Here is a 72089-nt window from a genome sequence, read left to right as displayed (position 1 = left end):
TGAGGTGCATTCCCAATGACTGACTGGTGAGAGGGAGTGCAAGAGGAAAGCTGCGGGACTTATTTCCTCTCTAGCTATCTCCTCCTGCTTGCTCTTCAGCTGGATGGGAATAGTCTTATTCTGAGCACGTTTCTCTGAAAAAACAACAACCCAGCAATGTACAACTCTATGTGTTTCTATAGATTTTCTTCTTTTTATGTTCATGTTTTCATTTGTCTTCCATTTTTTGAACTTCATTCATGCAGAATTTTACACTGTAAGTCTATTCATTTATAAAATAATGAAATGTGAAATTCTTGATTCATTACTTAATTACAGGATCTGGGCTTTGAAGTAAAACCAAGAAAAAAACACAAAACAAACAGCCAAACAAATATCAGATTTTTCCATTAAATACTGAAATCTCACTTAACTTTAAATTGTTATATTTGTAACAAGGTGACTGAATGATTGCATTTCTATTTCCCCATATTAAGTCTGTATTAATGTTTCTAAACTATATCTTCTTGCTTCACTGGCCCCTATATATAAGTTTTAAATTCTCATTATTGCTGCAAAATGTGGTTACGGCAGAAGAAAAATCTCCCTCCTCTGGATTTTTCATCATAAAATATTCAAATTGCAGAATATTGTTGTTAATCACATAAAAACTCATCACTTTGCTTTCTTATGCTGAATTTGCAAAGTTGTCTGTAGCAAATAAATTGTTTATATTTTTCTATGACTTACAAAAAACCACATATATCAGAATCCTCCAAACTGCCTTTGTACAAAGACTTTTCTGAGTTACAAGCACACTCTACTTCAGCTGACTTCAGTGGGAGTTAAATGTTCAGTAAGTAGTAGTCAAATTAACTTTTCTTTATCTGTAAGAGCAAGAATGAAATTATAGCCCCACAAATGACATAACAGCAAAAAAATGTTTACATGAATTAATAAACAGAAGAAACTTCTCAGTTAAAGCTTTTTGGATGTTTTAGAGGACTAGAAACAATAAAAATGTCTGTGGAAATATGGTCCATAATATCCTTGAAAAATCCATACAGCTGAGTCCAATTTCTGTTATTGAATCCAGTCCTGAAAAAAGTGGTAAAGTTGAAATATTCTTCCTTAAGTTATTTTAATGTAGTGTGCATATAAGCTTATTTTTATTAATGGAGTAGGTTTCTGATTCTGAAGACAATAAGTCACAGTGTAAATCCACGGTAAATTTGTTTTCAAGCTAATGAAAGGATTTGGCAGCAAATAAACCTGTACATTTTCTCTCCACATTTTATTTTATTTTATTTTATTTTATTTTATTTTATTTTATTTTATTTTATTTTATTTTATTAGTCCCTTCTGTAATGCCTGAGAGCGAGCCTTAAGCATAAACATTTAAGGTGCCTATGTGAATCAGTGGGAGATACGGCTTCAGTCATGTTCTTCTGTTTACTTCCATTATCACACTGTTAGAATATTAAAATGAAAATTATATAATAGAGATGTAGTAAAAATACCAGTTGAAAGATACTCTTTTAAAATATGTCAAATCATTCATCAATAGTTAAAAAACTGTTTCTAACATTTTCCTATAGTGAATTAGCTATTTGTGCATTTAAAGAGAAAAATAAAATATAAAATAAATAAAATAAAATAAATAAAATAAAAAGTGTGTGTCAATTCTAAAACCTAAAGTCTAAAATGCACATATTGAATACAAACCTATTTAATTAAGCAATTGGCAGAATAATTGCTATTTGGTAAGTGCCATCTTTTTAGATGAAAATTGCTATCATGGATATCCACAATGGATATCAAAAAAGAAGAGAAGTCCAGTGGACAAATATTGTGTGGTCATTTAGTTAATTACTTTATTGTAAAACATATGTATAACAGCACAAAATTAAAAGCACACAGACATTATTTATGTGATAATCACATTTGAATTTGAAGGCTAAATTAAATACTTTTGTTTATTTGTTTGTTTTGTTCTGTTTTGTTTTCCTTTTTTTTTTTTTTTTAAAATCAAAAATATGACATGACTCAGGTCATGTAGTGGAGGATTGAACTCCACTGCAGTGGAAAACTGAACTAGATGCCTCTGGAGCCCTTGATGATTCCATTATCATGTTTCTAAGGCACACTGGGCATATAAGAAGGAAGGCTATTGCTCCGAGTGGGAGTATTTGGAGATTTTCTTGCAGAAATCTGCAACGAGGCACTCCTCTATCTCCATCTCTTTGCCACAGCTCCTCTCCCAGTCTGTGATTCCAGATGCAGCTGTTTAGTAGATTGCAGATCAGGTCAAGCAATTGCATTTGATGTGTGGGGGTCATATATAAGACCCATATGTAAGGGAGGGGGGGGGAAGGGGGGGCAAGGGGAGAGAGAGAAAAAATAGTACTGCCTTACAAATGTGTGAAGCACAACCACAGTAAAAGGAAGATGTGTTGGGAATCAAACGGTACAAAATGTGTAAGATCTGATATTTCCTTATGTATGTAATTTCCACATTTTAGAAAAAAAAAAAAAAAAGTTGTGCTGTAACTACCTCTTACCTTTTACCATCATCAGTAAAAATCCATCATTTTCATATACACCTCATTGACTGAACTGAGTGACACCTATATCAGGTAGAGCCAGGCAGAGGAGCTGGCATTGTGCTGACTGCTGGCAGCGCAGCTTCACTGTCTTCTTCTCACCTCAGTTGATGAAGCCATTGGACATTTCTGGAACAGTGTCTACTGGTGTAAAGACTCTTTGACTATTATCGGAGAGAGTTTGCCATTACAGCAATTAATAGATGTAGAAAGTAAAGAAGAGCAGCTCTTGCTGGCCTAGGTTGAAGCTGGGAAAATATATACCTAATATTTAAACCACTCTCAAGAGAAATGTGGTATGTGTACATGGAGCAGAGAGGAGAAGGAAATCACGTGTCTACAGAAATCTAAGCTTTATGATATTCAGCCAGGATTCATCTACATGCTGAGATGCAGCTATCATCTTGTAATGCAAAGTTTGTAATGCTATATTCAACGAAATCTATGCATCTGTAAAATACATTTTGCTTTAGAAATGTGATATCACTTTACTCCACAAAATTACACGTTTAGCATACTAATCTCTTCAAATATGTTAATAATACATGAATCAACACAAAAGGCTCTATAAGTTGACTTCAAGGGAATATGGTTGCCTTTATCCAAAAATGTAAACACATTCAGAAGTGTTGTAGATAAACTATGAGGTTAGCTTTTCCATTAATTCATTTAAGATTTAAGTATGCAACTACTATTACAGTCTCCTATATGAATCCCTTGAAAGGTAAGCAAAATCTTAACATAAAACAGTGAAGTATATTGTTTATACCATTATTTGAGTTTATTGTCATATAATGAGAGTATAGGAATTTGAGAAAGAAAAAGATTTTTCTTTTATTTTCTTTCTTTCTTTCTTTCTTTCTTTCTTTCTTTCTTTCTTTCTTTCTTTCTTTCTTTCTTTCTTTTTAATAGTTTATCATTAAATCAGCCTTTGCACTGGAAGTATGTATACTGATATTTTAACTAGCACATTCAAGATAAAGGCCTAAAAAAGAACAAGGAGAACTGTAAGACGTTGAAGACATTTTGGTTCAGATTTAAGTGCATTTACCTTTTTACATAAGCATTAGGTATATCTTGGGTGAAACTGGTCTCTGGTATTACTCAAAAGAAGGCTGATGAATTTATCAAGGGGCACCTGGCTCAATGAGCTTGAAATGCATCAGAAATTACAATGAAAGCATATGGTTAAAAATAGATAACACTCAAAAATGAACACTTATATTTATATATAAACTACAGATGGAACTGGAAATTAGATCCCTAGTTAAAGATGGATAGCATTTCCTTATGTAAGATTCTAGTGTGTTTCTTATTGTTAGATGTAATAATTCAGAAGAGAATTTTTATGACTGATGTCTGCCTCACACTGCGTGTCTTGTTTTTATATAAAAAGAAAGCTTCAGCAAAACAGTTTAACTGTTTCCAGGAAAGATGATAGGGAAAAATAGTTTGGTTTGCTAATGTTAAAAATCTGCGTGACTTCACTGAATAAGCCACTCTAAATGATGCAAATTTAGGAAAGAGGGGATCTTGAGATCTTGAGGCCAGAAAGAGATGTGTTTTTTTTTTTTTTTTTCCTTCTTTTCTTTTCCTATAAAACTACACTCCCATTTGGCAGAGTTATTGTTGGATTTATGTGATATAAATTCTTTAATTCTTTGTAGATTTCATCTCTATTGTGTATATGCAAGGCTAATTATATCAGAGCTAAGCAGGTAATTCCCTATATTAGTTCCTCTTATTTTAACTCCTTAACTTTTTAACTCTTATTTATTTAGAATAACTCCTTAGTTATTCTAAAAGTGAGGGCAAGAAGAATGTATTTTTTTCTGATCTCATTCCTCTTTCATGACCATCTATATCACTTCAGGGCAGCCTGAAGAACAACAGGTTAATCAGCCTGGAATAAAAGTGTGAGTGGGGAGCAGAGAAAATAGAAAGAGAGGTGAAAAGAACTTGTGGAGGGGAAAAGATAAGGGTAGGACCAGAGAGATCAAAATAGACTGCAAAATGTCTGTAACCACTAAAATACATATTCTTCCATGACGTGGGGTAGAACAAACGATTTTGGTTTCTCAGGATTCTTCTGCTATTTCCTAAATGATTAGGGTATCACTGGAAATGTAAATCTCTTATTCCCCATAGTAGTGGCTCCATAATCCCTGTTGACCATACTCTTGCCTCAGGTGATAAACTTCTGCTTGTAAATCAAATTCCAACATCATTGTCCACAATGTGAGAATTGAAAAAATTTTATGTGATTAACATTTTTGTCAGACTAAGAAACAAAGAATTAATTATATTTATTCCTTCTTAGGCCCTACATCATCCCACTTAATCGTCTGTTGGATAGACAGTTCTCTGTGAATGAGAAACTGTTTCAAAAATTGACCTTAGCTTGTAGGTTTGCTAATTTTCCATGTTTGGCCTTGCAGCCCCAATGTTTTTTTTTTTTTTTTTTTTTTTTTTTTTTTTTTTTTTAAATTTGAATACAGTAAAAGATAGAGAAAAATGACACAATCAAGCTTTTAGTCATTGATTGGCAGGATTATGCGTGTTTATATGCATGTGTGAATTGCACGTAGATGTGCATTATACATATGCATATATTATGTGTTCTCTCTTTTCATATGTTCTTTGTGAGATGAAGATAGCATAAAGAGCATTAGAAAGTTACATAATCTAATAAACACTTTGATAAAGTAACTTACCTTATTTGAATGAGGACTGCGAAATCCGGCATAAGAATTTATGACATTAATGTTATTCAGATGTGAGAATTTCTAGGATTGCAACTATTGGCTGTAGCTATTTAGATTTTCTGTTTCTTCCAACAATGTTAGTGCTGCAATACGCTGTAACTAACTGATTGCAGCAAGGCTCCATGCTAAATTTATATATACAGAGCTCCTATATCAGTCCAAATATGTACGCAGATAGCTAGTGTCAATGCAGGCAATGAGCCATTTGTAAGTTTAAAATTACTGGCTTACATTAACATTTGCAGGATTTGAGCCTTGGTTATTTTGTTGTCTTCCTAAATGGAAAAGGGATATGGACAAGCTGGGGCTGAACTGCCAGATGTGTTAGTCCTGCCAAAGCATTTGTAGTGTATCTAATGCTTTCCTCAAGCCAGTTGGTCAATCATTCAGTGATTCTCCCCCACAAGAATTACTCCTAGGAAGAAAAACAAACGTAAGAATTTAGCAGCAGAAGGAGAATATAAGAGAGAAGAATGCACTTCTCTCTCTCTCTCTCTCTCTTTTTTTTTTTTTTTCTACTCCAGAGAAATAAGACATGACATAATGCATATAAAGTAACAAGCATCTAACCCTTGGTGCCATCCAAGAAGTAATGACATAGAATAATATCTATTTGTGGGAAATCAGATGAAGGAAAATTTAAAAGATTTCTCAGTTCGTAGATATTCAGATTAATAACTGCACTGGCAAGAATGCAGATCCCTAGTTTTCATGTATATATATATACATATACATATATATATATATCCCCAATCCTCTAGATACTTTACAGACACACACAGACACTCACACACTTCTTTATTGCATGATGGAGATTATTATTTAGACACATCTGCAGGAAAGGTTGACCCCAGACGTTTAATTTCAGAATGTTTGGTAATATATAGTTAGTATTTATGATACTGAAAGAAATATTTTTGCAATAATTTTATAATAACCAATCAACAGTGATAAAGCAAGTGTAAAAAAACAAGCAAGCAAACAAACAAACAAACAAAAACATATAGACACCATAAAAGCCATATAAAAGCCATCAATCAAGGATATTTTTTTGTATGAGATTAGAAGGGAATTATTATCTAAGAATAATGTCTTTTTCATTAAGGCAGTTCAAAATAGCTTGAACAGACCTAAACTTGATACTTTCTGTGGTTTTACAGTTACAAAATTCTTACTTTGATGTGCTCATGTCTCACCAGTAACTCTGCGTTGTGCTTCTTTTGCACTGCAGAATAAAGTTTCACTTGTTTCTAAAAGTGATAAAATATTGTCTGGATACAGCAAAGGTTGAGGAAATAAGCAATACAAATTTAGGGATAACTACTCTGCCTTATGGACCGACTCACCATGCTCATAACCTCAGCTGCTCATACTCTTTAGAACTTTGTCTCCAATGGGAACTGAATCACTGTGGTATGGTAAAGGAGATCTGTTCTGTTACATTTTGTTGTTTGTCACCATTTTACATCAGATGTAGCATCTGAGGATTAAGTTTTTCACTGAAGTCACAGGGCAAGAGCAATGTTAGGCTGAGCTGAGCAAATTCCATGCTACTGAAAGAGTTGTGTTCAGGTCTGGCTCTACAGAGGTAGTTTTTTTTTTTTTTTTTTTTTTTTGTACCATTAAAAACAAATTAAAAAAAAAAAAAAGACAGAGACAAACTGGGTAAGATCTCACAGTAGGATTGCTGATATTTTATTTTGAATGCATAAGGATATTTATTTGGGTCAGATGTAGTTGCAAGTAGGACACAGTTTTATATTCCCAACACCGAGGAACTTGTGACTGACCCCTCTTGCTACAGGGAAGGCAGCTGGGGAAGAAAAGTGGAGCAGATGTGGAGAATGGGGCCAGTTCTGGGAGCCAGGATTGCAACTTCTGCTCCAAGCGGAGGGATGAAGCTGTGGTGGCTGCATCATCCATGTGAAGTAGTGTTATGCTCAGTTTCATTTTCACTCTCCTGAATGTATTCCTCTGTCAAGCCGTTGCCTCAGGCAGCAGTTTGTTTGTTTATTTTGTTTTTCTCTATAAGCCAGCTACAAATAAATAAATAAACAAATAATAGATAATATATCATGAGGGTCCACTATAACATTTTGTTTTAAAATCTATAGATTTTATAGGTTTGTCTTTATACAAATTAATAATGTTTTACACAGTGTTTTCAAAGGTAGAAGTGAGTATTGTGGATGTTTAGATTATATTGCTGTGATATCTCCTTATAGGCAAAAAGAGTGAAAATCAGCAGGAACCGAGCAGTATGTAAAACCCCCAAACACAATAATGTTATAAAATATCTTTTCAATATCAGAAAAATCCTGAAAGCCTTTAGAAAAAAAAAAAAAAAAAAGATTAAATTAGATACAACATTTTGTGCTTTGTCCCTGGAATTTATTAGCACTAGTATAAATTATTATTATAAGTCATTTTTACAATTTGTTTACCTCATGATAGAACAGGGTTCTTCACTACTTCAGGTTGAGCAATAAACCTTTACCATACCCAAGGGCATCATGTGCAGTACATAAAAGTGACGTTTCTTTAGACTTCTGTGAATTGATTAAAGTCAAGTGGGTTGTTTAGGTTTGCACACCTTACCAAAAGTTCTCTAAAATTGCCAGAAAATCTTCCTTTTATTCACTTGGGATAAAGTTGTAAATGGAGGTAAGTTTTCATGTTTAAAAAAAGTTTGATTAAAAAAAAAAATAAAAATGTTGTAACTACTCAAACCCTTTCTTGGCTGAAGAAACTGAAAAACGTTATTCCTTGATGATTTCCACCAACTCAAGAAGATTAACCAATTTTACTTGTCAATGATAGGTAAAGATATTTATAATTTATTTTATTTTTTTTTATTTTTTTTGAGAATAATAAAGAATTTTATAAGTGTCTTTTAGCAATAAACTGAACATAAACATCATGATTATTGAGTAAATTGTTCGATATAATTAAATTGTTATCAGAATCATGTGACTGGACATCCAAATAACTCAACAATGTTTTTGGTGTTTTGATTGAACTCAGTTTACCTTTTTTCATTTTATTTTTGTTGTTGTTGTTCATGTTTTTGTTCTTGTTTTCTTTTCTGCAAAGGAATAGTAAGTCTAGTTTGATCATTTGGCCAAAAATATTTACTTCATGGAGCACATTATGATTTGATTATAACTGCAGCTAAAAAGGAGGGTGAATTTCCAGAAAGTTAATATTTCTTGTTAAGCAAATCTGGAATATAGATCAATTGCAAGTACCAAATATGATGAAAGCGAATCTGGAATTTCTTATGTCTCCTCTAGTAAAACATAAACAGATGCAAAATGTCCAACATCATATTTTTGGTCACTTTTTGATGCCTGTTGTTATACCTAAACTTCCAACATCAGAATAAGTTTCCTGTATACTGAGAATTTTACATTGTACAGCTTCAGGATTGTCTTTTGAAGAGCTTTATTTAACCCACAGCTGCTCTGGAGTAACCTTCTGAGCTTTATATTCATTACAGTATAACATTAAGAAGGTCCTGACAGCAGAATAAATTCACTTAGCTTATTTGTTTAGCTTTGCCATTTGTGTGTATTTGGTTGAGGTGAGACATCCAAAATAAATCAATTAATTTGTGCCTTGATTTAGTGCCTTTAAGGAGTCTTGTAACAACAACAATAAAAAAATAGTAGACACCTCCTTCCCCCCCTCCCCCTCCCCAAGAATTTACTGCATAAATTTCACTTTTGAATAAGTCTACTCCCTAGCTAAATCTCACTCAGAGAGTTGCATTACTTTCAGGACAATCATCTTTCTGGAAATCCACACAGGAATATTAGTCTTATTTCATTTAATCACCAAATCCGAACAACTAAGTATTCACTTCATTAAAGGCACTCAGAAATTCTGACCAGCTGTTTCCTGCTACTTGGCTGAGGACAAGGTGGAGAAAGACAAGCAATTCAATCCTCAGCAACCCTCAGTTGTGTTCAATGTAATTCTGCCACATAATTACACTTTCATGATTTTATTCCTAAACTAGAATCTGACTCCAAGATGGGTTCTGTGATTTAGGAGCTTAAATTCTGACGTTTAAATTCAAGTAATACACACAAAAATTTCCAGAGATTTTGGTAATCATCTCAAATTAATTCTTTGTTTTGTCAACTGTTGTTGTTGTTGTTGTTTTTTGTAGAAACATTTTAAATTACAGATTTCATTGGAAAAATAGATTGAAGAGGGAGTTGTAATTAGCATACTAGTTTATATACAAATGACAGATTGGTCACTTGCTCTGTTCCTGGAAAACTCTTCTGTTCTGGTTCAAATACAAAATTCTGGAGAATTAAGGACTCTTTCTCAGAGATCAAGGTGAATGCAGTATGGTGTTTTTAAAGCTGGTAGTAATCTTTATGCACTGGAGGTAAAAAGAAATGCTGATTGCAAGTGAAGAGTGACTAAACAAATATCTATTTGATTGTATGAATTGGCAGGCCTGTTGTGTTTGAAACTAAGTGCTAAGATATCAAAACATAAATCCATATCCAAAGTCCAGAATCTAAGCAGATGTAAATCAGTGGAGTTATACAGACTTCAGCTAAGCACTGCTTATTTATACAGCTGTATCTGGCTATTGGGTGCAGCAAAAGTATCTGAGTTGTCTGATTTGATCATAATTCAGAAGAACTCCTAGAGAAAGTTGGGCTTGTCCTTGGAAACAGAATTTAGCATTCTGTAGGGAAAATCAGGCAATTCTGAATGGGATCACTGTTTCCTATCCACCATCACAGGAAGAGCTGAGCAGGGCAGTGTGAAATCCTGCCCCTCCTAGGGGTGCAAGTGACCCAGACCAGGTGTCTACACCCACTTGCACACCACAGGTTTGTACCTTCTCTCCAGTATAAGGCTGCTGCTGATTTTTGAAAGAATGAACAGGACAGAGTTTTGTGAATATAAATAAAAGCAAGAAATACCAAACACTTATTAGACAGCATCTTCTGGAGATCCAGGAGGGGGTCCAGTTTGGGACCCCCTCCAATCTGGTAAGCAAGATGCCCAGCTCTTCATCCCAGCTAGACCTAGAGCAAATCTGACATTACAAAGACAGAGGACAGTAAGGTTGCAATTGCCTTTGAGGGTAGGCAAAAAAAAAAAAAAAAAAAAAAAAAAAAAAAAAAAAAAACAAGAAAAGCTATCTGGATACTGATTTTGGAATTAAATTTGTCCTAAAGTCTCCTTCAGGTGCTGTATTACTGATTGATTTGCTACTCTAAAAGCTTACTCTCAAGACCTCTTCCACCTGTGATTATAGGTCAAAATGCTGTCTTTGAACAAGGATGCCCTACTCTACTTGGTAAATGTGACCAGTTACAGATCCAGGTAAGGATCTTAGAAAATAATGTACTAATTTGCTCTTGTTGAAACTTATATATTATGTGCTCCGATCTCCTTTTTAACCTTCTATAGAATTTCTATAGCATTCTACAGAATATTTATGGAATTCTTACAGAAATGCTCTGTGTTTAGTTATAGAGTTTTTGATAAAGGTTTTTTATTATTCATATAATATTTTTTTTTCTCTGTTATATTGTAGAGACAGAAATTATAGCACACTGTCTTTATAAGTATAAGTAAGTGTCTTTATATGTATAAGTAAGAAAAGAAAGAGGAAAACATGTAGGTGGTAGTTTGACACTACTTCATATACATTTATTTCTCTGTCATGGTTACTGAGGTTATACTCAGCTGTTTGCAATAAAAATGAGCATCACTAGGAAGGAAAATAATATTTGCTCAGTGTTTCTTTTCTTCTTCAAATCCCATTGTAACACTAGTTTTTCCTATTGCTGCTGTTCATTTAATCAGTAACTTCATCTCAATGGGTTTTCATGCCCTGAAGAGATATATAGGCTTACAAGGATCAGATGGTGTAGGGATATAAAACTGGAGACTTGCTGACTATATAGTTGAGCCAGAAAACTGCAAAACTGTCACCTGCAGTTTGCTAAAGACTAGCTTGTCTCAGAAACAAATCCTTTTGCCTTACTTTCCTAGCAGGTAAGATAAAAATGTTTTGGGTATGTCTTTCCTTCCTGGTCCTTTTGAGCTATTCCGAAGTTAACTTCTCATCCAACAAAAGTTTTAGTGATTACAAAACAAAACAAAACAAAACAAAAACAAACAAACAAACAAAAAAAAACACAGCCCAAACCAACCAACCAAAAAACTCAAACACAGCAACCTAGGTTTGCTGCTAAATCCCTAAAAGGACTGAAGGAAGCTTAATAGCTTTCACCTAGGTGTGTAAGTTTTCTGTGCCATATGGGATGATGGTTAGACATTCAGACTGGTCCTCACAACAGACGGTATGTGGATCCAAAACCTGACCTGGACCATGGAAGAAGGAAAAGATTGTTTTATATTGTACTAGTGAGTGTCCTGTAGTCTTGTCAAGCCTACAATGTCCAACAACAAATGAGGATTTTTCAACACAGTGTATAGGTTGACATTATTAAACAAGTTATTCCTCCAAACAAAAACAAATAACAATCCAAACAAAACCAACCAACCAAACAAACAAAAACTCAGATGAAGGGAGATGCCACACCTTTTCTAAAATGTGTATGGAAAAAATAAAATGTACCTATGCAACTTCCAGTAATCTAGCTAAATTCATGAGCTCTGATTAAGCAGTGTCCTGCCAAGAAAGAGACAACTTCTGATGCACACAGCAAGACAGTCTAGGAAGTTCCACTTAAAAAATGCAAATTCCCATGGATTTGTGTCCAGTATTTTGATATCTTACTGGCAAACATCAAAGTCTGAGATAATCACCCTGAACTCATTTTACAGCCAGCAGTGGGACAAACTGGGTCCCCATAACCTTAGTTAAAGGCTTGAGGACTTAGAGGCATGCAGTTACCTGGCTGTGTGAAGAAGCATCTAAGGCACAGATGTGTTTTCAGACTGGGTCCTAGCCATGTCCTGAGAACTTGCAAGCACAGACAAAGTTACATAAACCTCATCAGGCTACTTTCATTCTGTGAACTGTAGGGGTCTCTGACGTAGGCCAGCTAGCCTTCTTGATCACTCCATGACTCCATGATAAGACTCCCAACTGGAACAGAGGTAGAATATACGGATGTCATCAGAAACAGTAGTGATTTTGTATACCCAACCTGCTTAAAGGCTGGCAGATCTCAGATTTTATGACAAGAATTTTACTAGAATAACAGGATAGTAGTCAGAATTCTCAACAATATTATCAAAATAAAAGAAAAAGAGAAAAATTCTTAAGATAAAAAGTTTGCTTTTTTACAATTAATTTAGTAGAAGTGATATCATTTTAATATTCCTTTGAATTTGGCTTCAATAACAAAGTGAAACCAAAAAATAAAAAAATAAAAAAACCCTCTCCAGATATCTGCCAAACTTTTGAATCACTCACTGTTTGTCCCTCTGAGTAAAGGAAGGCAGTCCTGTTCAGCTGATGGGTGAGTCAAACTCAGTGGGTACAAAGAAAGCTTGTAGAGGCCTGTGCAGGATAAGTATCTTTTACCACTCTTGTCACCATGCCACTCACTCACTTCATGTAATGATCTATTGCTGTTGCTGACACAATCTCTTTTTTTTTTTTTTTTTTTTTTCCTTCCCACATACTTTTTCTGCCCAGCGGCATCTGTTTTTGTTCAAAGAGGCCTATGCCTTCCCTCACCTTGATGCTCCATTGCTGTCTCTTTCTGGCAAAGAACTCAAAAGATTTGGCCGGAAGGTTGCACTCAATCAATCCTGCCTTTAGGGTGTCCTAGAAGTGCTTTCTTGGATCACCATTGCTTCCTCTTTCCACACTCCAGTTCTCTGCATAGGAGGTACTTGAACATATGTACATCGTTGATCCAAGCCATATGTCCAGCCCATTACACCTGGGCCTTCCATGTGGATACACTGCAGGAATTCATCACTGGTCAGCTTAGTGTAGCATCTGACTCAGAGCAAGACACATAGGTGCCTCTGGTGGAACTTCTCCAGCTGGCAGATGTGCTTTCTATACTATGTCAAAATCTTGCGTCTGTTCAGCACAGCAGTGTTGTACAATTTTAGTCTGCATTGTAGTCTGATCTAACATCGATTCCACATTTACTTAGTAAAACTGTAGAAAAATTTTGTGAATACAGGAAACTACCTCTCCATCAATATTGGCACAATCATTTGAAATAATTTAAAATTAAGTGAATTTATGTGCAGCAAACAGCTCAGTTTTGCTGTGTATAGTAGAAGGGACAGCATGATTTTCTCCATGTTGATTGACACACCATCTTTTTTTTTTCTTTTTCTTTTTTTTTCTCAAATTTATGATTAGTTTGAATTTTTGTGTTATAGTTGTGGAAGTACCATATTTTTCTCTTAAGATCTGAGTATCTTGAATGATGTGAGCTACCACTGTGTAATGTTACATACTCTCTGTACTCTGTTTGGTCATCTTAGGTCTGGTGTTCCACCCTCCTGCAGCTGAAAAGTCCTGAGAATTAGGTTACATTTGTATTCATTTTACCCAACACCTTGGAATTAAATAACATTTTCTCAGTTAAATGCTTAAAAGACAACTGAGAACAACATTCCATTTCATAAACAGTAATTTACAAAAACAAATTAAGAGACTTGCTGATCAAGGTCTGAACAGCATTCAGTCTAAATAGAAAGCAAAGGCAGAAGGAAGAGGAAGGAAAGAAGGGGAGAATGGTAGCATAAATGGGCAATGAGAGAGAATGTTGAGGTTAAAAATGAAAGAAAAAAGACTGTAATCATGGCCCTTATCAAAGGAGCAAATTAAACTAGAACATAAAAGTCAAAGCTCTGTGTAAGCAAAAGGATGCACTTAAAACACTCCTAACTGAAGTTAAAATGAACTTCAGCTCTGGATGCACAGCCTCTCAGCAATATTCACCTGAATGAAATGTTTGAGTACTGTACATAAAACATTTCTGTGAAAAGGTAAATTAGACAGTGACATGGTATAATGGTGGAGCAATAAGTGACAGATACAGGTTTGTATATATTTTTTTTCCTAAAATTTGGAACTCAGTTCCACATATTCACTTTAACACCAAAGGCTCTGCAGTGCTAAGCCTTTATAATTTCTTTGACACCAAGTTTCATGATACATTAACTGGCTTCATGACTATGTAAATTCAACTTCACATCTGTGTACCTAATAGGATCAGATCAATGAATTTGGATAAAAATACGGATCAGTAGGTTGTGGTTTATGTGCTTACTTTTTATTGTTGTTATCATCATCATCATCATCATCATCATTATCATTATTATCATTATTATTTTATTTCCACATTAGCACAAGTTTGTAAAGGAGTTCAAGAAGTGTTTGGAGTTCAGAATAATGTTGTCAAAGTACAGCTGGTATAGTAGCTCTTCACATGCATTGACTTATCAGTGAAATATTTGGAGTGCCTTAATGATAAACAAACACAAAACATTTGGCTTGGTCTCATTTATTTTAAATAGCTGACAAGATAACACCATGTTATGAAGAATCAAACTGAAGATTTGGAATATGTAATTATAATCTCCCAACAGGATCCCAACAGGGGTTCCAGAGTCTTTTTTGAAGCAACAGTGTTCTCGGATTACAAGACATTGACAGAAGTCTTAGTATTGTAAGCCACATGAAAACAAAGCAAAAAGAAACAAAACAAAACAAAACAAAACAAAACAAAACACTTCAAATTAAGAATGATAATTACAAATAAGAGACCTTCCTTCTAAGTCTTTTTTATCAAGAAATACCAAGTTGCTATTTAAAAGACATGAAACAATTTTATCGGATTTTTTTTTTTTTCCCATGCAAAATATTTGCACAGGAGATAAAAATAACAACAGCACGCAAGTACAGTTGCATAGAATGCAAGACCATATAGTAATAACCCCATCTGAGGAAAGCAGAGAACTGCTTTCTACAGCACTCTTATTTTAGAATTGTCTAATATTACAGTTTGGTCTTGATTTTCATGAATGAAGAAGAAAAAATTAAGACATATTTTCCATTTTCTTTTACAAATCTTAGGCATTCCTTACAGATATGCAAATGCTCAAAACAGAATTTGAAACTGTAACGTGGATCCACAAAAGGAAATCTAAAGTATTGATTGACCTGTTCCATATTCAAGAAATCATGTTCTTGTGATTAATAAAGATAGAAATATATATACATATATAAATCCAAAATATGTGTGCTAAAGTAAGAATTCTAAATCCATATATAAACATAAAGATAAGAAAAAAAATCATAAATAAGAATGTGATATTTCATTGATTACATTGTGATTTGCAAGCATAGCCACAAGGCTGTAGGGTCCTCACTGTGCTCACTGCGAATTTTGGAGCCAAACTTTAGGCATCTAAGTTTATAAAGGGTTGCTACCTTGTGGTAGACTGTAGTTGTATGTGCTTATGGAGATATTTGTAAGGATATGTCTGAAGAGATGGCATTCTTATTTTAATCAGTAAAAAAACTAGTAACCATACCAGAATATTCTCAGACTGAATGCCATAAACCATTAGGCATGGAGATACAAGGCCAGCTACTACAATCATTTTAATTTTGGAAAAAACTTATGGATGTTGGTAGGTTGATTTGAGTGAATGTTCAACAGATCAGAGTTTGATTGTTTTTGAATTAGAATCTTGGGGTCTCAGCTATAGCTTTTATGTATATAAAAGAGCTAGTAATTTATGCCAAAATATTTGTTTTTCACCTTTGATTTTTTATCTATTAAGTAACAACAACAACAACAATCAATTATAATGATGTAATTTAATAGTATATTAATGAGATACAAAGAGCAGAGAAACAACTTGAGTTACATGCAAATCAAGGTCTGAGATACTACCTGCAAAAATATAACATAAAAGGCATACAAAGTAAAGCTTCTCCATTGAAGTTGTACAAGCTGTAATAATTCCATGCAACATTCAATAACATCCACATCACCTTGGCTCACAGTAGGACAATAAAACTGTTATTATTTAAATTAAACTATTAATCATATAATACTTTCTTCATCTTGGTTTGATGATGTTTGAATTATATTTAATACAGATTTAAGGACACCTATACTTAATGCAATGAATAATTCTAGGTTATCATCAACTCTAGTTATATCAATTTTATTTCCTTTAGTGTAATGTAAGTACTGACTCTTGACTCCGAGAGGACCTGACAGATACACAGTTAGGAGTTTTTTGAGATCTACTTTATTTAAAAAATACTTTTAAATGCTAACACTGCATTGAAATTACAGATTAATATTTCATCTTAACAACCTATATAGGAATTCTAATATTGTTATTCTGTCCATACTGATTAATTTGAACCATAAATTTTAAAACTGAGATGCAGAAAACTATGGATATTTATTCCTTTAACAACTGAAAAGGTAGCAAGAACTCTTTCCAGAAAATGCATGGGGATAAACCAGAGCAAATGGGACAGCTTAGTCCCTCTGAGCACAGTAAGTAGTTGAAAAGAGTAGGGAACAAAAGGGAGCACTGTTGAAAAGAGCAGAGAGCAAACAGGGAGAGCAGGGTGTTGCAGAAGGCATGAAGAAACTCAGGATGAGGACTCAGCAGCATTTTTGCAGATTTACAATGGCAACATACTGGAGCCAAGTCAGACGACAGCACTGATGGGCATGCAGAGAGAAGTTTAACAGGGTCTTTCACTTCTGTCTTGTCTTACCTTGACATTTTGAATTGTATCTACTCTATTCAGGTGGTAGCCATTTGTGTCTAAATACAGACATCATTTATGGCTAAGTACCACCTGACTTCTGAATTTAAAAGTCCTCTTGACCTTAGCAAGGTACTTGCAGTTTTACTTCAAAGCTTCTAATGCTTCTGTTTGTGAAGATACTTGTGAAGTCCTAGTAAGAGTTTACAACCTTATGGAAGGTTTGAGAAATAATATCAGAATATAAATGAAGATCCAAACATATATTTTCAAGGAGGAAGTGCGCTTATCATCAATTGTCATTATTTTTAGTATTCAGTTTCATTAATAAGAACCTCTGATGCTTGCTTAGGTTTTATGTACAACGTGAGGTTTGTAAACCAGTGGAAGAAACATCCAGTTTCTGGCCTCTATTTTTGTTCTTGTTCTCATAAAATATTTGGTTTATTATTAGTATTATTAATTTTCACTATTGGGCTTAAAATCTTTTGCAGTTAAGATGTAGCAGATATATGAGTTTGAATTAATCTTCTTATTTTCTTTTAGTCTTATGTCTTGGCATTTTTCTTTAAAATGGGTTCATGTGTAAGTCAACTGACATAATTCATAGGTACAAAATAAAATAATCACATGAAGTTGAGTTTTACTGTTTTTCTTCTGTGAGGATTTTCTGGTATTTTGCTTGTACAAGAAACTGAACAGTATGTGCCTATCAAATGTAAAAGAAAAATACAACATTTTAAAGAGGAGTTTAGTTGGCATAAACATTAAAACGTGATTCTACTACACTACACTGTGGTTGTGAAAGAAATGACTGATGATAAATGATAGCTCATTCTGTTCCAGTTATTCCTTCCTGCAGATGATTTGTTGCACATCATACTTGTGGGTAATCATGTTGCTGGTATAGCAGTTACTGAACTGTACCGCTTGTACAATTTTTTATCTACAGGAGGACTGCTTTAACTACATTCCTCTACTCACTGCTTTGTAATCTACACAGAAGTAGTAAAATGTTTTAATAGCAGAGTGTTATGATAGGTATCTTGTAATAACATAACCTCATTACTTTTATAGTATATCCAGCAGAAAAATAGCAAATAGCATAATTAAAATAAATAAATTTCCCACTAAATTAGAGTGTGTTTTGTGATGTAGAAAAGTTCCATGCCTTCACAGGTCAAATAAACAAGCTAATATGATTTCCATAAATTTATTTTTGTCCTTTGTACTTACATGGAAGATTGTGACTGCCTCCCTCAGATATGGGCCCTGTTACAATATTCCATCCCATTGTCATGCTGAGATGCAATCTTCACAGGATTTTGTGTGATAATTTGTGTGGATATGTTTGAATTACATATTAAATAAATGTGTTTTCGGAGTTTGGTGTTTCATGATGAACTCAGTTGCACTCCTGCTGCAAGATATACATGTAGTTTAAGGCTCTGGGTTTGACCTAATCTAAAGGGGGCAAGGTGAAAGAGTCAGCTTTTTACAATGGATTTGCTTTGAAGCATTCTGAAGAGCTTAGCTTTTCCCACAGTTTTCTGCTGGATGGTGTGAGATTTCATTATAGTTCAGTGTTGGTCATTACTACATTTCTGTACAAAGTGAGGATTTCTAATATACACGTTCCATGGAGCAGCTAGAAGCGTGCCATTTAAATTGATGTAATTAACTTGTGAAAGTGCAAATAGATCTCATTTATATGGCTGACAACTATCATGTGAGTTTTTTTTTTTTTTTTTTTTTTTTTTTACCAAGCTTTCCTCTCAAATATATCATAACATTATCAAATGAGGAAAGCATTTTTGCAAACTCTGAGACAGAGAAGGGACTTGTTCAAAGATTATTTGATTTCAAAGAAGCCCAGACAGCTGTCTCTGAACCTCTTAAGAGCCCCCAAAGGATTCTCATTAGAGAAAAGGCAACTGACTACAAGCTGAACACTGTTTTTGTAACAGATCTTTGTGCTGAGATACTTACACTTACCTGGAGAATATGTTTCTAAGGTATTGGCCAAGACCCAGCAATCACCCTGATATATATTTTTATTACATAATTTTCAAACACACACTGCAGATTGCTGTGAGATGAAACTTTGAGCATAGTTGGTTTGAATTATAAATTATTTCACCTTATTTCAAACATTTCCTGTAAGAACTGAGTCAAAGCTAGACTGGATTATTTGCTTCCCAGTAGTCTTAGAATTTAAGCAGGTTAATTGTAGCCAAATCAGTTCTGTAAAAACAGTTAAATGTCATCTGCATACTGACTCCCATGTACCTTCTTCATCCTTATTGTTTAAACTATTCTGTTATTTATTGAGGGCAATCATCCATGTTGATAATTACTGTCCATTTAAGAAAAATATTCATAAATATTTTTTCAGAAACCCCAAATGACAGTTTGAATTTGATCTTTGTTATTCATGCTGCATAAACACCACTTTGCCACTTTGAGCTAAGTGTTTTTTTTTTTTTTTTTTTCTCCTGTAAGTGTTCACTATAATTACAGAAAAGCAGCCAGGATGAATTTATTAAAGAAATAAACTTAATTTGATTTTGGTGGAAGTAGAAAGAATCTAGCAAGGTTAAATGATCCAATTATAAAGAAACAAGACAATGTGGTGAATTATCACTAAACCTTAATAACAAACAAAAATAGTTGCTATGAACATTCCATCAATTCTTCAACCTCAGAGCAACTCATAGATCAAATATATCAATACAAGTGTTTGTTGAAAACTGCTAGATAGAAAACTGGTCAGTAATGATGATATCGTTGTAGATGATTCATTCTTGGAGAATTCTTAGTAAGTTCCAAGGTGCAGATATTCTCCACTATGAAGAACTCTTCTGAGTGGTTTTCCACGTGTTTTTTATTCACTACTTGGTCTTATTTGGCATTATCTGATGGTAATGTTTGATGGTCTTATCTTAAATGTTAAAACTGTATCATAATAATCTTCCTCACCTTGAAAAAAAATATACTTTCTTTTGAAGGAACACTTTAGAACTATTTATTTTTGTCTTTTTTTTTTTATTATTATTATACTGAAAATATGTATTTTTATTTCTTCACCACAATGCAATTTTTAAATAATAAATATATAAAAAAAAATAAAACTGGGGAAATACATTTTTTTCTTTTTCTTTTTTTTTTTCCTAAGATCAGAACAGTTGTTAATATGATGATGATAATAATAATAATAAGAAGAAGAAAGAAATTATACAATCTTGTCTGTATCATAAAGAAATGTGAAGGAAAAAGAAAAAATACAGAATTCTAGAAAATAAAGAGGGAAACTACTCTAGAACTAGATTATCATATGGTTTTCACATTTAAAAAGTAATCTTTTGTAAAAGAAAAGAGGAGAATGCTTTGTCACCATTCAGTAACCTTAGGGTTCCTCATCTAGTTGTGATTTTTGTGTATGCAGTAGCTTCAATGTATTTCTCTAGCACAGGCTTGCCTGGGCTTCTGCTGAAACTTTCAGCATTTACCATTTACGTCATTCTGTGGTAGGGCATGCCACCCTAAATATATTTTTACTTTTTTTTTTTTTTTTTTTTTTAATCTTCCTCTTGCTAGCTTTTAATGCTGCAAGAATTAAAATATTTAAATGGGGCTTTAAAAAGATTTAAATGTGTCTTCTTTATGCTGCAAGTGATGGTGAACTGGCTACCACTGTCCACCCCTTCTCTTCTTCCTTCCTACAGATGGTTTTACCATACCTCTCTGTAGTTCTTTTATTTTCCAAACGGAAGAAATTGAAATGTTTCTTTAATAATGCATGCTCTTGGTTGTTCTTGCCTTCCTCTGAATCTTTCCATTCAATGGAAATGGAAAGATTATCCTCCTGGAGAAGTGGGGACCGTAGCTTGTGTCATTCAAGATGTATGTCAGCCATTTTTTTACTGAGTGACATAAAATATTCTTTCTTCTCTTGCCCTTCCCTTTTAATTCCTAATGGCTGATTTGCCTTTTTGACTGCCACATCAACATCAGGCTGGTGTTTTCATGTAATTTTCTGTCATAAACCCAAGACCTTGTACTTCAGCAGCTGTGTTCAGCTTAGGGACCATCCTTTTATAAGGAAAGATAAGTATCAGTCTAGGTTTATAAAAGCTTAATTTCATCCATGGTTTTATTGTGCAGTCCCTGAATTTCATAAGATCCTACTGTTGCTCTTAAAAGATGGCCGTTGTTTTACTATCCTGAATAGCGTCATAAGAAGTTCTGTCAGCTAGTTATCCTTTTTCCTGTGACATGAACGACATGGACTCTGGAGTAGATCACTCCATTGGAAACCTCCTTCCATCATAAGAATTGACCATCTCTTCCTATGGTCGGTTTCCAACACAGTAGCACAGTACTTATCCATGTTATGGCTAAGGATTTTATCCTATGACTACAAAGTTTTATTGAAAATATTTTGGATGTTTATGGAAAATAGCCTTCTCTTTTTTCTACATTCTGTTTTTGAACTCAACAAAGTATCACATGACTAATTTTAAAATGTTAATAAGCACTGAAAAGGTAAATGAATTGTCTCCATGTTCCTCCAGAAGAAAATTTAACACTTCTGCCATATAATTCAATATAATTAATGAAAAAATATTATGCTGTTTCAAGTACTTCTCATCATGCTTATGTAGAGTACTGGCTTAAACTTAGACAGTTGTAATAATAGGCTATGTTCTCTCCTGTATGAAAATTCTATTCTTAAATATTATCTTATTTCTGATCAATTCTTATCCCATGAAAAAAATCCCAAATAAAACAATTTGAGATAATTTTTCTGTCTAACTATTAAGGAAAGGAAATATGAAACTATTCTGAACATATTTCTTTAGGAGGAACAAAAAAAAAAAAATCATCATAAAAATGAAAATCTTAAACAGAGCAGAAACATGAAAACTAGAATCTTTAAGTGTTAGAGACAGCTGCTCACTAGTAGTAGGCAGAAAAATAGAAATGCAACAAATAGAGCTAAGTATATTTAAAATTGTAGCTGAAGATAGTTTTCTGTAGGTCATCACTTATTGATTATTTCTAGAGAAAATCATATGTTATTACAGTAATGGTAACATGAGAATGCAGTCTTTTCCAGACTAGCCAGAAATAATTATGTTGTGCTTAACATTCAGCTGCTTTCTTTTTTTTTTTTTTTTTTTCCTACACTTAAAATAAAACATCTGGAGGGCCTCATTAAATGAAGGTTAGATAATTTACTAACAAACTAATTTATTAGGAATTTGACAGTAGGAACTAAAGCTTTTTTTTTTTTTTTTCTTCATTACTTGCATTTATTATTAATAAAAATAAACCACAGAAGTTGCTGTAGTTTTATTTTATTTTCTAGATCTTTGAAAGACACTTTTTATACAAACTTACTGTTGTTAGAAAAGATCAAATAGAGAATCTGCAGTTATAAATTAAAGTAGCACATTAAAGTAGAAGAATGGTTTACCTAGCTTCTTTCTGCTTTTCAGATGATTTTGTCATTTTCTCATCCATTCTAGAAAGTTAGAAAATAATCAGTGATTTTTTATTTTTTTGCACTATATCATTCTGTCCTCTTTATATCAGCATCAGTAGGGAATTTTTTTTCCTAAGTTCTTACATATGACTATCTGACATATTATTCAACAGTGAACCTGTACTGCACTTGTCTGCTTTAGCATGTATTTCAATCATTTCTTCATCAGTCTAGCATGAAATACCCCTTGCTGTAATGAAGCTATCTATTCTGGTAAGAATACGGAAAGGGCATCAGTGCTGGGTATCTTTTGAGATGACTGCTCCTGTTCAGTATCAACTGGTTTGAGACCTTCTTAACATGTTTCACTTGTGATCTTTTAAAGCTGTCAGGATGGAATGATTTTCAATCACTTTTTTCCAGAGTAGATTTAAAATCATGTCCCAAAGGTGGTAGATTAATAGATTAAAATGGTAAAGTATTAATCTAATGCACTGTCCTGTCTCCTTACCCATAACTTATAGTATAACTGTCATATGATTATGGCAGTTCTCCAATGAAACAAAGTACAAATGTTTTGTTCTTTATAAAGTATTTCACTGACTGGTTAATTTTTTATTTCAATATATTATTCTGTATGGAAGAGGAAAGTTAAACAAAGAGATCTTTGTAGAATTAAAGATAACAAGATAATTTGATTTGATTATTTGAATACATTTGATATTGATTTAATTATGTTTAGTAAATCTGAGTATTGATTGGAAAAAATAATTTTTCTAGAAACATTTTTTTTTTTTTTGTATAATTACAATTCTCATGAAGTCAAAGAATGTTTTAATGCTAAACACCTTCATGAATCTACTTCAGGTTCTTCTAAATAGCTCAACCATGTTTATAGGTAGAAAAAAAACACTCTTTTATGGAACAGAAAAAGTGTTTTCTTTCCTTATTTATTTGCTAATTGTGATGGATTAGATTTTATGTTCACTTTTGTTGCTGTGTAAATGTGGAAAATATATATATTTTAATTTCAATTTCATTTTATTGTTATTTTTTTAATGACCTTCATTGGCTAAGGAGTTCCTGAGAAAAAAAACTGTCTCTAAAATGACCATCTTTTGTACCTATTTTTAGAATTTTATTAGAATAGTATTTTAAAAGAAAGGCATTCATACTCATTCATTCTCAGGAAACTTCCTACCCTGCACTATGAACTGTCCCAGAAACCAGGTATTTTATAAGCAACTGGATTTACCTTTTGACTCTGTGGAACAGTGCTTTGAAGTATTATGGGCAAAATGTAAAGCCTTTCCTTGTTTTGAGCATGAATATTGGCTGGAAAGCAAGAAACCTATGACCACAAGGTGCAGTCTGTTTTCAGTCAGTGGCTGAAATCTGCTGGTATATGATTGTATAACTGTCAGCACAGTTTAACATACATGTTTGGTGAGATAAAGGCAATGTAAGTAGATCTACCAAATGTCAGTTGGCTAAAATTTGTGGGTTTGAGTAATTCTCTCCTCTGCTCATACTAGTATTTCTTGTATATGCTTCCACTTTTCAGACATGTGAAGGTGTACAGCAAGATTTCATACCACACATGTTCACTGATGTTTTTCACATTTAAACCACTGTTCTCCAAAGACATGTCTAGAAATCCACACTCTTCTCATCTCTTGGTTCTCATCTCCTACAAGTATCCAAGAATTTACATTTCTCTATGTTTGCTCAGGCTATGGGGAAAGGACTCCTTAATGCAGCAGAACCAAAGCTCAATGCCTTATTCATAAAGAAAAAAGAAAAAAAAAAAAAGTTAGGAGAACTATTGGGTTGAACATATAATAAACTGACAAGAAAAAGTCTGAGAAATGATTTACAAATCACTTTTCAAATGTATCAGAATTAGGAAACCTGCTAGGGGATCTAAAGGAACAAAGGACTATGAGCAGCACAAATAAGATCATTTAATAGTGGATTTGTTTTTTTTTTTTCTCCCTCTCTCTCTTTTTTTTTTTTTTTTTTTCCCCCTTCAGTTTTGTTCATAATTTTAGTTTTGGGAGGTTCAAAATGTACAATTCTTTTGGAGTGCAACTCACAGTATCTGCCTCAAAATAAAAAAATATCACTAAAAGGACCAGAGGAATAAATCAATATTTATTCCTCTGAACACTGAAAATTATCAAATATCTAATTTTCACCAGCCTTGCAGATTTTATAGGTTCCCTAGGATATAATAGCTGAAATATAACTGTAGAATATAGTTTCCTTTGTAGAAAAGTCCCAAAAGCCCCAAGATGCAGATTGTTATAAGATTATTCCGGGTCTATTAAAAGTCTGTAAGGTATGTATGTATGTTCCCAGAAAATTGGTAGAAACTACAGTAAAGGATAGAATTAGATAAAATGTGAATAACTATGTTAGGGATTAATGTAACCATGAATATAACATACTAGGAAACAGTCATTAGTTTGTTTATCTGTTTGTTTGTGAAAACTGTTCTAGTAAGTTAATGAACTATAAATTCTTTGAAGTCAACAAGAATGTGAATAGTGTAGATCAGTTGAGGTAGCTATTTGGTTTTCCAAAAACATTTTTATATGTAAGTTTTCCCAAAAGTTCTTGATTGATCTGTTATGAGATCAATCATATGTTCTCACATGCATAAATAATTTGCATAAGATGAGAAAAAGCATGCAGAAATAAATATTCACAGTGGAACAGTGGAGCCTTATAAGCATTTATGACATTCAGTTGGACAATGATCTCTGTAGTTCCCGTTCAACTGAACTATTCTAATCTATTTTATATATGTGTTGTTCACTACACTAACACATGATTTAAAAAGGAAGCAAATGTTGGGGTGAAAAATTTCACAGGCAATACTAAGTTAATCAAGGTTATAAAAAGGAGAGATGTAAAGTAATGCAGAAGTGTAGTAAACTTATCCAGTAATTCTCGTAATGATGAGCGAGTGGTAGATGAAATGTCAAATAACATTTGGGGTAGAAAAAATCTGAAGTGATATTTATGGGGGGAAACACTCCCAACTTTGTAGTTCTGTGAAAATTATGCTCAACACTAGCTAAATAAATAAATAAATAAAATATGTAATATGATAACAATTAGAGATCAAAATAGATGATGATACTGTTTTGCTATATAAATTACTCATCTGCATCATGAGTATTGAATGCAGTTTTATTTTTTTTCACTTTAAAAGGAGAACAGCAGATCTGGGAAAGTTAAAGGACAGCAGGGGCAAGCAGAGGTGTAAAATCACTCCCATGCAAGTAAATGTCCTGTGCAACTGGAATTTTTTTGTAAAGAATATGTCTTAGGAAAGATGTGACACAAGTCTATAGTTTCCTGACAGGAAGATGAGAAGAGCAGTTAACACTGCTTCTTCCTCTGCAAGAACTTTAAAACCATCAAATGAAATGTTTTGTTGGCAGGTCTCAATCAGGAAAGGTAGTTTTTCTTATACTGTGTGGATAGTTGTGGAATTAATTGCCAAAATGTTTTAACTTCTAGAAGCTTACTTGAGATAAAAAGTGATTCATGGAAAAAATAAAAATAAATATGGAAATATTTCTATCTCAGAATTTTGAGTTGAAGGGTGACAGATTATCCAGCAGAAACATCAGCACAAGTTTGTCCCATTTCCCAACAGCTCCTGAGGCATCTTCTGACAGGTATTGTCAGAGAAAGGATTATAGGGATCTTTGGTCTGACAAGGTGTTGCCATCCTAGCGTTTTCATCTGTTCATTTCCTTCCAGACACTGGCTGCTGAGAAGCCCATGCCCCAAAAGACACTATCACTCACTGATGACAAATGGGTGACAAATGGGTGTGGTAACTCAGATGTAAGGTTTGCACCTATTCAGTGTTCAAATGCAGAGAGAGGTTGAGCCACATGAAAGCTGGCTTGCCATAAGTTTGGATGTGTCAGTTGCTTTTAAGCTGTCTGATATTCATGCTTGTTTTGATTGCCATTCACATATGAAGAGAAGGATGTACAGGAAGACTGAAGACTCAGTTAGAGCAATGCAGTTTGCTTTAAGGGGGAGCTGATGATAGAAAGACCCACACTGATGAGTGCAAGAAGAGAAATAGTCTCTGGAGTTAAATTCCTCTTTGCTTTGGATTGTAGAGACACAAAGAATGAGGAAACTGTGAGCACACGAGCAGTCATGAACAGAGTTACAGCGCATGTCTTCAGGCTGTTAACTTAATTCTGTATGCTTTTCCTCATGCAGTTTGACTTCTATCCCTAATGCTTGCTTCATTCATAGTGTTGTAAGAGTAGGGAAGGAAAAGGAACAAGAATGGTCTGTGTTACTGAAAGATACATTCCTATATCTTTTCTGATTTGGCTTAAAATAAATAAATAAATAAAAGAAAGAAGGGAAGGAAGGAAGGAAGGAAGGAAGGAAGGAAGGAAGGAAGGAAGGAAGGAAGGAAGGAAGGAAGGAAGGAAGGAAGGAAGGAAGGAAGGAAGGAAGGAAGGAAGGAAGGAAGGAAGGAAAACACTCACAACACCCTAAAATTTATTTCACCATAACAAGTTGGAACAAATTCATATTGGAGTTTCTGAACAGAGATATGAGAGAGAGAAACCACAGCTACAGTAATTTCCTGCACTGACTAATGTGAAATATAATGGACATGTTTAGAGATGCATTAGTTCATTCAAAATACAAACATGGGCAACAACAAAGAGAGAGAGAAAAGGAAAGAAAAGAGAGAGAAAGATGAGCAAGATATCTGCCAGTCTGACCTGCAGTTAAATAGGGGAAATAATCTGGTTGAGGGTAAGGAAAGAATTGTTCAGATTGTTCAAACAAACCTTTATGGTGTCTTTATGTGCTTTCATAGATGCCTGGGGCCAGAGCCCTGCAGGGTACTGTCAGTTTCCAGAGGGGCCTTTTTGTATATCTTATTTCAGAATTAAGAAAGCGCTTCTTGATAACTCCAAATGAACTAAAACATGGTGCAGAAGGAAGGTGATGTACCAGTGCAGACAACTGGCAAAAGTTGAATGGGAAGAGAATTGAAAGGCTTTCTTTTTTTTTTTTTTTTTTTCCCCTTTGTCAAGGGAGACCCAAATAGCAGAAAGTCCAATATGTTTTACTGTTTTCTTTCCATGACAACAAATAGGAGTTCAACAGATGGCAGAAAGCCAAGCCATAGTCCACTGTCAAACTATGATTTCTGTCATGTTAAGGAACTATATTTGATATAGCAATAATCATACCATCTACTGACTCTGACAAAACAACAACAACAAAAACATTGGTTTGGAGCAGCTAAATATTCAAAAATACAACTCTGAATTTGATATACTCAAGTCAGAAGTAGTTCTTTCTTTATTAGGCCAGAGTTATGTTACATAGCCAGGGGGGATATCACACTGGAAAAAAAATGATAGGTTTCTTTGGTGTCTATTCTGATCTAAAGGACTGGGGAAGGTAAAAAAACAGTCAAAGTACAATTTTTCACATACAGATGTTTTGTGCGCTAAACAGATCATTTTGGTCTAGGAGACACCCTTTTGTAAATGACTATAGTATGGGAAAAATACCCACTTTTGTGTGTTCGTGTGTGTGTATACTTTCTTCCCATCTTGATCACTGCTTAGAAAGGCAGTTCATGCATACCTGTTTTTATTGTTGATCCCAAACCAAGCAGAAAATGGCTACTAAAAACCTTAAGGTGAAATTCAATGGTTTGCTTAGCTGACCAGATTTTATTAATTACTTTTTGAGCTACCCTCACATTTCATCTTTCAGATCTTTGATGATACTATCAAATTACATAGGGCAAAAAATACATCCTTTCAACACAATGCTGAAAATGGATCAGTTAAATGGTGATTGCCCACTTACATTTGTTTATACACAATTTAATATTTTCTCAATTAATGTTATACTGCCAAGACTTTATTAGCTCTCTATCATATGCTACTCATTATGATCGTGTATGTGTATCACCAGTAGTCCTCATTGCTTTAACCAAACTACATAAAAGAAGCAGAGAAGAGACTGTGCTTCACATACATGCTTCAACATCAGTTCACCAGAACACATATGTTGGGTACTGGAAGGTGTTGTCTTATGTTTAGTTTTACCTAACATCTTGCTAAAAATCCAATCACTTGTGCACATACAAGACAGACCTGAAATTTTCTGAAGAATCCTTCAGAATCAGGTTTATTTGGCAAACCCTCTTTTCCATATAATGAATTCAAACTTCAAAATGGTCTCACTCTCTGAGCATCACTTCACCACAGTTTTTACATGGTTTATTTTGACCAACAGTTTCTCTTTGCATGTGAGAACTGATGGAAGCTCAGACAGAAGTATCCCCATCCCTCGCATTTGTCAGATGAGAGTCCTGAGCTCAGGATCACAAAGAAAAGTGAATTCCTAAGGAGGGAAATAGGAAGCCAGTTGTAGACAGTGGCTTTGTATCACTTCAGATCAGCTAGATGTGGACTAGCTCCAGCAGGAAGATATGTAATCACATTAGCACAGTACTGTGCCTGAAGGAATAATCCCTGCTAAATTCAAGTACCTACTCTGTCTGAAGATATTTGGCTCTTTTGCCTTGCAGCTCCCCCAAGGTCTCTGGAGTGGAAAGCACGTGGGAGAGAAGAGAGTGAGAATGGTCATGACTGACTGATGAGTTCTTTTTCTGTTATCAGTGTGGAGCCTAGGTTTATTGCTCTGTGCATTTGGATGCAATAGTGATTGACTAAAATGCACAGGCAGCTTTGAACTTTGAAACAAAAGCTTCCTCACTTTTTCTACCCCATAAATCTCAGGCAAGTTACCTAATCTTTATACTTTGATTTCTCAAATCTCTGATAAATCTTACTGTTAGTGTTTATAATGCTGATCCTTAAGTAATAATACTCCCTTATAACATTGACCTTAAAGCAAAGATTAACATAAAATGCTTACATTATTCATAGTATGTTGGTTTAGTTAAGCTTGGGAAGATGAAAATGTTATGATTATAAATAAGTTAATTTGAATGTAACTGTGAAGTATCTTAGACTCTATTTGCTATTTGTGACTGAAACAACAACAAAATATATCATCTTGCTCTTATCATCTATCATCAAAAAAAATCTTTCATTAGCGAAGAGAAAAAAATAGAATAATAGCAGAAAAACATAGTCTACAAAGTGACACATATGAGTTACATTTACAATTAGAATTTTTAACATTTTTCTTTCCAGCAGTGCAACCTGTGTTCATATGCTTGTTGGCTAAAGTCTTGGTATGATCGCCAAACAGGAAAGGCTTTTTAAGGCATGCATGTTATATTGTCTACTGAAACTGCTTTCCAACCCAATATACAGCTAAGACCCACAGTTTAATGTTCAATAACCTCAGAAACAGTCCCTTTTAAAGTGTCTTCTCCTTGATTGCTTAACTTTATTTCCATCTAAGAAAAATATTTCTTAAGACTGTAATTATTTAAAAACACTTAAAAGCTGTGTAAGATTCATTAGCCATAGTACTATATAATCCTTGTATAATTTCTGGAGTTATATGTAATATTATCAATAAAAGACGGTATTTAAATATTCATTGATTGATTTATTTGCTATTCTTTTTGCTAAGTAGTGGAAGCCATTTCCACAGAATAACCATTAGCTTGGCAGCAAGTGTCAGGCAACTGATCTTGTTCCATGCAATTTCTGTTTTACCTCTGTTTGTGAATGTTGTGCTAGCTTTAATTAATCTTAAAACAATTTAAGAATGCTTGTTAACTTTCTGGCATTCTTAATAAACAAAAATACTTAAGGTGAGGCAGTGATTAATGTTACTTTTTTTTTTTTAAAAAAAAAAAAAGATTTAAAATTTTTCATAATTACAAATAAATACTATAATCACCAGCCAACTAAAAAAATGATTTTGTTGTAAGTCATTAAAAAATTTCAAGAAGACTGCTTTCCTGTAAGTATTAAGCATCAAATACAGACCATTTGCTGAAACAGGCACCATACTGCCTTCTGCTTGCAACTGGTGGTAAGTCATTTCTCAATGTACATTACTTCTTATAGAGGTAAGTACTTTGGACATCAGCAGTGTGAAAGAGAAGCAGCTGTTTTATAACCTCTTCAAACTGTTCTAGTAGATCAGTACAGAGTGTTCCCTTGATTCCTGGACAGTATTTCTTAGCATCAAGTACCACATGCTTAAAGCCACATAGTCCAATTTCAGAATTGGTGCACCTGTTTAGACCTGCCCTTTCCCAAAGAAACTTTGTCTCAAAATGCTAGGGGCTCTGCAAGGTGAGAGTAACTGTTTATATGAAAAATTTTATGGCTTTTCACCCACACCCATACCGACCTCCTTTCAGCTACTGCACTGCCAGATGTATTTAATTATTGCCATAAACTGTAAACACTACTGCATGACCATTTCCCCTTTAGCAAGATTGTGTGTGTGAAAAAAGTAAACAGATTGTATAACAAAGTGTTCTCTAGCTGTCAGCAAGGGCTTTGAAAATAAAACACTTCCCTCCCGACTCACAATTGGCTGACAGTCGGCACATAATGAATAATAGCTCCTGGGGACCAGCAGAAAGATGTGTGGGAAAACTTTAATTAAAAGCTTGTCAGTACAATTTTACCTGGGTGACATCACCTGACTGAAATCCTGCTGCTGGGCTTTGTTGTCTATAGGATCGCAGGTAGCGTACTTGTTTTGCTGACAGCAAACAATTCAAAAAGTACTTAAAAACACTGGGGGGAAGATGCTCTGCTGCCAGTAAAATATAATCCATTTGTGGTGTTCTAATTTTCTAATTAGCAGCTTTAGAAGGCTTTTCGCTATTGTGGGAGGAGGGTGACAAACAGGTTTTTGTAGCTCGTTATGTATGATGCCCTCTTGATTATGTATTTTCTTGACATTTCGTTCCAGAAAAGTTCATTCCAAAATCAAATACATTTCAAAATGTAGACAGCTGGGCTGGAGCCAGAAGTATAGATCTAGCATCAAGTTCCCAGCTTGAAGCTCTCTTAAACAAGAGCACACACTCCAAACGGCTTAAAAGTTCACTGTGCAATATTCGTAAGGAATAGGATCCTGATGATAGTCACACACAATTAAGTCCAGAAGAAAATTCACAATGCCAGAATTGATTCTACCTAACTCAAGTTGGTAGCAACCAGTGCAATGAGGTGGCAGTCATGCTTTCATATGCCTGTTAGCAGAACATGGCAATGGGAACCCAAAAGCCCAAAATTGGTCCTAAATACATAGTTAGAAGCATTAATGGAAAGAAACTCTCATATAGCACTGCTGAATTCATTATTAATAGTAAAGCTTGGCTATTTTACAAGTAATTTGTAGTAATGGAGAAGAGTTTCTCATAATTTAATGTTAATTAATTCAGTTACATCATGATCTAGTTGAAGTCCTGAGCTGACTTTAATGGGAATTGGCTGGGTCTAATCCAGAAGCCACTGAAGCCAATGGAGTATTTCCATTGATTTTGAGAGAATTTGGTTTGGGTGTGTAGATGGATGAAATTTATTTACCTGACAGAGGAAAGGCTCTCACTGAATTGTTTTTGCCTTCCTTATGAATATTCTCTCAATTTCCTTAATTTTATATAATTATGATTTGCAAAATGTTGAGGAACATATTATATTTAATTAGTGGTGAACAAAAGTAAACAGGAGGTTTATTTTCTTATTACAGGCTAAAATTAAACGTTGTTTTTGGGCATGTATACGTGAGTAATAGCACAGAGAACAATTACCAGGTAAGACTAAAGACAGGGCATCTAAACTCAAACATTTATGGTACAAAATGTTTCTGCCAAATAGTCTGAAGATTAATGAAGGTTTTATCACTTTATCACTTTTTTTTTTTTTTTTTTTTTTTTGAGGATAGAATTAAGCAAGTGGGAAGGAAAATAATGAGCAATTACTTAAGTATTTTCCATTATCCTTTGCTGCTCTGGCATAATGTGCAATAACACTTAATTCTTTAGTAAGAAATATACCTCTCTGAGGCTTTCAGTACATGGATATTATAAGAGAAGCAGGTGCTTTCACACTCTAAGGGGAAAAAAGAAAAAGTGTTATGTTAAAAGTAAAATAATTGTAATTTGTTAGTCAAAATGATCATAACTTGTTTGATGATGGGCATTATTTATTAATTCAAATTACTGATGCACAATAGGATAATTCTTTAGAGCAATTCTCCAAATTGCCTCAAGACAGAATTTTGTAGTTGCTGAGAATCAGGACTTTCAAGGGAGGCCAGGACTCCTGGTGTTTTGTATGAGTCAGAAGTTTCTGATTAGGCTAAATGACACCTTGAGAAAAGTCCCTGGAGCTTCTGTCTACTTGGGAATCAAGCAGGTATGTGGCCAGACAGTATCTTAACAATCAGGTCACAGAAAATTCACTGACTTCATAGCTTTCCTTCTGGAGGCCTGCCATTTTGCATAGAACAGATGAATGTGTGTAGAAAGGTCTTCAGGGGAAGAAGAGGAAAAGACACACAGGAAATGAGGAGTGGTGTTTCAGAAACCTCCCTTAAGGAGGGGTTAACAGAAATTTAACTTTACATATTTGATGGAGCACCAACTGGAACTCGGTGTTCAAATACTGAACTGGGGAGTCTTTTTCTGTTTCCATCCCTATTTAAGTATAGGGAAGTATAGGGACATAAAAAGTGATCAAAAAATGAAAGAACTCTGAAATCAGTGCAAAGAAAAGTGTGTTGCACCCATGCACTGCAGAAAAGCTTTGAACTTGATATTTAAAACATTTTTCTTAGGAATTTCTGCTGGCAAAGACAGAACACAAACCCAGATTTCCTATAAACTAGGAAGCAGAGTTTCCATAAACTAGAAGCAGAGGTTCACTGTGTTTTTAGAGCAGGACAGGCAAAAGACTTTCACTTAGTTTATGTTTCTCTCAAATATAAATGTGCTGTGTGTTGGAAAGGATGAAATTTTAAGCATGATTCATAACTTTTATCTCATATTTTTTCTTTCTTTCTTTCTTTCTTTCTTTCTTTCTTTCTTTCTTTCTTTCTTTCTTTCTTTCTTTCTTTCTTTCTTTCTTTCTTTCTTTCTTTAATACACTTTTGTTGAATCATCTGAGGAATCCATGGCTTTTTAGAACTAGCCAAAATGAAAATGAAAATTTTCTCACACTACTAGCTTCATGGAACATTTCAGATGGAGGCTCTTTCATGCATTTGTCTTTAATCTGGCTACCAGAACGTTATCATTGTGTCAATCTTGCTAGTTACTTATTCTTACATCATTATTCAAGAACTGAAAAAAAACAAAACAACAACAACAACAACTTTGTCATCTAAGAATAGTATATTTGAAGATCCAGGTCAGAGAAATTTGACAGGTAAGGGAAGCAGGAAGAATATGTTGATTGTCACATGAAACTAACTTGGTTATTTAATTCCAGTTTCTGTTATCAGGAATTCTCATCACATAGGGATGTTCTTTTCTCCCTCAAGAATTCATCCTTCAAGGCACAACATATTAGTGTTAGAGAACAAGAGTTCTTGCAGCCTTCCTCTCATACATAAATCTAATGTGATACACAACTGCTTTTCATAGATGTATCAATATAAATAAACTCTTTGGTTTTGTTTTTAGTAAATAATTTCCATGCCTGTTAAAGCATGAGAAGACAAGATTTCACTTACTGGCATGGGCTCCCTGTGCGATCATGAGGAAGTCATTTATGGTCTAATGATAATTATGGTCTAATTCATTAAACTACAAAGTTCTAAGGATTAGATGCCTATATTTCAGGCTATTGGTCTGTGGCATTCAGATTCCTAAATGAAGGGGATTTTTTACCTTTTGTGTATGTGTGTGTGTGTGCGCATGCACAACATGTTGGGTGAGTTGGGAAACAACTGTGTGTCAAATAGATTAAATTTAGATTTCTAGGCTGGGCAACAGGAAAAGCCTACAGTGAGTGTACAATTAGCCTGTAATTCTCACATCAATATGGAGAAAAGAACCTTTGTCCTTTAGTGCTCTGAGTTCAGAAAATTTACAGTCATTAGTAAAACACTAATTCTTTTTCTTCCATGTTGGTGTTTGAGTTACTAACTGATATTCCTTCTTGTGCTGTCTTTATGTAGCTTAAGATTTTTCTCTTCTCAATCTTGTAACTTTCACAAGGCAAGGGAGAGAGGATATATATATATTTTTTTTCCTTTCTCCACCCAAACTGCCTGTAAGCTTAAATGTTAGTATGCTTCTTTTGGATCTGAGAGATATATATTTGAATCCTCTGGAGAAGAGTGGTGAAGCCTGATTTGCATGTTGTAGGTGACCATACCTCTACAGAAAACAAAGCATCATTATCACTAGTTCATGCTGTTCTGTTTGCAGAGATAGCGACAGTGGTTGTTGTGTTTTGCTGGTAATATGATGCTTCTGGAGCACATACTTCAAATACACCAACTGGATCTAGCATACCAGAGCCTAGCCAAGGGCTTTGACAGTGTCTAACTTTGTGTTAGTGGTATTATACTGCTATACATGTACAGAGTAACTAAGTAACTAAAGACCTTTAAGGTCATTCATTACAATCAACACAGGTTATAATGGCATCAGAGAAGAAATTTGAAGATGATGGCAAATTCAGACATAATTTCTCTAGCACAAGACACAAGTTCTCCTTTAGGTACCTAATTTTTTTTTTTTTTTTTTTTTTTTTTTTTTTTTTTCTGATCTATTCATAGAAAGAAACTGTGAAATTCTTGTTAATGAGAACAAATATCCTCTAAGTATTCTTCCAATTGCAACTTACAAGCCTACATGTGTAGGTGGGAAATATGCCTCTCTGTTGACATTTAGTCATGCCTTTAAGCAGGGCTTCAGAGTTCTTAAAACCATGCCAGTTATACAAGTTAGCAGATTACAGTTGTTTTCATCACCACAGGGTTGTTACAGAAGCTAGTAAGAAACATATAAGCAGGCACTTTTATTTATTATTTATATATTATCAAAGTGAAAGAAACCTCTTTTCATTTAAGAAGGCTAAGAAAAAAAAATATAAAAATGGCTTTGCTCTTGTTATTTGATGAACTGTAATCTTTGATTGTACATGATGATAAATTAGGTGGCTAGTCTCAGTGTTTGGTCTGATTTACAAGAGATTCTTTTGAAGTGATAAATGCCTATCAGCCTGCAGTGTTACACTGTAAAACATAAGGATCTGAACATACTTGACCAAACAACACTTTGTTTTGTTTCTAATAGATAAGTCAGATGAGGCAATACAGAGATATTGTGAGTCAGAGTAGTGAAGCTACTGTATTACGTATAAGAAAAGGTACTTTATTTTAAGACTGAGAAGTCTGAAAACAGAAGTTAATAGAAAGTCACAAGTCATTCTTATGACAAGTGCATGAAATCTAAAGAACAGATTCCATATGGTATCATATTTTGAGCTGTATGTCAATGACTTCATCAGAAAGTTATACCCTTCTAGTAGGAGAAATGATACCTTTGAAAACATGTGTGGCTGCATGTAAAAAGTAAGCTTGTCCTGTCTTCACAGAGAGCCAAGACACTTTCTGCAGAACAGGCAGACAGAAGAAAAAGAACAGATGTAATTATCAATCACACACTGTCATTAGCATAGCTCTCAGGATCTGCAGAAGAGCAGAACATATATATACTGGTCAGTTACTGGAACACACCATAGATCCCTTCATTATTGATTTCTTGTCTCCTGTGTGTAATCTCACATAGTGAAGGTAGGATTAATCTAAGTGTCTAATAATGTAGGCACGATGATGGTTGCCAAGTCTGTTTGCATTTGCTTCCACTTACACTAATGGCACAAATGAGATGGACTGGGCCACAGAAATTGCACACATCAGTGTAAACACTAATTCTGTCCAAATTCTTCTGGATTTTATTCTTTGGTGTAGTGGATAGTGGATCTACATAGTTCAGACCTGCTGCAGAGTTTATATCCTGTTTCTGTGAACACAGGAAAATGATTACATACAATGTGGAAATGAGACCTCATACCACTCTTCAAAGGAATTCAAACCCACATCTCTAAGATCCTGGAGGATTGTGCTAACATGAGTTACACACAACAAATATTTATTTTTTCTCCCCTGAGCTATTTCTACTGTAGGAAAACATTTACATATATGCTACTACAATGTTGTGGATAATTATACATTGCTAAAGATGAAGATGTACCTAAAAAGACAAAGCTCAAAGCAATTTTCTGCACAAGTGGAAGAAAACAATGCCAATGTTTTAAGAGGTGCTTAAGTTCAGCATCTGTATTTATTTTCATTCTCAATGTTAATGAGAGAAGCTGCTAATTATAGCTACTGAATCTGATTAGATTACTGAGCTCTCTAAATATGGTTTAACAAATATGTTTTTTTTAATCTCTAAAAATAAAACAAAATTTTTTTCATCTAGATTTGAAAATACAGTCTTGATTCACTTGCTTGAAAGTCTTTTGTCTCTTTCTGTCTTCTAAATCTAGCTGAGTTCCTCTAGACACTTTAGCTGCCTAATATATTAAGAGAGTCATTCTTATATATATATTAATTAGAAACAAAATTTACTATGACATTTATATATATAGCTCGTAGAACTTGCACAGAACCGTTAAATATTTGCACAAAAACAACAACAACAACAAAACAAAACAAAAACTCTGCTTAACTAAAGAACAACTTCTGTATAAGTAATAAGCATTGTTTACTAGTCAGAACAGTCCTGACTGCCATAGGCCTAAATTTTATCTTGAAGGCAGTACTTGAAGGTTGTAATGCCCTAAATTTCTTCTTTAATCAGAGGGATATCTCCAAAGTTTAAATCTTTAACTTAATTAATTTAATTTAAACAAAAATGAATGGTGAACACTAGTTCCTGTTAAAACATACTTCCTCCTGGATATTCTTCAGAGCTGGAACCAACAAAGATATTTAAGGCAAATGAAATAGACAAGGCCCTTCATTTTATTTTAAATTCGCCTGACTTGTTTCATAGCATTCATTTCAGTGGTTTCCAAACCACAGCCTGAGATGCCTCTTAAATTTATCAAACAGGATTCTTTTCCATTAAGTTTTTAATCCATATGTATCAAATGCAAAAATTCTAAATGTCAAAATACATCAGGAACTGGACATATAGTAAATCTGGTGAATGTCTATTATTAATTTTATTATTTTTTAAATATTAATTTTAATATAAAAAGTTACATGTATATAAATATAAGTAAAATGCATATTTTATATACATGCACAAATATTTAAAGACACATGATATATATATATTTGTATATAATAAACATTGGGCTAATGTTGATATGAATCATCATATGTTTGTAGCAGAAGCTACCTACAAGATCTGTGAAAGTTCCAAGGCACAATTTTCAGTAAAACAAAATCAAAGAAAGTCTGTAAGCATAAGTAGTTTTTTTTTTTTTTTTTTTTTTTTTTTATACACCGTTCTCAAATTTATGCTTTCTAGTATGACTGCTATTGAGAAGTGTTTTAATTCTACAGTGCTTCATCTTTTGCCTCCTTTCCTTTGGAATGAGCATAGCAAAGACATCCAGTATCTCAAACAGAATTTTAGTAGAACTGAAGAGCATAACCTAGAAAATAGCTTTCTGAAGGTGAGAATGCAGTCTGTCAGGTGTGAAGGAGGTCTAGCACACTGCATACATATGCTGCAGGCCCCATCCAACAACAAACTCTCTGTCCCTTGATTGGGTAAACTCTTAATATTACTGTGGTTTGCTGGAAAGTCATCTACTTTCTGTCACCCTTGAAGCCTGGCTCCTTGTGCTCCTCACAGGGTGTCTCTCCACTCTTTCTTCAGGTTTGCTGTTTGCTGTATTTCTCTCCCATTGCCAGTTACACCAGGTGTTCCAAAAGCATCATCCAGCTACATATGTTTTACGGATGTGTATTATTTGATGCCCATCTATAAGGAGGGTCATAAGGAGGACCTAGGGAACTACAGGCCTGTCAGAAAGAGTGGTGTGGGCATTGGAACAGGTTGCCCCGGGAGGTGGTGGAGTCTGTCCCCGGTGGTGTTTAAGGAAAGAATGGACATAGTGCTTAGGGACATGTTTTTAAATGATTGTGGTGGTAGGGCAATGGTTGGGCCAGGTGATCTTGGAAATCTTTTCCAACCTTTATGTTTCTGTGGACCTCTGGCGAAAAACTTTTTTCTTTTCATTTAGTTTAAGTTTATTTTGGAAGTATTGCATTTTATTTCATGATCACAATTCTTTCCTTATTTCAGTTGGGATCTCTCTCTTTTTTTTTTTTTTTATCCGGGACCTTTTTGTGTTTGTAGAGTGGAGGTCCAGCAGTTTGAATAGTTGGTAATAATAGAAAAAAAACAACAACAACAACAACAACAACAACAAAAACAAATAGAGAAGGGTGTAACAATTTCAAAAATTGTCCTTGCATTAAGAAAACTTTCCAAAAACATATTTATTTCCTTATATTTAATATTATTTTATTTATTTAATTAATTTGTGAGAAAACTCAATAAGGCACGATTAAATTCAACCTTCCAAGCAGGTAAATTTCTGAAACATCCTACAGGTTTTAGTGTCTGTCTGAATTTTAAAGTGATCTTTAAAATTTAAGTGATCTGTCATTCCCAAGATATTTCAAAGATCTTATCTACTATTTCACTATTCTTCATAAAGAAGCATCGTTCACTATTCTGCATTGCGCCTTCCCCTATGGAGAGGTTTTTCATATCTGTCCAAGAAGATGGTTGACATATAAGGAATACAAGAAGATAGTTTTTAGTCAGTATTAGTAAGCTGTAGAAAAGTTAGCTTTAAAAGCCAATACTATATTTTTTCTAAGTTTTAAAAACTTTAGACCAAATCAAGTCCTGGATCTCAAGAATAAAGTATGATTTTGTGTTAAGCATGGATTTCAGGTGCCCTACACACAAAGATGGCTACCATCAGGATTCTTCTGTGATCAGAGTGTTCCCCTGCCATTGGATTGTCTTGAGTAAAGTCAAGACAAGTCAAGAATCATGTCAAAGTTCAGCCAGGCATTTCTTGAATCATGCAGTGAAAGAGTTTTGAGTACTAGGATCCTTTATTATCATTATTTTCTTTTTCAGCATACTGATAAAAATGTAGTTTAATGTCTGTTATTAAGGCAAAGCATCTCCTTCAATAAATTCTGCAGAAAATTAGGGAAATAAATTTGTATCCAGGATTAACTAACTAGTTCAATCCAGTTCTCATTCTTGTGGTCAGAAGGTGATCTATCTAATTTATATATGTATGAATCATTTTCACTTTTTTTTTTTTTTTTTTTTTTTTTTTTTTTTTTTTTTTACCAATAAAGGAATAACATTGTAAATACAGTATTTCTTATTACAAACTTAACTTTTATCAGACTATGAACATTTTAAGGGACTGTATGAATGTAATACTTTGCATTGCTGGTGTAGTGCTCATCAGTCATACATAAACAATAATTAAGCCTTGACTAGAAATAGTAATTTGTAAATTGCTAAAATAATATTTTCTAATTCTGTGGGACAGAGAATTTTAAATACCCAACTTTGTACATGTGACAATGAATTTAAGTATTTTATCCAGGCTGAGGAAATTATCCCTAGTAAGAAAGAGCTAAGCAATTGCCAGTTAAACTGGGAATAAGTCCAAGAATTTAGAAATATGTTTTAGTTGAATCATTTATTTTATCTATGGATATACCTACTATATGAAAGGAAGTTCTTTTTTTCATTTATTTGATTGCCTTTGTGAAGTCTCAAAAGCAGTGCCCAGTGATCAATATGGTAATACTTAGTAATACCTCCTCTGAATTTTATCATAGTGTAATTCAGTCTATGTAGGATATATTCCACATTTTGTAATTTCTTCTAGAAAAATGTCATTTGCTGGGTTGCAGAATGGGCAAAAACACACATAAAGAGCACATGAATCCAATAATATGCAAATGTGAAAGACCAAGTTGATTTTACTCTCCATCGTAGTTATTATTATATTTAATTCCACTGAACCTGTAATATTTGCTTTTCAAAGAAAAAAGAAAAATATGTTCAGTTGCAAATAGGATCTTCATACTTCAATTTTGATCTGCATTTAACCAGAATGTGAAATATTGTCTAGTACTTTTCCACTTTAGATTTTCTTCCTTTCTAATCTGTTATCCTTTACATATTGACTTTCTCCCATCTACATTTGTAGGGATAAGTCTCCCATTCCATAAAAAAACAAATGTTAATGTAGTGCAGTTTCATTTCAGAAATCATTTTTGAGAAATCCGTACAGCGCCAAAGATCCTGGACTTTAAGCGGGCTCATGAGATTCTGATAAGTCAGTACACTTATTTAAATAACAAATAAAATGAATCAACAAAAGATTAAAATCTCCAGTAGACCTCTATTACTTAACAGGATCTTTGGGGTATAGGGTCATTTTCCCCCTCTAAAATAAAATAATGATTAAAAAAAAAAAAAGAAAAGAAAAAAAATCAAGAGAGTAAGGAATTATTACATCTGCCAAATATTAAGAATGATGGAAGACTTTAATATTGCAAATGCAGTGGCATAGGTGTATATGTTAGTGCAAAGTTGAAGTGTAACTTATCCATGAGGATTAATCCTGAGGTTCCAAATGCAAAACAGAAACAACTCTTTAATCATTTTGGTTAGTCAGTCTCACATAGCAAGAAGATTTAGCATGTACATAGCAAGAAGAAAGCCGAGGTGTAGATTTTAGTAGTTTAATAAGGAAGAGGAATGACTAAAAATCAATGACTGTATCAACTTTTTTCTTAAAAATAGGCAATAGATATGCGGTCTGTTTAGAGTCCCAGCATTCTGTACCCCTTTTTAAGGGTATCCATCTTCATGTACAGAAGGCAGTTCAACACAGTGAATAGGATTATTGTCTCTTTCTCCATTTCGAAATATGATCAAAGTGCAAAAAAAAAAAAACTCTTGAGAACTACAAGCCTTTTAATTAGATAGTGAAAATATATATCACTACTTTATATCTGCATGAGAAGAAAATTTACTCTTGATTTTTTTTTTAGTTACTCCTTTTAATAAGCTAACTGTTCCAGTGAAAACGTAGCTGCAAATCAGAAAGGCTTAAAACTGAAATTATTACATTTTGAAAACAAAAGCTATACATCTATCAGTAAACTGAGTGTGTTTCCATGGTTCATTATGTTGTATGCAATTTTTAGTTCTGCAATAGTATACTTGACTGAGCATAGTGTTATGCATAAAGATAGCCTTATCCTTAAATAATATGAATACCTTTAACCTCATTTAAACTAAAATTTCTGCTTTTACAATTTAAAGTAGTCTTAGAATAAATCAAACATAAGCTTGCGCTGTTAGTTTTACTAAGAAGAACAATAATAATTTGAAATATGACATTCTATATACACATGTTTTATTTTCATTTAATGGATTTATTTTTATTTTTTTTTTTTTTTCAATCTCAAAGAGAAAGCAAATCAATTCTGAAGAGAGTATATTAAGGAAACCTCACAGACAAAGTTGTGAAACTGGTGAAAGTTTGATAGCATCAGCTCAAACTGAGTTCTTGCAGTCTAGCAAGAACTACACCATGGTAGAAATTACAGAAGTAAAAGTCAAAGGAAAAAAAAAAAAAAAAAAGTGAAAAAAAAAAAAAAAAGTGAATTGTGAACACAGAAGTTAAATCTTTTCCCAAGGCTGAATAACTAGTTTTCCTTCATGATTAGGATCATGCAAAAAAGCTCTATGCTGTAAATGGAAGGAAGAGCTATATTTCACTAACAGTTCACTACTTGGGTACAGCAGTTAAATAACAGATTTTGTAAGAGGTGGACTCTCAGCAAAATATCCTTGACAGATAACTGTTCTTAAGAAAGATGACTATAAATCATTTATTCAAATAAGTAACTGGAAGTTTTGCTTGACAGATTTTTAAAAGCAGAGAAGTGTTTCCTTGAACTTTTGCCTGACTTTGTCTGCCAATATATTACTAGCACCTGGGAGAAGCCTCAGGCTCAAACAGTCAAAAACACATGAAGATCCTTTTTGTTTTAATAAGGGTCTCCTTCCTGCATTAGACTTTGTTGTATTATTTAATTTATTCTACTATTAAAGCTAAAAAAATGAAAATCTGGCTTACTGTCAGAAGACACCTGAACTTAGGTTTATAGTAAAAATTTTTCCATCATAAAAGCTAGACCAGATTTTACTAGCTTCTCTAATGCTTGTTGAGCCATCCTCAGCTCCACAAATGCTGTGAGTAAAACAAATAAAATGGCTTGTGTTGGGAAGAGCTGTGTTTGTGAATGTTACTATGAGTAGACAACATTTATATATTTTTGATTTGTTATGAATCTGCTATACATGGCTATGCAAGTGATCCTGGAGGAAAAATGTCTCTTCAGTAAAAGGAGGCAGGAAGACTGATGTGCCATCTCTATACTGAGTTGTATTTCTGACTTGCAGGAATAATGAGGTAAGGTAGTTAATTCCTGAGGTCAAGAAGGTCATGGTGTCAGGTGTGATGATGTCATAATATTCTGTGTACTGATGCTTTATGGAAATGCTTTTGGACTAATAAAAAAGAGGAATAATACAGTTAATACAGGCATGAATACATAGAAAAGTTCAGTTAATTGAATATTCCACTATCTGAAGAAAAAAAAACAACAAAAACAAAAAACAAACAAAAAAACAAAACAAAACAAAACAAACGAACAAAAAAACAACACAGAAGTTCACTAGAACATGTTTTTTATTTGCTTCCTTTTAGGAGCTGAAACAGGAGGAAATAAAGGAAAAAATATGAGCTCATTACTGCAGTATTTCTGACTTAAGGTTTCATTTAATTTTCCATTTCATTTTCTTTGTGCAGAGTGTAGCTTCTGTTTTATAGGAATAATTTAGCACATATCTTCAAGTCTTATGAGTTCAAATTTGAAGGCAAAATTCCTGAAGATATCATTTGAGAAGTAATTTTAGAATTTTGGAACCCTCCTATTTATAAGTGACTCCTGAACAACCTTTCGGCTTCTCCAAAAATCTTGTAGTTACTGGGTCACTAACTTTCAAATATATATTGCAAGAAATTAAAGTGTGGCTATAAAATTCATTGCCTTTTGCTTGTTTTTTTTTTTTTTTTTTTTTTGTTTTGTTTTGTTTTGTTTTGTTTTGTTTTCCCCAATGTTATTTCAATAACCCTTTACCAAAATGGCCACTATTTTCAACAACTCACAACGGTATTTTAGCCAATCAACAGAGTGGAACTGCTTCTGCTGACAGTTGCAGCATCAGTAGTGGTCTGACTGGACAATGATTCTCAATTTTCCAATGACATTCAAGTTACAGGCTGCCGCAGGGAAATGGCAGACCTCTTTCTTAAAATTTGCAATTATATATTTGAACTTTCAAGTCTGCCAAAATATGACACAATCACAGTGTACTCTAAGTTCTCAAAATATATAATAACTGTGTTTTCTTTTGTGGCAGGCTATAACTGAAAGATTGCAATGGCTTTTCCATTATGAAGCTTGTAAGAGAATTTTGCATCATGTGAATGTCACAAGCCTTTAAAAGAAGGAAAACAAACACCCTGTAATGCTATTTTAGGCAGCCATAGGTATCACCACTGAGGTTGTTGTTAGAATGTAAACTTTCTGTACCCTACATCAGAATGTCAGCGATTGAGTTACTGTTTGCCTTCATGCAGACCCAACTGCATAAAAAGATATTAAACTACACATAAGAATCAGAATAAAATATCATCTGTGATGACAGTCTCTTGACAGCTGAGAGTCAGTACGTCATCTACTGGTTAATATGGATGTTTGGAAGTCAAGTATCTCATTTTCTTCCTGGTTAATACTTTGTATTCACTTACTTATAGCATGAGGCAGTTGGTTTCCAAGAATTCAGGGATGCAAACTTTCATGGGAAGAAGAGGTAAGAGATAAGACATGACTTGACTGGCTGCATAATCAAGTTTGAAAACTTGAGCATGCTGTATAGAGAATCAACTGCTGGGATAATACAGGCATGCCATACTGGTCCTGTCTTTGCTAAATCTTACTTACAAAACTAAAGTTGTTTCTAAAATGGCAGAAGAGGGGAGAAGAGAATGATGCCTACATGACTGACGCTTGGGTAAGAGGAGCACGTCTTCTCTTTAATGTTTTTGTATCTGACTTGGATGCAGGACTTGAAGATAAACTGAGTTTGAGAATAATACTAAATTAAGAGGCGCTGTTGACTCCCTTAAGGGTAGAAAGGCCTTGCAGAGAGATCTTGACAAATTAGAGGGTTGGGCAATCATCAACCATATAATGTTTAACAAGAGCAAGTGCTCAGTTCAGCACGTGGGACAGGGTAACCCTGGAAGTATGTGCAGACTGGGAAATGAGAGGCTAGAGAGCAGCCCCGCAGAAATATATGTGGGGGTTCTGGTGGTTGACAAGCTGAATATGAGTTAACAGTGTGCCCTGGCAGCCAAAAGGACCAGCTGTATTCTGGGGTGCATGAAGCAGACATTGCTAGCTGGTCAAGGGATGTGACTATCCCACTTCACCCTGCACTGGTGTGGCCTGACCTCAAATATTGCGTTCAGTTTTGGGCACCACAGTACAAGAAGAACTTAAAACTGTTCATGTCCAAAGGAGAGCTACAAAGATGGTGGAGAGTCTAGAAGGTAAAACACGTGAGGAGCTGCTGAAGTTATTTGTATTGTTCAGTCTAGAACAGAAGAGACTGAGGGGAGATCTCATTGTGGCTTATAGCTCCCCATGAGGGGGAGCGGAAAGGAAGGTTCTCATCTCTTCTCTCATGACAAGTAATGTGACCTGAGGGAATGGCTTGAGGCTGTGATAGCAGAGGTTTTGTTAGGTATTAGGAAAAGATTATTCATTAAGAGAGTAGTTGGGCACTTGAGCAGGCTCCCCAGGGAACTGGTCATAGCACCAATCAAGAAGTATTTGATCAATGCTCTCAGACGTATGGTCTTATTGTTGGGTGGTCCTGGATGGAGCCAGGAACTGGATTTGATGATCCTCGTGGGTCCCTTCTGACTCAGAATATTCTGTGATTGGTCTCATTGGCTTTGTTTTCACTGTATGCAAGAAAAATTTCAATATTTTCTTGAACTGGATGCCACTTGATTTTCACAGACCACTTGACTATGAGAAAAGAACAGCACTGTAAGCAGGGTTCTGGATGTTGAAAGAAACTGCAGTGAAGTACAGTCATTTGAGATAAACCGCTGAAGTGTTTTGCATTTTTTAAGGTCTTTTAAGCATTTTATGTTTATTTGGGAACTTGCCCAACCTGACACTTGTAAAGAATTTTTGGGTAACCTGCTCTAGTTTATGCTGGATAAAACAATTGCTTCCATACACTAAGTTAATGCTACATCTGAATGTTACTAAAGGACAGTAATTCATATAGTTGTGGCTGCAAAACTTCAATTCATTTCTGTAATGGTATGAAAAAGTCAGACTACATAATAACAAAAAAAATCACAATTTTTATATGTGTCTCAGCATGATCATTGTCAGACTTAACAGTAGCAAACACACAAATTCTAACCAGGATTTGATTTATTCCTACAACCAGTTAAGCAGGCCTGTTCTGCAGCATGCCTACATGTAACAGTCTTAGTAGTGACTAGGACACCTTTTTGTTACACCCTTCTTTCATAGTTTCAAGCCTAAGGCCTCAGATGTGGGTGTACTAGATAGTAACTACAACTCTCCTTGTACTATTTCACAGTACAGATATTCTCTGATTTCAGAAAAATGGGGAAAAAAATATGTTGCTTATTCCAACTGAAGGGTTTTGTTGTTGTTGTTGTTTTTGGATTACTCACTTCTCACTGTGGCAAACAATAATTTTTTATTAATATTTCTCCTTGCAGTAGAGACAAGTAACATACTTTTAAAATATAATTTTCAAAGATTATGTAATAATAATAATAATAATAATAATAATAAAAAAAAACAACAACAAAACTGAAATACTGAAAGCTAAAGTAATTTCTGTGAAGAAGCTTTTTTTTTTTTTTTTTTAACCCTTAACCATAAATTTACCCTCAAGTTCAGTTATTTCTCCACAAGGTCTAGCTCTATTCTATGTAGTCCAGTGCAAGTTATAGCTGTAGCTAATCTGACAGATAAACATAAATTTTATCTTTAGAATGGTGAAAATGAAGAGGATCAAAGATCTTAAGCAGCTTATCAATCACAAAGCAGTAACAAATATTCACAAACCCTACCAGAGGCCCTTTCCTAGTTGGTCAAAACAAGAGTTTACTGCAAAAATATAGTAGTGGGAATGCAGGTGTCATCTGGCAGCCAGTCTTCACAGGTAAAAGGAGGCTCGCCTTTGAGTGTGTGGTGGTTTTACCCTGTTACACAGCTGACCTCCACCACAACCAGTCTCTCACTCCCCTTCCTCAAAGGAAAAGAGGGAGAAAATATGATAAAAAGGTCTCAAGGGTTGAGATAAGGACAGGGAGATTGCTCAACATTTATTGTCATGGGCAAAACAGATTCGGAGTAGGAAGATAATTTATTTTCCATCACTAGGAGATTACAGTGAGACTAGCAGTGAGAATTAAAAGCAAACTAAAAATATGTTCTCCTCCATACACCCTATTCTATGTCCTTCCGCTGATCAGCGCAGGTCAGTGGGGTATGGGGGCTACAGTTAGTCCATGATGTTTCATCTCTGCTGTTCCTTCACCATCATTCTCTGCCCATGCTCCACTGGGGGCTCCTCCATGAGCTGGAGTGGGGAGATCCACTCCATTGTGGTACCCATGAGTTTCACGGTGACAGCCTGCTCCACCATAGGCCTCCCTTCAGGCCACAGAGGTACCTTGCTCCAGCGGCTGGAGCACCATGCGCCCTCCTTCTGCGTTGACCTTTGGTGTCTGCAGGGCTTTTTCTCATTCCTCTTTCCAAGATACTGTTGCACAGAAGATTTTTCGTCCTTCAGTCTGCTCCCCCAGAGACCCAACCAGCATTGCTCACTGGCCAGTGGCAGGTCCCTTTTGGAGCTGGCTGGAACTGATTCTTACCTGAAATGGGACAGCTTCTGGAGTTTTCTCACAGAGGCCACTCCTGCAGCCCCCTGCTCCCAAATACTTGCCACATAAGTACAATACAGAGTGTCATGTAAAAGGTTCAAACTCTGTCACTACAAGAGGACTAAAGATTGTGCCTGTGAGGTACTATAAGGAGCATTTTTGGAGGTAAATTCCCTCTGATTTTTGTGAGGCAAATCTAAACATCTTTCTCTTCACAGCTTGTTGGCCATGGTTTATACATCCCATGTGGTCAACGTGGTAGTCCTACTCATTGTGGCTGTTGATGGTTATTCATGAGAAAACAGAGAATCTTTAACACTAAAATAGTCATTTGGTAGACAGTATGAGTTGAATACAACTCCTGAAGAGCAAATCTTGAAAAGCAGATGAATATTCTTGATATTCAGCCTATATATTCTTGGATGGAGGTGAAACAAAGAGAGGAGGAAGAAGAAACAGGTGTCCACACAAGCAGTTTTGCATCAGCTTGCAGAGGAGCCTCTGGACACCCTGCAGAAGGGATCCTGTGTTATCTGTAGGACTCTTGCCTGGTAACTTTCTCTTTCATCTTGTTCATATATCATGACTACATAAGTGCAGCTACGTATTAGGATAAACCCTATCATATCCATGTGATTTTGACAACAATCCCTGTAAGTTTTGAGTGGCTGAAGCACAGCCAAAATGTTTCAGAATCTGGTTCTCTGCTGTCAAAATTCTGAGAAGTTTTTGTCCTAAATCCATAGCCAGGAGGGGGTTATATTAGTTAGGATAACTATTTCTTGAAAATTAGTACTGTTTTTAGTCTGTGTGCATGGATGATCTTTGTCACTGCTCTCATTCGACTTTGTTGAAAAGTGGTGAGGCAGCACATTGGAAAAGCTGGGCATCTGAGTGGCTGTCTTCAGACTCTCAGAGAAGTCCACAGTTTAAGAAGAGAAATATCTTCTCTGCTCTCTGCTTAATGAAGCCTCAGTCTGCTTTCTGCTTCATTCTTCTTTGCCTCCACCATAGAAGTATAAATGACAGCACAGATCCATCTGAAGTCAGCATGAAGTTTCCCTTGCTACCACCACAAAAATGTGGTGCCATGGCTATTAGCAGAAAGGATGGAGCCCTGCATACACAAGGACCCATACCTAGCACTGATTTTGGGATGAAGTTTCCTTATCTAAACACATACATATATGAGGGATGAAATTAAGAACCATTGTGTGATCCAACACAGAAAGATTTGGGCATCTGTGGAAATAAATATTCTTAGTCTCAATTTAAGGAAATTATATAAATTTGAAGGGCATGAACAAAACCAATGTATATCTTCTAAGAAGCACAGCATTCCAGGAAATTTATGAGCTTCAAAGATTACCAGAAAGGCAACAATAAGAACTAAAAGGATCTGAAATGCTTTTCTTGCAGGCCTACATTATGGTCCCTGCTTTCCACTCATCACCACATGTTTTGAAACCTGTTAAACCATTCCTGCCCCACAAAGCACCCCTTGGGAAAGCAGCAGCCAGGGCAGTAGACAATCATCGTTGCCTTGGGGCAGCACCTGAGACTGCTACTTTCTCCAGAAGGCAGCTTGAGGCTGTTTCCCTCCTGTCCAGACCTCCACCAGAGCTTTCCTCATTCCACAGCTCCTTCGCTGCACAGTAGGTACACACAGCTGGGGTGAACTGTACCTGAGGTAGACCGCATAACCATGAAGAGAGTTGGCTTCAGGCAGTAAGAGTAGGAGAGCTGGAGGGGATCTGACCTGAATGGCTGGCAATGCCTAAACTAATTCAGAGCTCTCTAATGTGGGTGTGTTCCCAGGCACCCACATTAGAGCAGATAAAGGTGATTTTTTCCCTTCCTCCTGCTCCTGTCTTCCTGTCCCAAGTCTCTCTCTCTCAAAATCAACCCCCACCCCCCCCCCCCACCCCACCAAAGCAAAACAAAACAAAACAAAACAAAATGAAAAAACATGAAACATTGGTAGGAAAGAGAGTGATGTCATCCAGAAGAAAGCTGTATTAACTCTGGCTGGGCCCCACCTGTCAGTCTGGCTGTGGGGATGCTCTTTGCACAAGATGGGAAAATGGCTCTTTGATCCTCTGTCTTTGAATGTTTGTATCACTCAACTCTACAGTAAAGACCAAAACTTCAAGACTGTTTTTGAGGCTACCAAGCTCTGAAAGCCTCTCTGCATTGTGTGACATGGGATCACATCTGTTGAGCTGCCATCAGCTGTTAAACTGACACAGAAATCACTACCTAATCACTAATGGTAACAGCAGAAATGAAAGTTTAGGTGAGTCCTACCTGTTGAGGTTTTGGTGCACCCCTGATGAGTTTTAGTACTTAACATGGAAGCAGGTTTGGAGATTTTGAAATTTCATGCTTAGGTTCCTAGGAAAGCTTTTCATAAAGCCCATCTACAACTTCGTAGAAGTTTTTTTGTTTGTTTGTTTGCTTTTTAATGACAGGTAGCACCAACATCATTCTTCTTATTATTTATTTTTCGTAAACAAAGTATTTATTTTACAGAACTAATTCATGCTTCATCTACACCCATTCTAGACTCTTAAAAATGTCTAGTTGTTTTCTGAAATTCTGTGGCCTCTTTTTCATTAATTTGCTTTTTGTGTTCCTGTAGAGCAGAAATTTTCTCCTATGTGCAGAGTTATCATAAACCTTGTACTTAGCCAGTACTTTTGTCCCTATCTGTTTGTAAAAGTTTTTTTTTTTTTTTTTTTTTTTTTTTTTTTTTTCCCCTGTAAATTTTAGAATTATACATGTACTTTGATTGGAAAGTCCAAAGAAAAAAATGCCTGCCTGTGAAAAAAAAAATAGTCTGTGAGTAGTAATGAAGAATGAATGAATAATCATTTCAAATCACAAATTACTTGGGCAACCAAGAATCTAGAGAAATGGAAAGTGTGAAGATACAGTAAAATGAAAATTTTTTTCCTTTCTCTTTGGTCCTCTATGGGACTGATATTTCTACAGCACTATTAAAAGATCTTACTACCACTCATAAAAGAACACGAAGATTCAGAAAAGCTAAACATTGTAGTCTTGATTTTTTTTTCCATTTAAGAAAGAAATTAAACAATTATATATGAATATAAATTGTAAGGTTGTCATAGTGATGTCATGTAAAAGCTTCATGCATCAAAAGCTTTTACATAACCATATACTGAGGTATACACTGAAACTGAGTTGTTGTCATGGAAACTGTCACATCAAATATATCTTTTCAATGCAGGTACCTAAAAATTAAGCATTTTTGCTATCCTTAATACTATTTTGAGATTATAACAATAGTTTGATTTTAGATTCTTTTTAATCAAGATTAAATATGATGTAGAAAAATGTTTTTCTTAGAAGTATCATTTTAATTTTAATTTTAATTTTAATTTTAATTTATTCGCTATATTGCAACAACAAAATTTTGTGTTGGGATTCAGAATCATATCAGTGTTCACTGACAATAAGCTGTAGTAGTTTGGGTTTATGTAAGGGAACTACGTACAAAGTGAAGATGAGAGCACACTTTTAAAATCCTGTTTCCATTCTGGAAAGACAAAGACTTGTCCAGTTATATATTTGAATAATATTGTCATCTAGTTCATTCTGATTGCAATTAAAGCAGGTATAATGACTAGTTATTTGCACTCCAGCACAGGTAATAAAACTTGACAACATTCCCGTCATATTTAAGTATCATTTTTCCAGTTTTTAAATTGCTAACAGCATTGCTTTATTAATTTTCCTTTTTAAAAATAAGCTATTAATTTGAAATACATACTATCTTTACATATTTTATGTTCAGTTTGTTTTATTTAAATCATGTAACTTCTGTTGGAACAAATAAACCCTTCAAAAACTTTTTTTTTTTTTCTCTAATAACTTTTCCCGTGATCATAACAGGGCACTTATTGAAAACTGAAAACAAAACAAAACAAAACAAAAACAAACAAACAAACAAACATCAAACCAAGTAGAAATTAACATAAAACAGCTTTTTTTTTTTTTTTTTCTTCCCCTGAGAAATCATGCTGTCAAGTGCTCTCACGTTTCCTTATGCTTTTAATTCTAAATAAAAGTTCCAAGATAGTTAATTGGTTGAACTCACATGTACTAATGAATAGTAGTTTGGAGTAGTTTGCTAACTTACTGCAACATGATTACATTATAAATTAATGCAAACATATGTTACAAGTATAAAAGTTTGAAAGAAACTCTGGAATCACATTAGCTGGCTTAACAAGCCACTAAGAAAAATGGCATAATTCTATTTTATTTGATTCACAAAATATTTTGTGTCTAGCTAGTCTTTTAAAAGTAATATTTATTTACAATTACTCCTAAGTTTTATTGGATGCTTTCTGAACTGTAAGGAAAATGTGCTTTATAAGTAATTTCAGATATAAACATGAGAAAATGAGACAGCATAATTAAATGGTCTGTTATGAATCCAGTCACACAGTCTTTGTATAGTTAAAGTTCCAGCTGAAGGTGTAGCAATGAGGTGACTGAACTTCTACCTAGGTTGTCTCACTTGGTTTGTATGACTGTGTGCCTTAGTGACCAGATAAGTAAAATATTTGAACGACATGGCATCCATTTGCGGCTAGTCTACTGGATTGTTGGGTTAATCAGCTTCTCATTCTTGGCCTCCACTTTATGAAATAGCTTAATGACAATGAACTTTGTATACTGTCCTGACATTTATTGATGAAAATATAGAACTAAGGCTTGTATTATATTTTGTATAAAGTGGAATGAGTATTTCACAGCAGCCCAAAGCTGTTCCTATAACACATGATGTTAAGGCAAGAAAGCCCTTGGAACATGCTATCAATATGTAAAAGTGTGAAGGAACAAGGTAGAATCATCACCTGGCCTGATGGCCGCAGACGGGTCCCTATCTTTTAGGGAAAAACGGACCTGGGCCAGGAGCTGGCAGGGCTCATTGAGAGGGCCTTAAACTAGGTAAGAAGGGGGATGGGGCTGAAACAAGAATTGTTGGAGCTGTGCCAGGGGGAACAATGGCAAGGCCTGGGGATAAGGCAATGGCCCAGCTGAAGTGCATCTACACCAATGCATGCAGCATGGGTAACAAATAGGAGGAGCTGGAAGCCATCATGCAGCAGGCAGGCTATGACTTGGTTGCCATCACGGAGACGTGGTGGGACCACTCTCATGACTGGAGTGCTGCAATGACTGGCTATAAGCTCTTCAGAAGGGACAGGCAGCACAGAAGGGGTGGTGGTGTGGCTCTCTATATTAGAGAGTCTTTCGATGTTGTAGAACTCGAAGCTGGGAATGACAAGGTCAAGTCCCTTTGGATTAGGATCGGCGGGAAGGCCAACAAGGCTAGCGTCCTGGTTGGGGTCTGTTATAGACCACCGAACCAGGATAAGGAGATGGATGAGGAGTTCTACAGGCAGCTGACAAAAGTTGCAAAATCTTCAGCGCTTGTTCTCATGGTGGGGTGGACTTCAACTTCCCAGACATATCCTGGAAGCACAACACAGCCCAGAGAAAGCAGTCTAGGAGGTTTTTGGAGAGCGTGGAAGATAGCTTCCTGACGCAGCTGGTTAGTGAGCCTACCAGGGGTGGCACCCCGCTAGACCTTCTCTTCACAAACAGAGAAGGACTGGTGGAGGATGTGGTTGTCAGAAGCTGTCTTGGGCAGAGTGACCACGCAATGGTGGAGTTCTCTGTTCTTGGCGAGGCCAGGAAGGGGACCAGTAAAACCACTGTATTGGACTTCTGGAGGGCTGACTTTGTGCTGCTGAGGACACTGGTTGGTAGAGTCCCCTGCAAGGCGGTTCTGAAGGGCAGAGGAGTCCAGGAAGGCTGGGCGCTCTTCAAGAGGGAAGTCTTAATGGCGCAGGAACGGTCTAATTGGGCAGGAACGTGCCCAAAGACGAGCTGGCGGGGAAGAAGACCAGCCTGGCTGAACAGAGAATCGTGGCTTGAGCTTAGGAGAAAAGAGAGGGTTTATAATCTTTGGGAAAGTGGGCAGGCCACTCGGGAGGATGTTGCGAGGATGTTGCGAGACTGTGCAGGGACAAAATTAGAAAGGCCAAAGCTCATCTGGAGCTCAATCTGGATACTGCCGTTAAAGATAACAAAAAATGTTTTTATAAATACATCAACACAAAAAGGAGGACTAAGGAGAATCTCCATCCTTTACTGGATGCGGGGGGAAACTTAGTTACAAGAGATGAGGAAAAGGCAGAGGTGCTTAATGCCTTCTTCGCCTCAGTCTTTAGCGGCAATACCGGTTGTTCTCTGGATACCCAGTACCCTGATATCCTTCTATGACAAAGTGACACACTGGGTGGATGAGGGAAAGGCTGTGGATGTGGTCTACCTTGACTTCAGCAAGGCTTTTGACACCGTCTCCCACAGCATTCTCCTCAAGAAGCCGGCTGCTCTTGGCTTGGACTGGCGCATGCTTCATTGGGTTAGAAACTGGCTGGATCGCCGGGCCCAAAGAGCCGTGGTAAATGGAGTCAAATCCAGTTGGAGGCCAGTCACTAGTGGCATTCCCCAGGGCTCGGTGCTGGGGCCAGTCCTCTTTAATATCTTCATCGATGATCTGGATGGGGGCATTGAGTGCACCCTCAGTAAGTTTGCAGATGACACCAAGCTAGGCACGTGTGTCTATCTGCTTGAGGGTAGGAAGGCTCTGCAGGAGGATCTGGATAGGCTGCACCAATGGGCTGAGGTCAGCTGCATGAAGTTCAACAAGGCCAAGTGCCAGGTCCTCCACCTGGGGCACAATAACCCCAAGCAGAGCTACAGGCTGGGAGATGAGTGGTTGGAGAGCTGCCTGGCAGAGAAGGACCTGGGAGTGATGGTTGATAGTCGGCTGAATATGAGCCAGCCGTGTGCTCAGGTGGCCAAGAAGGCCAACGGCATCCTGGCTTGCATAAGAAACAGTGTGGCCAGCAGGGCTAGGGAGGTGATCGTCCCCCTGTACTTGGTTCTGGTGAGGCCGCGCCTTGAGTACTGTGTTCAGTTTTGGGCCCCTCACTACAAGAAGGACATCGAGGTGCTTGAGCGGGTCCAGAGAAAGGCGACGAAGCTGGTGAGGGGCCTGGAGAACAAGTCCTACAAGGAGTGGGTGAGGGAGCTAGGCTTGTTCAGCCTGGAGAAAAGGAGGCTCAGGGGTGACCTTATGGCTCTCTATAGGTACCTTAAAGGAGGCTGTAGCGAGGTGGGGGTTGGTCTGTTCTCCCACATGCCTGGTGACAGGACGAGGGGGAATGGGCTTAAGTTGTGCCAGGGGAGTTTTAGGTTGGATGTTAGGAAGAACTTCTTTACTGAAAGGGTTGTTAGGCATTGGAACAGGCTGCCCAGGGAAGTGGTGGAGTCACCATCCCTGGAAGTCTTTAAAAGACGTTTAGATGTAGAGCTTAGGGATATGGTTTAGTGGGGACTGTTAGTGTTAGGTCAGAGGTTGGACTCGATGATCTTGAGGTCTCTTCCAACCTAGAAATTCTGTGATTCTGTAATTGTAAGTGGAGATTCTCATGGCAACAGATATTTATGTTTGGTGTCAGTCAGAGTAGTGTACAAAAAAATATGTGCTGAAAGCTTCAGAGGAGTCATAATTCTTCTAGTTGAGGTGCTGTCTTACAATACAGTTACTTCATTTTCTCTTTCTCTCCTCCTCCCGAGATTTATTTTATCTTTTTTGTGTGTGTGTGTGTGTGTGTGTGTGTGTGTGTGTGTGTGTGTGTGTGTGTGTTTGTTTTCTTTCACAGGTTGCACAGGAAAAAAAGAAAATAAGTGTGAGAAGAACAAAAAAAGGTACTAAAGTTCGGAAATTCATGAAAGAAGGAAGGCCAATTTGCAAGTTTAGGTATAGATGCAGAAAAGGATTATCAATGGGCAGCATGGAAATGAATGAAGAAAGGCATTTGATGGGACAGGTTAGGAAACAGAGAAATGCAGCCAAGTAGGGAGTATTTATCAGTGCAGCAGCACTGATGTAACACTGATTCCCTGTCCAGGTCAAAGCACTGATAGTGCTGGGATAATGATGTCTGACAACTGTTTGGCACAAGAGAAAAAATCTGTAGAATCACCTGGCAAAAAGAATAGATGACTTCTGTGAGATTACAATTGCAGCAGTGGGATGGATTTTTACATTTTTCTAAAGCGTTTTTAAACTAGTGAACATGCACAGTGTGTAACACATTTGTCACTATTCTCTGCTTTCACTAGTGAAGCTTTTGCCTTTGCAAAAGGTTGATGACTGAGTTTAATACATAGTATAAGTGCTTCCAAGTTCTTAATTTTTCCCTCTTTGGTAACCTTATTATGCACAGTCAGTTCATATATCCAGATTACGATAACTTTGTGATTAAAATGAATGTCATAAAAAATAAATGAATTTGACTAACTGGTCTCTCAGCAGAACCCAACTCTGCAGTGTTTACAAAGCATCTAGCTAAGTAATTTTAATTACCAAATGCTAGTCAGTAATATACTAGGATATACATCTTGCTGTGTCTTCTTTTGCATAACATTTCTGAGAAATTATTAATTTTTAAGGGGATAGAAGGGACAGAAAATCTGCATGTATGCCCACTAACACATGCCTGTTTGTGCTTAATTCATTGGAAAAATTGCTCAAGAACTGTTCATCCATGTTTGAATATTCTGCCAAGGTCAATGGGACCTTTCCAAATGTGCTGGTTATATGAGGTATAAGTGCTTGAGGCAACTTCAACTTAAGCATTTTTGTACATTTGCTTGTTTTATTTGGGGAACAGATAATCTGATGGTTTTGGAAGATCCATCTTTGATTATTTTTGACAGCATACCCTGGAAGACTGAGAAGAAGGGTTTGGTTTGACTAAGTGTCTAGAACCCAGCACTGTTGCACAGACCTGCATAGTATGGATCCACCAAGGGTTCTGAAAATGTATTCAAACATTGCAGACTTTTAAGTCAAATTTCATTTTTATGACAGTAGCAATCCAGACACAGAAAAGATTATGTAAACACATATATCCTATCATTATTTTGTATATTTCCAGGAAACATGTAAAAAAAAATAAAGTCATAGAATTATAGAATGATAGAATGTCCCAAGTTGGAAGGGACCCATAAGGATCATCAAGTCCAATTCCTGGCACCGCACAGGTCCACCCAAAATTTTAGACCATGTGACTACGTGCACAATCCAATCACTTCTTAAATTCAGGCAGGCTTGGTGCAGTGGCTACTTCACTGGGGAGCCTGTTCCAGTGTGCAACCACCCTCTTGGTGAAGAACCTCTTCCTGATGTCCAGCCTAAACTTCCCTTGCCTCAGTTTAACACCGTTCCTGCGGGTCCTGTCACTGGTGATTATTGGGGATTACGGTCACCTGTCTCTCTACTCCCCCTCACGAGGAAGTTGTAGAATGTGTGTAAATGTGGAAGAGTTGATTTCCATTCTGAAATGGTCAATATGCAATGTATAAAAACATTTTAGAAGTAAGTTAAAGAGAACAATAGTATCAGGTACTAAATGCTGCTGTACTGTGTGCCTCCTAGGCACACCTAATCCACCTAAGTAAACATCAGTTGTGTGTGTGTATATGTGGCTAGCCGAGTTGGTTTAGGAACATACTAACTGAGAAATGTTGCTGGATAAAACATGGCCACATTCACCTTAATTGTTTGGTCTTCCAGCCATTGTTTCTACAGTGTGGTTTGGTTCTGGCTTCTGCTCATTGCAGACAAACTTCTTCAACAGAGTTAAACTTTGAAATTTAATATAATCCAAGAAAAGAAAAGAGAGAGATCCTGCTCCCATATGATTGAGTGTGAACAGGATTAGACATAAAAAATACTTTGCTTTCTGTATTTCTCTTAATCGTTAAGTTTGGAATAAGAAAGTGTCATATATAAGCAAGACTGCATTGGGTGTGGCATGGTTTCCAACCTAGTGGTTAAAAATCACCTCTAGCAAGCTTTGCTGCCCTGGTTTTGGGGAGTTGCAATGTCAGTTCTTGGCTTAGTAGGAGTTTCCTTTGCCCACAACTTCTGTCTCCCTGAGGCTTAGACCTGAAACACCTCATGTGCAGCCCCACCTCCATATCTGGCTGTTCTTGGAACAGGCTGATATTCCTTTGGCAGGAAAATCCCTGAGGCAAAGCTGGGCGATGATACAAGTTCACCTCCTTTACTGGAATGTCACTTGTACCATCCAGTGTTTTTTGCATTGTAATTATTTCCTGGGGGTAATTGCTTGCTTTTTAGACTTTCTTTTGCGCTCCCATGATCACTGCAAAAAGGGCTAGAGGGCATTGCTGAACTGTTCCCAAGGATAACAGTAAAATCTACCATCCACTTTGACATAATTGTTATTTATTTAAGTTAGTTTTTGTTTTTTATTGTTATTTATTTAAGTTATTTATTTTAGTTATTTAAGTAGACAAAGTAAAATACTGCTAACCTCAATCTTTCCATTTGGAGTAGGGACTTGGTCTTACAGTTGACAGTCCTTTCCATGGTCTTATAAGATCTACATTAATGATGCGCTCTGTTGTGTGAAAAGTGAGTCTGTGAACTAATACTCTTCCACAAGTAAATGGATTGAGTATGTGTCAATGTGGTAAAAAAAACAAACAACATTGCCATGGGCCTCTCTCTGCATGTATCAGCTGGGAAACTAACCCAAATGGAGAATTATGTGTTTATACCCACAAAGATGTGAGGAAATATGCTGTTTCATCTAGAAAAAAAGTTTGGGGTTCAAGGGAGGAACTTTGAAGTACAATTCTTAGATGGTGCTGCTCCCTGGTGCTGAAGCTCAGTACCACCATTTCCTCCTACCTCCCCCTAGTTTTAAATAAAAGGTTTAAAACTTTTAAACATTTTTTTTTAAATAATTAAAAGTAAAACTTTTTTATTACATTTTAAAATTTTAATTAAAACTAACAAAATAACATTTTAGTTAGTTTTAATTAAAACTAACAAAATAACATTGCTGCACCCAAACATTTCTCAAAAAAAAAAAAAAAAAAAAAAAAAAAAAAAAGATTTAAATGTCTACCTACAAAGAAAGAAATGCAGAACACGGGATGTTTAAAGTTCAGCTACTTTGAAGGGGTAGAAGAAATGTCCATTTTGCAAGTAGTGCAAAGCATCTTACACATATACAGGAGCATGTAATAAAGCTCAGCTAGTTATAGCATATAAATAAGAACTAAAAAAAAAAAAAAAAAAAGTAGTACCTTTTCTCTGTTATTTTTACATACTATATTGAATACTTTTAGTTTCAAGAAATTACCAGTTCATTTATCTCAGTTCAATTCATACTAAATAATTCAGCTACTTACTATTTAATAAGAACTACCACTAATTACTCTGAGAATTATTATTTTAATGTTTCTAAAAAATTAACGGTATTAATTTAAAGAAATTTACTAGCCTTGCTAAAAGACTCCATATTTAAGGGTAATCGCTGTATATTAAAACCCAACACAGTCAGACACAGAGAATCAGCCACAACACTGCAAAACTTCACAGTCCTACGTATTGTGAAACTTGCATTATATTCTTATGAGTAAGCATTGGAAACTTCAGCTTAATTGTGTGTTAGCAGCAGAAGCTTACTTTCACATTGAGAAAACTCAGTATAGCTATAGTCATTCATCACCTTTTTTGCTCCTTGAGGGACGTTTTTATAAATCTTCCCTAGAGTTTCATAATGTGACAGAAGATTTTGTAGAGAAAAGCTTACTTTCCTTCCAAGGAACAGTCTTTAATCTTGCAGGAGGAAACTCAGTTTTCAGTCTTGTTCTATTTGCAATTTTACCTTTAAAGTTTTTTACAGGAAAGCATCCTGATTTTTTTTTTTTTTTTTTTTTTTTTTTTGTGTGTGTGTGTGACTGAAAATTTTGTATGTTCATCTCTGGAATCTATACAGGCTAATCTTAGAATCAGTTGTTTATGACTTTTTATAAAATAGTTATTATTTAAAATATAAGAAAGTTTCAGGGCAGTCAACTTTAACACTTCAGTTATATAGGATCAGGGAGGGTTATAAAGAAAACAAGAAAATAAAAATTTTGAAAGTGCTGGGGAAACAATAAAGAAATTTTGGAGGATCATAAGAGGTAACTAACAGGAAAGGAATTTTGGTCCTTGCTGACTGAAGCAACCTCTCTTCATTTATGCAGCCTGTGATATATATAGAGAGATGTGTGGAAACCTACCCATCAGCTTTTGCTATCTGCTTGCAGTATAATGCCACCCCATGTGCTGCCGTATTTGATTTTAAAAAGCACAGAATCTGTCATAGACAAAGCACTGTATTCTGCGGATAGGGGAAAACCATGAAACTGAATGGGATTTAAGAATGTACCCACACACTTTGCCTAACTGAGACCTGGATTTTCCTCCTGGCTTCAAAATGGCTGCGTACTGTAGACTTCCCTTTGATTTATGGTGGGCCAATGCACGTATTTCAGACCTTCAGGGCAAAACTTGTGCTATTTTTTTAGCTATAGTCTTTAACAAATAATGGACAAGATAGCAGAATTAGAACTGTGTCAGACTGACTGAAAACAGTGAAAGAGATACTCTAGGGAAACCCAGCCACCCGCCTGACATACTGCTGTTTTAGAACAGTCCATTCACTGTATCCAAAATAGTATTATAATTTAAAGTCTGTCACATATGGAAGATGTTAGCAGTTTCCATTGCCTCGTTCCACTTGGTAGACTCACCCACTGAACCTATAAAAAGTCCATTCCAAAGTAGGTGATTTGTGAAAAGTTTTCATGCTTCTGCTTCTTATAAAAACTAGTATATAACCAATATTTGACTTCCCCTTCCCCTTCCCCTTCCCCTTCCCCTTCCCCTTCCCCTTCCCCTTCCCCTTCCCCTTCCCCTTCCCCTTCCCCTTCCCCTTCCCCTTCCCCTTCCCCTTCCCCTTCCCCTTCCCCTTCCCCTTCCCCTTCCCCTTCCCCTTCCCCTTCCCCTTGCCCTTGCCCTTGCCCTTGCCCTTGCCCTTGCCCTTGCCCTTGCCCTTCCCCTTGCCCTTCCCCTTCCCCTTCCCCTTCCCCTTCCCCTTCCCCTTCCCCTTCCCCTTCCTCTCTTTCTATTTTTTTTTTCCTACTGTGCAAGCATTTTACTTTAGAGAAATCTGATTATAGCATTACTTTTAAGAAGTTCTAACATCAGGAGGTGGAGATCTCCTGATTAAAGTCTATTTAGTCATTAGTACTATCTGCATGACAAAATGAAAGCTTATTTCTAATACAGAGTATTTACATGATCTTTATCACTTGTAACTATTACAGAAAAACAATAAATTAGGCATATACTTTCAAAATAACACCTGGAACAGAACTCCCTCTATAAACTTGTTTAACCTTTTATTTTTTAGTGACAGATTGGAATTTATTATTTTGAAAGTCTTGGGAGCACCTGGTCTGTGATTTTATCAGAGTTATGAGAAATGCCTTGGAGGCGAGTGTGGGGGAATGGTTAGAACAAGAACCGTGATTCTTTAATAAGTGCCTTTTATCTTAAGAACAAATTTAGTTTGCAAACTCAGAGCACTATGGACTGCAATTCATTCTGACAAATCAGTTCCTAAGGTGTTAGTTATATTGCAGTTAAATAATCCTAACATCTCCTCTGGCTTTCTAAGCTTAACCTCTCACCCCAGGAAATCTGATTAAGAGATAAACGTAGATGGAAAAATACACAAAGTGATTTTTTTTTTTTTTTTTTTTTTTCCCCAGATGTGGACACATCATGGCTGCTAACCATAGCTAACCCCAATTCTGCATGGCACCAGTTTCCCTCTCTTCCTTACTGGGACTTCTCATATCTGAGAAGAGGAGAGGAACCTGTTTCAGGACAGAGGCTTAAGTCTAGGCCTAGAAAGCCTGCTTGTCTGTTAAACAAGACTGTTACCATTTGACTGTCTCCTTAGTTGGACTTTGTCAAAGCTAAGCTTGGGTAATCATTTTAATTTGAAACTTTTCTTCTGTCATGAACTGCCTGTCCTCAGAATTGGACTAGATCTTTTACTAATGCAACTGGAGACAGTGTTTCTGTGCTAAGTTAGATATTAGGCTTGCCGCTTAGCATGTCTAAAATTAGGTTGGCATGAAAGTTCAAGAATGCAAATCAGCACTAAACTCAAGGTCAAAATAAAACAAGCAGATCACTCCACAAAGGAAAAAGGGAAGAGATATAATTTAAAAAACACATTTCCGTGTCTGCAAAGAAGCAAGTGCACAATGTGGGTAGCAAAGGAAAGATGGATTTTTGCTCTAGCACAGATCAACTAATTTTGTTTTCTTTCCCATCTGTCCTCCATGTGAGTCTGTCCACATGAAAAATCCTGCTTGGTGAAGCCCCACAGGGATGGCATCCATATCACAGCAAATGCTGGGACCATTCATCACTTTCGTGCCTGGGATAATTTTACAATAACCTTGGCAGACACACTTTACAAAAGATGATTTTCAGCTGTAGGCCTGAAACCAGATTAGATATTGTTGTTTAATCACCAGCATAGTCATATTCCCAGTGCTTTTTAGTGAAGTTGCTTTGTGCTATGTATTTCTTCATTTCAGTGTTATACTTTGGATGCATAAAAAGACTGTCTATAAACTTATCTGAGACATTCTAATATTAATCTTGGACAAAACCAAAAGGGGTAAAATTCATGTCATGTAATTAGTCAAACTGTAATTGAGTTGAGAGAGTTTGTCAAATATTTAATTTTTCTGCCTTTTATAAAAGTGATAAAGGATGAAAAGTACAGGGTTAGGGTAATCCCAGACAGAATAGATGAGTAAAAATGAAGCTTTCAAAAGAAAGTTCACATATGTCTGTATGACAGTGAGATTTATGATTTTTCTGGGATGTTCACTTCAAAGTATCTTAAAGAATGGTTATTGTAAAATAGAACAAGGCAGAGTGAATTTCACATTGTGAACAAAGAAAAATTTTCACCAAAATTATCTGCAAAAGAAAGTGGAAACAAAGAGATAAAGTCATTCAGACTGGCTCCTGGTTTAAGACTAATGGCATACAGAGACTTCTGAAAAAGGAATGTAAAGGTAAAAGGGGGAAATTTTCTTCCTTTATGTTATTTGTCTTTATTTGGTTTCATAATAACATATTGTTTCTAATGTCCCACAGATCTGTGTTCCCTGTCCAGTGTTCCCTGATGTTGCTGAAACCCTCTGATCAGCCTCTAATGAGAACCGGGTCAGGGCTCATGTAGTGTGCTAGAATCCCATTGCATTTTGTCTTTTTTTTTTTTGTTGTTTTTTTTTTTTTTTTTTTTTTTTGTTAGTTTGTTTTTGTTCTTGTTTGTTTGTTGTAATCATAGGCTTAAAAATGTCTCAGCTGTTTTCAAAAGACATTGAAACACAAGTGTGAAGGATATGTGGACTAGAAACTATAGTTTCTATATGTTTCTAGAAACTAGAAACATATTCTTTTGCAAAGAATTGCTTTGAGTAGCACTCTGCAAAATTTTCACTATGAAATCTATAACTGTAGAAAACATGCTAGAAGCTTGCTCCTTCTTTTTTGAAGCATTCAGGAAACCATAGCCCATTCTTGCTGAATGTAGGTTGATTTATGTGGGTGAAGACAAATGGTTCTCAGTAAGCAATCATCAAATTCAAAGTGAAACTCTAGAGCTTTGAACCCACACGACCTGAAGCAGAAAGTAGTGTTCACACCAACACTTGCAAGGCAAAATTGCTGAGTTGGGGAGAAATATCAGCTATTCATCTGAATAGACAGGAAGAAAAAGGTTTCATGAATATCAGCAAAAAAAAAAAAAAAACAAACACCTCGTTATTTTTAATTTATGAAAGTTACTCCTGAATTATTTGGCACCTTCCCATCCTTTGAATTAATTACATGTTGTAGTAACTTTTGTGAGAAATAAAGTAGTAGACCAATACCTATTCACCTAGGTAACAGAAGCAAAATTTTGAATAGAGTGCATGTGCACTTGCATTTCCTTACAAAAGTATAATAAGAGGGTATGCAGGAATGCAAATATTCCTTATTATGCACGTATATGGTAACAACTACAATAATTTCTGTGCATGGATTCCATGAAAAACTTTTTCCAAAACTTTTTCCTCCCTCCCTCCCTCCCTCCCTCCCTCCCTCCCTCCCTCCCTCCCTCCCTCCCTCCCTCCCTCCCTCCCTCCCTCCCTCCCTCCCTCCCTCCCTCCCTCCCTCTCTCCCTCCCTTCCTTCCTTCCTTCCTTCCTTCCTTCCTTCCTTCCTTCCTTCTTCCCTTCCTCCCTTCCTCCCTTCCTCCCTTCCTCCCTTCCTCCCTTCCTCCCTTCATCCCTTCATCCCTTCCTTTCTCCCTCTCCTCCTTTCCCTCCTTCCTCTCCTCCCTTCCTTCCCTCCCTTCCTTCCTTCCCTCCTTCCAAGTTGGAAGGTTCTAATAAGTGTTACTTCACATAGTAAAAAATTAGTCCTGTATGAAATCATTGCAGAAATATAAAATGGATTAAATCCAGACTCTCTGATTTTAAAATAGAACTGCTAAAATGAGTCATCGTTATTTGCAGTTTTATGCAGTCATTTGGCAAGAAAGACAGAGATTTCTGTTATACTCTATAATATACAATGGCTTGGAATAACTATAAAAAACTTTTACTAGTAAAATTAGTACGTGGTGCAAAGACTGTACATATAAAGTGCTTCTACAGGGAGTAGTCAAGACTTTTTGGTAAATTGCATGCCAGAAAAAAAAAAAAAAGGGCATTTTAAGGTGGGAGTACAATAATGATAGAACCGTTTTAGTGACTAAATTGGGTCACATGTAAGTATCTCTTGCACTTCTCACATGATGATGTAGTTGAAGGAAAAAGTTTTAAGGCTTACTGTGATTTATAAATTCATTTCCCATATTTGAGCTGTTGATTTCAGTGGAGCTGCTACTATCTTTACTGGTTGGAAAGGCAGGTGTAGTGAATCGTATTCCAAGCTTGTATGGACAGTTGGGGTGACCCTGGATTCACTGTTTATAAATGTTAGTGTTGTTTTTCTACCTGCATTTTTTGGGGAAACCAAAGCACTTTCTTCACTGGATAAAGTGCTATTCTGTGTTTTGACACTTTAGTCCTGTCAGGGCTCTGTAGACACATTTTCTAACAAAGTCAACCCTTCATTCCTGCTGACCCTTAACCTCAGTTTACCAAAGCCTTAGCATCTTACTACTGTGGTTATCCTCATCCAAAACCCTTAAGAGTCTGGCATAAAACTCATGAAAATTTAGAATAATAACATTTATCTCTGTAGAGCTTGAGTGCATACAGCCAGGAACAAGGAGAGAGGGTAGTTTCTTCCAGCTCTGGCAACCCATCAGTGTTACGCAGAATGCCTTGGGATGCTGAGTGAGTAAAAATGCTCCTCCAAAATAATACAGTTTATTTTCTTAAGTGAGGACTAGGTGTTAAAAGGTTGGAAGACAATATTTCTGTAACTGTTGAGATCTAAGTTACATGAAATTTGGGACCCCTTCCCCTGAAAAAAGATTTAGGAAAGTTAAAAATTGGAATTTGAAGCCATATAAAATTAAGTCTTAAGTAAGATGCACATTTTAATATGATAATAACTAATTATAGAAGTGGCTTATCAATGAACATGCTGTATTTTCTACCACCTGAAATCCCTCAGCAAAGATTGGGTATATTAGTGATAATCTCTTGTTCAGCCAGAGCTTATAAGCAGTGTTATGAAGCAAATCAAGTTAGAAACTCATAATGAACCCTTATGGCCACAGAGATACACAAATATTGATAGTGTATCAAATTTGCAAAAGTCAGTGATTTGATTAAAGTCTGAGACTTCTAAATTCATGTTTCTGTTTTCAGTTCTGAATGATGAGATGTCTAATTCATCAGGAGCTGAATTCTAGCTGCAGTTAGATTGATGTGACTCCAATAACTTCAGTGGAACTGCAGGATTTGATACAAGGACCTTTCAAACCTGTCTGTTTTGGCAGAAGCATTATTGCCACTTAATCAAAAGATTTTACCTCAAGAAGCTTGTTACCACAAGCATTATTTTGATGGGTTGGCATTTTTTCTCTAAGGAAGAAAAAAAAAAAATAAAGAAAAAAAAAATAAAGGAAAGGAGCATTTTAAACTCATAAATGCAGCCACGTGGTTTTATGCCTAATAGGGGAATATGTTTTGAAAGGCTATAAATATCTGATTCAGAAGTCAAAAAAGAATACCTGATTCCTAATAATCTAGCCCAAATTCATTAGCTAAAAACCCTGATAAATTCTAAAATGTGTTTTGTTTGAGAAGGAGTTTGGATACCTCACTCTCATTCTTTCAAGTTGCTATCCACCATACTGAGCAGAATCCCACAACTTTACAGGTGGAGCCACATTGCAGCTAGTGACACAGACAGATGACATATTTATTAGCTTGTCAAAGCTTCCTCTGTTTATGGAAGACTCACCCAGCTAAACAAAACAGTCTGCTTCCCATTGGCTAATTGAGTTGGCCCCTGTTGAGAGTCTCAGCAAAGTGCTTGATGAGGCATAAAATGATGATTAATTAATTTACTGCTCAGTTGATCATCAAACTGAGAGGTTTATGATTCTCACAGCGGTCAACACTCTTTCTTCAATGTGCAACAGCATGAGCAGCCTTCACTCTGGCCTGCTGCTGCCTTTGCTATGACCTGAGATATGGTGGCTTAACACAGGGGAAATTGGGAAAAAAATAAGCAAGAAGTTTCAAAAGGTATGTACTCAGCAGCCTCTTTCAGAGAGGCTTGTGTGGGCTAGAACACTTGTTACAAAGAAGCTTTTCATATCTTAGAAAAGCTACTTTGCTGGACATTATTTTGGTTCAATGTATGACATAAGAACATCTCTAAAAATAACAGTTTCTTCTCTGATCACATGGCTAAAATAGCAGAATTAGAATGAAGTTATATAGAGATGGGGCTTCACAGTGGCAGGTATAGGTCTGTTAGAAGAAATCAAAATATCAGTACAAATACTGAGTAGGGGTCTTTTTTTTTATTCTTAGATGTGAACTTTAGTTATTTAAAACTCCTTAAATCCTTAAAGAACTATTATGAATTATGAAGATTTGAAGATTTAGCAAGACACTTTCTGTGTATTGTAGGCACCACATTTAAAAACAATATTGAAATCATGTTTTCGCATTTGTATGCATTTTCAACTTGTGTGCAGTCACCAAGAGTTTTGTGTATTTGTTTCTGTATAAAAACTCTTTAAATATTTGCATTTATGGCAATATACTAACTTTTTGCTGATTTTTATGTGGTGTCCACTGTTTATTACCAACGTGAAAACAACTATGTTCTTCATAGTTACAGACATCTAACTCAAGAATAGTGCCAGGTGAATCAATATATATATATAAAAAATCAATTGAATCCAGTTGTCAGACCAGTATGTTTTATACCAGTCATTTGGCCTAAATCTTTACATTATCTAGGTGGTGGGACACTTAGGTTGTTTTAAGTGCCTATATGCCTATGCATAAACATTTAGAAATTAATTTTCTCTCTTTTTTGTAAAACTGTACCAGAGTTACCAAATGTACTGAAAGCCACAAGGAAAGGTCTTCTAAATATCTACATGCCTGAGTATCTGTGTGGGTGTAGTGGGTTTACGTGGCAAGGTTTTGGTAGCATGGAGCCATAGGGGTGGTTTCTGTGAGAAAGATCTAGAAGCTGCCCCATGTTTGGGAAGGGCCCCATTGTTTTCCAGATCCGAGCCAATAAGCGATGTTGTTTTGCGCCTCTGTGAGAGCATATTTAAGACAGGGAAAAAACGCTGCACCACGCAGCAGCCGGGAGAGTCAAGGGAATGAGAGAACAGCCTTGCACCAAGGTCAGTGTAGAAGGAGGGGGAGAGGTGCTCCAGGTGCCGGAGCAGAAGTCCCCTGCGGCCTGTGGTGAGGACCATGGTGAAGCAGGATGTCCCCCTGTAGCCCATGGAGTACCACGGTGGAGCAGGGTTCCACGCTGCAGCCCGTGGAGGAGACCACGATGGAGCAGGTGGCCCTGCACTGACGGAGGCTGCCGCCTGTGGAAGACCCCTGCCGGAGCAGATTCCGGGCCGGACCTGTAGCCCGTGGAGAGGAGCCCACGCAGGAGCAGGTGATCTGGCAGGAGCTGCTGCCCGTAGGGGAGCCAGGTTGGAGCAGTTTTCTCCTGAGGGATGGACCCCGTGGTACGGACCCATATCTGGAGCAGTTCTGGAAGAGCTGCTGCCTGTGGGAAGCCCACGCTGGATCAGTTCATCAAGGACTGCATCCCGTGGGTGGGACCCCACAGCACAGGGGACGAGAGTGACCGAGAAGGAGCGGCAGAGAAGAAGTGCTGTAGACTGACCATAACCCCCATTCCCCGTTCCCCTGTGCCGCTCGGGGGGAGGAGGTGGAAGAGGGTGGATGGGGGGGGAAGGTGCTTTTGGTTTTTTTTCCTTTGTTTTCTCACTTCTCTCGCTTGTTAGTTGTAGGCAATAAATCTTACTATCTCCTTATGCCGAGTCTGTTTTGCCCGTTACAATAATTATTGCGTGATTTTCTCGTCCTTATCTCAATCCTTGAGCCCTTTTCACATATTTTCTCCCTATTCCTCTTTGAGGAGGGGGAGTGAGAGAGCGGCTGTGGTGGAGCTCGGCTGCCCACTCGAGCGGAACCACGACAGTGGGAAATAGTTTGTGTGTGTAACAGGAGAGAAGAGTGTCAGTTTGTGAAATAAGCTTTTCTCCAAGTAAGTGTATATGGTATTCTTACCTTGCTGGGCAGCGGAACTCCACCACAACTGCTCTCTCACTCCTCCTCTTCAAAGAAAGTTGGGGGGAGGAGGGGAAGAAAGTATGCTGGAAAGAAAAGAAGGCTCATAGGTTGAGGTAAGGATGACTTAATTAAAGGGAAAAGAAAGAGAGAAAAACAAGACAAAACAACAACAACAACAACAACAAAACAAACAAACAAAAAAAACACCATCAACAACAAAACAAATGAACAGAGCAGGTAAAGGCTGTGTGTTGAGAGGGAAGAAAAAAATTATTCTCTACTTCTCATCAATGAGTGATGTTCAGCCACACACTGGGAAGCAGGGCCTCGGTATGTGTAATGGTTATTTGGGAGGACAGATGTCTTCATGATGAGAGCCCCCTTTCCTTCCTCTTTCCCACTTATTGCTGAGCGTGACATTGCATAGTATGGAATATCCCTTTAGTCAGTTTAGGTCAGCTGCCCTGATGATGTCCCCTCCCCACTTCTTGCTCTCCCCCTGGGCACCCTACTGTCTATGGAGGGTTTGGAAAGTGCCTTGATGCTGCACCAGCACTGCTCAGCAATATATAAAACATTGTTGTGATACCAGTGCTGTTCTTGCTACAAGTTCAAAGCACAGCACTGTATGGGCTGCTGCAGGGAAAGTTACCTCCATCCCAGCCAGACCCAGTACAGTATAACCCCATATTAAATTGGTTGTTCAATCAAATCTGATAGAACAACTTAACATCAAGAAAAAAAAAAAAAAAAAAAAAAAAAAAAAAAAAAAAAAGAAGGAGGAAATCAAGGAAGGAAGATAGGATGACTTATCAACATGTCCCAAGAACTTGCACCTTAATCAAGGAATGGAAGAAGTCTCAATGAGGTACATTATATTACATTACATGTACCTATTTAAATGACATGTTATTTTCACATATCTTAAATACAACTCATCTATCTTTGGGAAAGGACACACCACCAATATTTATAGACAAGACATGATTTTCAAAGGATTTAGGAGGAACAGTGGACAAATGTTTAGTGTGAAGATCTGTGACATGACGTGACAGTAAGTTGGTGTTGACTCTTGGGTGTATAAATGGGGAGTAGTCATTAGGTGATGGAAGTGTTTTGCCTCTAAAATGGGACTGTTGACATTACACAGGTTTTATAAAAAGGAGCTCAGAAAGCAAATTTTGAAATTACATTCCAGTAAATCAGATAGATCTACTGTTATCTGATGCAAACTTCTGATATTTTCAGATTTGTTAAACTGTCACTGATTCCTGAGGAAAGATAATAAATTTAAGTAACCTGTTCACACAAGAGTTTAAGCAGCAGAAAAGGTAGACTTGACTTTACCATGGTCAGATACTGATTGTTGGAAAGCTATATTTCTTTTATATTTCTCTTATCCTACTTTTATTTTTCCACTCTCAGTGTGGAACAACTGCATAATAGAAGCTCTGCAGCTCTCTCTACAGTGGACTTTTTGTATAAAAACTTATCCATCTTTGATCTGTCTGATTTTTCCCCACCATTTTAAGTATTGCCACAGTCTAAAATTCATCATTCTGTAACCGTGTCTGCTTTCTCTCATACTATTTTTTATGATCCTCTTCTGAAGGTTTGCATAAAGATGCATAGTGCTTTATTTTTATAGCTTCATAAAATGTAATGGCAAAAAAACCATTAGCTAATCTGGTTGACTACCTTTGAAACATGGGCTGTAGAATTTCACCTGGTTATTCCTACACTGAGCTGAATAATGTGTATTTAACTAAAGCATATCTTCCAGATGGATATCTAGTTTTGATTTGAAGACATCAAAGGCCACTTCCCTGACAGTTTTGAAAACATCAAAGAGTACTGAGCTTGTGGAAGATAAAAGAAAAATGAGCTAATTGCCTGGATGCTAAAGGGAAATTTACAGCAAATATTTTGGTCTTATTCTGGCTTTTAAAAATCTGGATTACTGGAAAGACTGCAAGCCATTATTACATAAGTAAGTAAAATTGGCTTTCCTTTTTTAGATCTTGGCCTCACTTGGTAGACAAATAACTATTGAGAAAAATGAAGAAGGGAAGAAGGGAAGAAGGGAAGAAGGGAGGGAGGGAGGGAGGGAGGGAGGGAGGGAGGGAGGGAGGGAAGGAAGGAAGGAAGGAAGGAAGGAAGGAAGGAAGGAAGGAAGGAAGGAAGGAAGGAAGGAAGGAAGGAAGGAAGGAAGGAAGGAAGGAAGGAAGGAAGGAAGGAAGGAAAGAGATGCAGAAAATGAAGAAGAGGAGGAAGAAAGGGAAGAAGGGAAGAGAAGGAGTGAAAGGGAAGGAGAAGGAGAGGGAGGGAAATAATTTAAAATTAGAATTTTCTAATGAAGTGTCATGCCAGACAAAAGAGATTCCAAAAATTGTCATGGATTCTTTAGATCCAAATCTTGAGAACCTGTGCTCTGCAGAGCACTGAATGTTTTATTCCCTGAACCCTGCCTCCTCCAGTTTCTGGTCCTGGAATAGAATATATGATACTGTGGTATTATCTGGAAAATCTGATGGATCATATCAAACCAATCCTAGAGTTAAACTGTGGCTGAAATGGGAACTCAGGATACACGTATAGACATAGCTTAAGATATTTTGGAGCTGCATACTTCTAAATTAATATTTCCTGAAAAACAAACAAACAAAAAAAAAAAACAAAAAACCCTACACTTTTGAAATTAGAAGGTTATGCATGATATGAAGCACAGAAGTCTGATGTTTCAAAAATTACAGAACACTATTTCCACTATGAGTGTATCACTGAAGAATATTTATAATTTTAAAATATTTTTTAAAGATATGCTATGAAAATAAGTATGTATTCTAGTTAGCAAAACAATTCATTTTTAGTGTTAGGAGACCATAGTTCCCTATCTCAAAGGGAATTATGTTCCTTTAAAGACGTGTTCCTGTTCCCTTTCTATACTTCTCCCTTTCTATAAATTTTCATAGCAAAATCAAGGTTTTTATGATCTCCTGTTGAGAAGTGTTTTATGTTGTTGTTTGTTGTTTTGATAACATCACATCTATTTATCTATTTATTTATTTATTTTAGATCACATTCTACTTTCTAACTTGTGGAAATGAATGTTAAGAACACATTTTCTGACAGATTAAATTACTTAATAGTAGATTAATTTACAGATTAAATTACTTGTAATGCAGAGAAAAAAAGAAATGTAGACATATAGAAAAAAGATAATTAAATTAAGTCTTTGCATCATATTTTAGGCCTTTTTTGAGAACATCCAAACTTGTGTTTGGACAATCAACTAACACATTTTTTTTTCATTCTAGGGCTGAAGTGTCCCTATGTGGTGGTTTTACCATGCTGGGCAGCTAAACCCCACAACCGCTCTCTCACTCCCCCTCCTTTAGATGAGGAGGGGGAGAAGTAAAGCAAAGAACAACTCACGGGTTGAGATAAGGATAATTTAATTAAAGGGAAATAATTATAATAATTAAATAAAGACTACTATGAACTACACAATTTAACTAAGGGGAAATAAAAAGGGAAAGGGGAAAAGGGAGGGGAAAAGGAAAAATAAAAAGAAGGG

The sequence above is a fragment of the Aythya ferina genome, assembly GCF_964211825.1.
Source record: "Aythya ferina genome assembly, chromosome: 2".
NCBI classification, from domain to species: Eukaryota; Metazoa; Chordata; class Aves; order Anseriformes; family Anatidae; genus Aythya; species Aythya ferina.
This window is presented reverse-complemented; position numbering follows the sequence as displayed.